Source organism: Antechinus flavipes, chromosome 1 (genome assembly GCF_016432865.1).
Source record: "Antechinus flavipes isolate AdamAnt ecotype Samford, QLD, Australia chromosome 1, AdamAnt_v2, whole genome shotgun sequence".
Classification (NCBI taxonomy): Eukaryota; Metazoa; Chordata; class Mammalia; order Dasyuromorphia; family Dasyuridae; genus Antechinus; species Antechinus flavipes.
Window position 1 is genome coordinate 339,598,409 of NC_067398.1, and position 72,089 is coordinate 339,670,497.

At 35.3% G+C, this 72,089-nt stretch overlaps 1 long non-coding RNA gene across 1 annotated transcript; it reads left to right on the plus strand.

Moving 5' to 3' along the window:
• Positions 1 to 3,651: 3,651 nt before the first annotated feature.
• Positions 3,652 to 30,867, plus strand: LOC127560148 (uncharacterized). The gene is made up of 3 exons (XR_007953279.1): positions 3,652 to 3,732; positions 7,945 to 8,067; positions 30,714 to 30,867. It is a non-coding gene; the product is annotated as an uncharacterized LOC127560148 (long non-coding RNA).
• The last annotated feature ends 41,222 nt before the right edge of the window (positions 30,868 to 72,089 follow it).

A 72,089-nucleotide genomic window follows, 5' to 3' on the forward strand; every position in this document is an offset into this window, starting at 1 on the left:
ATAATCAAATGTCTTGGAATTAAACTCATTCCTATATAGCTAGGTTAACTTCCACCATTCAACAGACTCTACACATGTGCTTTTTTTCTCCCTTAGTTCAAGTCCAAGATTTTGCTTTAAGGAGCATTGTTAAATCAGGAAAGTTATTAATAATAAACCATATGTCCAGATAGAAATGCTTCTATATTCCGAATGTATTTCCATACTTCAATATTTTTCTATTAATCGATCTTTCTATGGAAGCAGATGAAAATCTCTCCATGCTTTGGTAAATTGTCTTCATTAAATGCTTCAACTCCTCTCCCAAATTCATCATTTAATGGTCAGTTTTCTGGTGAAGGCCTTATTTAGGTTTGTTGTCAGTCCCCAGACCCATATTCAAATCCTTTTCAATTTGACAGGACTTGCCAAGCCTAGGGAGTTACTAGGGAGACTGAGACTAGTGGATCTCTTCAATTTATTCAATTTAATTGCATGCTATATGCCAGCTACTGTGCTAATGCTGAAGGTACAAATTAGAAAAAGAAAGTCTTCTTTTCTTTTTTTTCTTTTCTTTTATTTTTATTATAGCTTTTTATTTACAAGTTATATGCATGGGTGATTTTACAGCATTGACAATTGCCAAACCTTTTGTTCCAATTTTTCCCCTCCTTCCCCCCATCCCCTCTACCAGATGGCAGGTTGACCAATAAATGTTAAATATGTTAAAAGATAAATTAAACACAACATAAGTATACATGTCCAAACAGTTATTTTGCTGTACAAAAAGAATCAGACTTTGAAATAGTGTACAATTAGCCTGTGAAGGAAATCAAAAAATACAGGGGGACAAATATATAGGAATTGGGAATTCTATGTAATGGTTCTTAGTCATCTCCCAGAGTTCTTTCGCTGGGTGTAGCTGGTTCAGTTCATTACTGCTCTATTGAAACTGATTTGGTTCATCTCATTGCTGAAGATGGCCAGGTCCATCAGAATTGATCATCATATGAATACAGAGAGGACTGGAGAGACTTACATGAACTGATGCTAAGTGAAATGAGCAGAACCAGAAGATCATTATATACCTCAACAACGATACTCCTTGAAGATGTATTCTGATGGAAGTGGATCTCTTCGATAAAGAAAGAACACTGGGAAATGAATAAAAACTGCTTGCATTTTTGTTTTTCTTCCCGGGTTATTTATACCTTCTGAATCCAATTCTCCCTGTGCAACAAGATAACTGTTCAGTTCTGCACACATATATTGTATCTAGGATATACTGTAATCTATTTAACATGTAAAGAACTGCTTGCCATCTGGGGGAGGGGATGGAGAAAGGGAGGGGAAAAATCGGACCCGAAGTGAGTGCAAGAGATAATGCTGTAAAAAATTACCCTGGCATGTGTTCTGTCAATAAAAAGTTATTTAAAAAAAAGACCTGGATTCAAACCTAACCTATGAAAATAAACATCTCTGTAACCTTGGGAAATAATAATAATAATAAAAAAGAATTGATCTTCATATAGTATTGTTGAAGTATATAATGATCTCCTAATCCTGCTCATTTCACTTGCATCAGTTCATGTAAGCTCTCCAGGCCTTTCTGAAATCCTCCTGCTGGTCATTTCTTACTGAGCAATAATATTCCATACTATTCATATATCACAATTTATTCAGCCATTCTCCAATTGATGGGCATCCACTCAGTGTCCAGCTTCTAGCCACTACAAACAGGGCTGCCACAAACATTCTGGCACATACAGGTCCCTTTCCCTTCTTTAGTATCTCTTTGGGATATAAGCCCAGAAGTAGCACTGCTGGATCAAAGGGTATAGACAGTTTGATAACTTTTTGAGATAGTTCCAAATTACTCTCCAGAATGGCTGGATGTGTTCACAATTCCACCAACAATGTATCAGTGTCCCTGTTTTCCCACATCCCCTCCAACATTCCACATTATCTTTCCCTGTCATTCTAGCCAATCTGACAGGTGTATAGTGGTATCTCAGAGTTGTATTAATTTGCATTTCTCTGGTTAATAATGAACAGTCCTTATTTTCAAGGATCTTATAATCAAATCAATGAAGACAAAATACAAAAGGAAGATGAAAGGGATAAAAGAGAAGGGGGGGGAGGGCTAAAGGATACCTGGCATGGAGATGTGATATTTTAAGTAATGGAAGCCAATCAAAGCTGCTGATGGAAAATGCAGTTGCCAGCAATGCTATAATCACTTAATAAAGGAAAACTTTGGGAGAAATTTTGTGCCCCATCGTCTGACCTTCCAATCTGAGGAGAGAGGCAAATGGGGGTGAGTTGATAAAATATTGAGCATCAAAACATCATTAAATCTGGGATGTTGAGATGTAAAATGATCTCTTTGATGAGGGAGCTCTAAGCTTCATTTAACTATGACTATAAGATATTGGTATTAATTTCAATGTCCCTATGATGAGCCCCTACTCCCCTTGCTCCCCAGTAAGGTGGTTGTCAGTTTGCCTAAGAAGGAAGTGAGTAGGTCAAAAGCTCCCGATGTTGATCAGCAGTGGGACCAGCTAGTGAGTTGTCCTTGCACTACTAGTGCAAATGAGATGAGGAGACCTATTCTTAAAACAGCAAATGGACTTTCTAGAGCTTGTGTTTTTGTGGTTTTAGTTAAGAAAATTCAGGTTGTATTTGTGCAAAGATCAGGGCATTGGTGGAGGACTATAGTAAAAAAACTATATTTCTAATTATTATCATAACTCATTTTAAAGCAGACTAGATCCCTCTTTCCATCTCCACCTCAATTTTAGTCCCTGTCCCAAGTGAAAGATAAGGTGGGTGAAGAGAGTGAGAAGTAATTAGATGGGACATATGAGGCAGAAGTTGATAAAGATGCCATTGTCTCAAGGCATCACTTGTTAAGCTTGTAGATCAACAATAGCTAGCATTTAGGTTGTGGGTCAAGGTCTAAAGTGTACTGGCTATTGACTTCATTTAGTCCAATGATTCTCATTTATCTTTAACCAGGTAATGTTTCAGAGAATCAAATCTAGAGACATTAATTGTTATTCAACTCGTGGTTCCCAGGATCCAGTTGGTTTGAATACAAGTCTTTGGGTTGGGGTTGGTCAGTCCTGAGCATCGCCACAGAATTCTTGTCTTCTAAGAATGACATGATCACTCTGAATCAGGATGATTTAGTCTTTGTATCTATTTTAAGGATTTGGGTTGCTCTTTGAAGAACAAAGGGGGAACCCAGTTTGGTCTAAGATCTAAAACAGCTCCAAATAGTGATTAAATTAATGTTGGTAAAAATAGAAAATTTAATTCAGCAAATAACCCTTCCATCCTTACTATGTGCAAGACATCCTTAGTGACTCAGAGCAAAAAATTACCTATTAAAATATAACATCTCCTGATAATACCCATGTATAGTTCTGCTGGACTTCTCCCCATCATGGTACCTATGTTGCTTTCAATTATAGAAATTGGAGCATTTACACAAAGTCCAGTTTTGTTCAGCCCATTTAATAGTTTTTATCAGGCATAGTGTCACTCTATTTGATATCCCTGGCAGATAATGACCCAGAATTCCTAAGTGTTTGTGAGATCATAAATCTAGAGCCAGAAAGGATCTTAGCATACATTCTCCTTATTTTATAGGTGAAATAAATGAGTCCTGGAGAAGTTAAATGAATTGCCCAGTGTCACTCAAGTCCTATAATGAAGTCTAAATTCAAAGTCAAGTTTTGTGATTCTAAGGTCTGTATTCATTTCTTTTCCTCCTAACCATTTCTTTGAAGACTTCCTTTGCAGCATACCTCATTACCTTCCATGGCAGTTTAGTTCACTTTTTAATATCTCCCATTATTAGGATGACTCTTATAATCAGTTGAAATGGACCTCTCTACAACTCATTCACTGCTCTTTTTATAGTCTGATCATTTCATTTGTGTCTGACTCTCCATGATCCCATTTGTAGATAATGGAAGGATTTGCCATTTCCTTTCCCAGCTCACTTTATAGATGAAGAAATTGGGGTAAACAGAGTTAAGTGACTAGCCCAGACTCACATAGCTAGTAAATGTCTGAGACTGTATTTGAACTAAATTTTCCTGACTCCAGGCTTGGGCTCTGTCCACTATACTAGCTGCCCTTTACTGCTCCTAATTCAGTCTTTAAGAGCTAAAAGGAGTAGGAAAAATAATTTGAAAAACAGAGTGGGGACCAGACTAGTCCAGACTAGGATTCTGACCTCGAAGCCTGGGTTCTTTGTATCTGCATCTTACTTCCCCAAGAACTTTATAGACTGGTCAGAAGTATGCCCTGTACTGGTCAGGGCAATTTTCTTAGCACAAAAGATGCTCACGTTCAACGGTGGAGGTTGTTTCCTCATCTGGAGATTTCATAGGTCTAGACCATGGAGGGAAAAATATCACCTACCTTTTCATGTTGTTGTGGGGATTCAATGAAGATAATGTGGGATATGGACCTTGCAAACTCTAAAGCATTACATTAATGTGAGTTTTTATCCAATCCAATACTCTCATTTTTTAGAGGTCCCAAAGTTAAAATCTTTTACCCAAATTGATGTAAGCAGTACTCTGCTGAGGGCCTCAGATTGCGAAGGCCTCTCCTAGCTCCCCCCAAGACAAAGTAGGAGATCACCCAGTGGGGTCTGACTCATTCCGTAGTCATTGACTTCCCTCCCCCACCCCTAATTGCTGCATTCCAGCAGCCTGAAGCAGCACTGGGTTGTTTCAGCACATGGAGGATTTGAGACCAATTATGGCTTTTCATTGGCAGGCCTTTGTGGTGGTAAAAAATAACTCTAATATGTTCTCACATTCCTAAAAGTATGGCCTGAAAAATAAAATGTTGCTTTGAAAGGATGATTTCCTCTGTATGCTCAAACACATTAGTAACCCTTCCAAGAAGTTTAAAATACATGGCCTGGACCTAGTTAAAATGGCCTAGGAATTGCCACTGTGCTCTGTAGGGGTCTGGGAGGTGAATCTAGTTGTTGTAGTTTTTTAAATAAAATGTATTATTTATTTATTTATCATATTCTTTCATTTTAAATTTGGGGTTCCAAATTATCTCTCTCTCCCTTTTACCCAATGATACCAATTAATTATACATGTGAAATTATGCAAAACTTATTTGCATGTTAGTCATGTCAGAAAAAATTATAAAATTATACTTTAATTTGTCAGAGTTCATCAGTTCTCTCTTTGGAAGTAGCACTTTTTTCCTTTATGAGTCATTTAGAATTGTCTTGCATCTCTATATTGATCAGTCTTTCACAGTTGATCATCATTACAACATTGATGTTACTGGGCACAATAGTCTGGTCTGTTCAGTTTGCTTTGCATCAGTTGATAATATTTTGCCATTTCTTTTTCCTGGAGTCAACCCCTTTGTCATTTCTGATAGCACAATAGTACTCTGTCACAATTATGCCTCAGCCATTCCCCAATTGAAAAGCATCTCTTCAATTTTCAGGTTTTTGCCAGCATAAAAAGAGCTACTATAAATATATCCTCTATATAGATCTTTATTCTTTTTCTCTGATCTCTTTGGGGTACAGAACTAATAGTGGTATTGCTGAGTCAAAAGGGATATACAATTTTAAAGTCCTTTGGGCATAGTTCCAAATTGTTCAAAACTCCATCAACAGTTTATTAATGTACTTATTTTTACCCATCCCTTCCAGTATTGTCATTTCTATTAGGTGTACCTTAGGTGGTAACTTAGAGTTGTTCTAATTTGCATTTTTCTAATCAATAATGATTTAGAGCATTTTTATATAACTATAGATAATTTTCATCAAGGCATCTGAAAAATGCCTATTCATGTCTTTTGATCATTTATCAATTGAGGAACAGTTCTTATTTCTAAAGATTTGATTCAGTTTTTTATATGAGAAATAAAGTCTTTATCAAGGAAACTTGCTATACATTTTTTCACAGTTATGAAGACTATGTACTTCCCTCCATTCTATTTCTCTTTGTTTATCCTATTTTCCCTCTCTCCTTTTATCTTGCACATTCTCAAAAAATGTTTTGCTCCTGAATTTTACTTCCCCAACCTGCCCTCCTTCCTACCAGCAATGCTCTTTTGTCCCCTTTCCTTCCTACTTTTTTGTTAGGTAAGACAGATTTTTATACGTGTGTGTGTGTGTGTGTGTGTGTGTGTGTGTGTGTGTGTGTGTGTGTGTATTCTTTCTTCTTTGAACCAATTCCACAGAAAGTGGGTTCAAAAATTGCTACCACCACCTCCATTTCCCCCTCTAATATAAAAGTTCTTCCTTGCAAACCTCTTTTATGTGAGACTTTTTTTTAACTCATTTTAGCTTCCTTGTGACTAACTAAAAGTACTTTTTGCTGCCTCAATAGGATTCAGAACTACTTAAGAGCCATAGATTTGCCAATCAGTACTAGCTATACCCAGTACCAGGAAAAGATTCCCTGTATTCCCTTTGTTGTTATTTTTCTTTCTTATCCCTTATCTTTTCTGGTCTGGGAGTTCCCAAAGCTGTTATTGCTGCTGCTACTGTTTCCAAAGTCCACTTCTGATGTTCTTGCCGAGCTCTGGGCCAGGCTCCCTCCCTGGTATTATATATCTCTCTTTTAGACCTCTCAAATTGTCTTAGATGAAAAATGTTCCACACTGACCTTTTATGGCTCTGAAAATTCAAAATTTGATTTGAGAAGTTATTTTAAAGTTTCTTGGATGGGAATTTTGGGAAAGTTCAGCTGTGCTGCTGCCACCATCATCTTGGTTCTACCCTATGGCTGTATATTTTTTCCACTATATCTTCTCAGTTTTCATCTATTTTCTCTTTTGGAAACTTCCATTTCATCCTAAAAATTTGAATTTATATGTCACATTAAGTGGATAGTTTTTAATCCTATTTGCAATAGGGAGACTAGAGTTTCAACAGTATATGGAGCTACCAGGGTAGAAACCTCTTCCTACTGATACATATCTGTAACTCATATGCTTCTTAGATTTTTAGAGTAGTGCTTGGGTCAGTGGTAACCAGAAATAGCCAATAATTAAATTATTACTGTCAATATTTATACCTTGTAAATGAGCAAACTGCAAATCAGGACTTGCTTTATTGTTTTGTTGATTGTTTGGACTTAAGAAGGTGATGGGAAAAATATTAATAGTGGAGATTAACTTAAAAGTATATCCTAAGGTGCCTTGCCCCAACTCTCAACAGAATTGGTTTTTAATATTTACAAACACACCTCTCCAAGGCAGTTAAATAACTTGCCCAGAGTCACATAACTATTTAGTGTCAGAATTTAACTCAAATCCTCCTGAATCTAAGACTGAATCTTTATCCAGGTATGCTGTATTTTTTCAGGATAATGAGATGAAGATAATCTTATGATTTATAACTGTGAGAAAACTTAGTAATTACACTACCCTTAAATCACAGAATCTCTTACAGGCCATGTAGTACCTAAACAAGGATTCCTTCTCCAGTATTTTTAAAAAGTGATCATTCACACTGTGCTTCAAGACCCTTAGAGAGGAGCAGCCCATTTCTTCCAGAAGCAGGCAGCACATTTACTTTCAGACAGTCCTGATGGTTAGAGTGATTTTTATTACATCAAATTCAAAATTTTTCTCTCTGCATTTTCCCACCCACAGTTCCTATCTCTGCCCCCAGGGCTACACAGCATGACTCTAATCTCTTTTTTATAAGAAGGCTTTCCAAATTCAACTATATTATCCATCTTACCCCTTTAAATCTTCTCTAGATGAAGCATCTCCAGTTAGTTCAATCTACTTAGGGTTGTCATCATATTGATCACTTTTCCTCTAGAGATATTCAATGTCCTTTTAAAAATGCTACTTTGCTCATTTTACAAGTGAGGAAACTGAGGTACATTTTAATTAAAGCAGTTATCCAAGACTATATATGAAGTAGTAATGTTTCTCTCTTTCTTGTTCTAGGCAGATGTATGTACTCTCCTAAGTGTGGAGAAGAGAAATGTAGACCAAAAGAAAATATGTCGTCATAATCATTTTATATAATATAAGCAATGAGGTACTGAAGGAATATCATTGGATTAGAAGGTGAGATTCTCAACTACAGGATTGTGCTTTTGCCTTTCTTTGTTCCTCCAGCACAGAGAATAGTGCCTGGCACATGCTTAACACTTAATGAATGCCTATTGACTGACTTTACAGTCAGAAGCCTGGCTTTGAGTTATCTTCAAGGTTTCTCTCTTTTGCTTTAAGCTTTATTTTCTATTTTTCTAAAGGAGGGATATTATTATATACTCAACTTCTGTCCATCTCTCCAGAGTCCTACAAGAACTCATCCTTAGATGATGCAGAGAGACCTGGACTCTCAAAGGTTACGTCCAAGAAATAACCTAATAATGGTATTGCTGGGTCAAAAGGTATAGATAATTTAATAACTATTTGGACATAATTCCAGATTGCTCTCCAAAGTGGTTGGATCACTTCAATCTCATCAATAGTGAATTTTTCCACATCCCCTTTATTTGCCATTCTTTTTTTCTATCATTTTAACCAATCTGGTAGGTATAAAATGATATCTCAAGGATGTTTAATTTGCATTTCTCTAATCAATAATGATTTAGATCATTTTTTCACAAGACTATAAATATTTTGATTTCTTCTTGGGAAAACTGCCTATTCATACTCTTTGACCATTTATTAATTGGGGAATGATTTATATACACAAGCTCAGTCATGAAAACACAAGAAAAAATAGCAGAGAATACTTTCTTTTTTAAAAAAAACTTATTATTTTTCCAATTACATGTAAAGATAGTTTTCAACATTCATCTTTGTAAGATTTGAAGCTTCTAATTTTTCCTCCTTGCTCTTTTTCCTTAACCCTCCTCAAGACAGCAATCAACTAATATAGGTTATACATGTATAATTAGTTTAAACATATTTCCACATTAGTAATGTTGTGAAAGGACTCAGAACAAAAAAAAGAAAAATAATGAGAAAGAAAAAAAGTAAAAATTGTATGCTTTGACCTGTATTCAGATTCTATCATTCTTTCTTTGGATATGGATAGCATTTTCCATCATGAGTCCTTTGAAATTGTCTTGGGTTATTGCATTACTGAGAAGATCATCACACAATCTTGCTATTACTGTGTACAATGTTCTCCTGATTCTGTTCACTTCATTTGGTGTCAGTTCATGTAAATCTTTTCAGGTTTTTTAGAAATATGCCTTCTCACCATTTCTTATAGAACAATAGTATTCCATTACATTAATATACCACAACTTGTCCAGCCATTCCCCAATTGGTGGGCATCTTTAAAGACTAATTTTTAAGGATGGCTTGACTGAGGATAGAAAAGCCCATCTCTAGATGGCTGAGCATCACACTGAGGAAAATGGAGAGGGCTATGGAGAGAGTTCGAGTAGACTACAAGATGTAATAAATAAATAAATTTAAAGAATAATAATAATAAAAAGAAGTTATCAAAGAATCATAGTATAATCACAACAAAAGCTGACATGGATTTAGAGACTGAGAAGCAGAATTGAGTCTTGAATTTCTATGTCCTTGAGAAAACTGAATCTGAGTCTCAGTTTTCCCAATTTATAAGAACAGAGTGAATTAGCTGATTCTAGTGAGCCCTAAATCCTATGATCCTCAAATTCAATCCACTTCAGCAAACATACCCACCTCCATTTGCTATGTTTAAGAAATTGTTCTAGGTAGTGGAAATTCAGAGATAAAATTGAAACTATCCTCATCCTCAACGAGCTTACATTCTACTGAAAGGAGGCTGCAACTGGCTCACAACTCAGTAAATAGAAAGCATATATGCAGTAAGGTCAAATGTTATATCTTGCATCATATTGTGGGAAGATGGAAATAAGGGTAGATTAAAAACATTGTGTGAAGGAGGATGCGACATTGGGCAATTTCTAGTGATGAATCTCCTCCACTGATCACTCAATTTTGACAGGGTGACAAACAGGAAGAAAAGAAGGTTTCCTGATGAAAAATAGTTTTCTTTCTGATTCCTGATTTTTATTGTTACCATAGCAATTTGATAAAACTTTTGCATTTTAATGGTCCTTCAGACATATTTGTCATATTTGGCCAGAAAGTAGACACTTTTACAGCCAGTACATATAGTGACTGTATCTGGAAACTCACAGAATATTGGCTGCCAAAAGATCTCAAATCCTTGAGAAGTAGAAAGAAACACAGATTATTCTTCTTAACTTTGCAAATTTATTTTTTTTCTTAACGGTTCCTATTCATATGATGTTTAAAATAGTGCAAAAATCACTCTTTTTTAAAAAAATCTTTTTATTATGAATTTGAGAATCATCAAAAACATTTCAATAGGCTGAGAAAAACCAAGATTGCATAAGAAACTGTGAAATTTTGTTTCAGGAAAGGTAGCAACAAATGGTTCCATTTGCTTTTCTCTGTACTTCTTGTTATGTTCTTTTATCTGTTAAAATGTTGTATTGATTCACTTTTATTTTTGCATAACTTTCAATACTATTCTCCCCCAACTCCAATGATTTCCCCTTCTAACACATATATACAGTCAAGAACACCAATTCAATACTGAGTATATAGTATCTTCTCCCCCCTCATTAATCACATCACCTTTATGCCAATAAAACAATAAGTATTTATTAAGTACTCATAGAATGCCAATCACAGATATTCTCCTTCGTCATCATAATAGCTTGTTGCTTTGATCAGAATTTAGTTTTCAAAATTATTTTGCTTCATGTAGTTTAATGATCATCACATTAATTATTCCACTGATTCTATGATTTCTTCTGTATCATTTCATGCAAGTCTTCCCATGCTTCTCTGTGTCCATCATGGTCATCATTTCAAACTAAGTAATAGTATTTAATTATATTTATATATCATGATTTGTTCAGCCTCTCCTAGCCATGTTTCTATTTCCATTATAAATATTTTTCTACACATGAGTCCTTTCCCTTTGTCCATGATTGCCTTTTGATTTATGACTTATAATAGTATCATCTGGTCAAAGAGTATATATAAATTGGTAATTTTGTAGACATAATTCCAAACTGTTTTCCTTGAACCAATTCATAACCCCATCAGTCAATCAATAAATGAAAAATATTTGTTAAGCTTTGGAGATTCAAAGAAAGGCATAAATTGTCCCTGGTTTTAAGGAGTTAACATTTTGATAGAAGAGAAAATACATAAATAACCAGTTACATACAAGATATATATTGAGTAGATGAGAGGCAATCCCAAAGGGGAAGGCAATAGAAGCTGGAATGGGGGATGGAGGAGATAAAGAAATGTCTAGGAAAACCTTCCTGCAGAAGATGGGATTTGAACAGAGACTTGACAGAAGACAAGGTAATTACAGGGCAGAGTTGAGGAGGGAGAGCAGCTTAGACATGGAGAACAGCTTATGCAAAAGTACAGGATGAGCTACAAAGGGTCTTATTCAAGGATCAACTGTGCTTTAATGTGTCTGTCACAATCTTGTCAACAACTACTATTGCCTTCTTTTATCATCTTTGCAAATCTCATGAATTTGAGGTGAAACATCAGAGTTGTTTTAATTTGCATTTCTCATTTGCAATTAGTGATTTAGAACACTTTATCATATGTTGTTGATAATTTATATTTCTTCACATGACATTTGCCTATTCATATCCCTTGACCATTTATCTATTATAGAATGGGTCCTATTCTTGTGTAACTATATAGCTTGTTTATACATGTTGAATATCATTCCTTTATCAGTAAAATTTTCTATGAAAAATTTCCCCTCATTAAACTGGTTCCCTTCTGGTCCTAACTGCATTTGTTTTGCTTGTATTGCACATACTTTGTGATTTTGTAAGACATTATCCCAACTCTCACTCATAGTGCAGGACTGAGTCCCCAGAGTTTGAATAATCTTCTCCATTAGGTTCTAAGGGATAATCCTGAAAAGTTGGATGATTATTCTAATACTATCATCTCAAGCCTTCATCCAGTGTGTCTTTTCAATATCAAACACCAGTGATTACTGCCCCAATATAATTTGTTAACACTGTTAACACTTCCTCAGTGTCGTTTAACCATTTAACTCTATGTAAGGATGCAAAAAGAAGAGGAAGATGATCCATGCTCCTAAAGATCTCAATATAAATGGGGAGAGACAATGTATAAGGAGTTCTAGCAGCAGAAAGAAAAGCCCTTAGGGTACAACAAGAAAAGCAGATTGCCTTCCATGATCCATTTGTGGAGAATGACTTGAATCTTAGAGGAAAAGAGAGACCTGAAGAAATGAAGATGACAATATTTACAATCTAAGTTTGGGGGAACAACATGAATAAAGACACAGACAAGAAAAAGGGCAGAACAAAGAGTGGGGACACAAGGTGGTTTGATTAGAAAGTAGAATTTCTGAATTCCTAAAATTTCTGTGAGCTTGGTCTATACAGTTAAGGTTAGTGCCCTATTGTTAAGAGGTCTTTGCCTATTACATTAGGAGTTTTTATTTTATTCAAGAAGCCATGGAGAGCCATTTCTAGAATTGGCAAAGTTGAGACATTAGGCAAAATCCTTGCGCCAGCCCTATCTGAGTCTCAGATAATGCTAAAAAAGTAAGGCATTGTAGATGAGACCCAATATGGAGTTGAGTATATGGTCCACTTGGGAGATAACCCTTGTTTTATTAAATGCAAATGTATGAGCTTGGTCCAACCTCTGGAATTCCAAACATGTGAACTCATCTCATCTATCCCAAACATCTCAAATTTCACTTTATTTAAGGAAAACATGGAACTAGTACCACTTACATCATCACAGGGTCTTAGAAGGTAGAGACCTTAAGAAGCTGATATAGCTAAGAGGTTCAAGTCTTATTTCTCTAAGATTGGTTGTTTCATGAATTTTCAGGGTCAAAGAATGAATCGCCAATGGCCAGTCTACTACTAATGACACTCTCAATTTTTAGCTGGATGGATTCTCAAAAAGATCTATTCTATTACCAAAATTATACTTGATACTTTCATAATGGTAGACCTCCAAGTAGCTTTAACTATTCTCCTATGCCTTGGAAGTCTTGGATGACCTCCACTCCATGATAAAAAATCAGGGTAAATCTTTGTGGAGAGTCTTTACACAGATGATTTTCAAATCTATTTATTCCAGGTATTTCTGCTAAGATCTCTTTTCTAATAAAGAACTTCATTAAACAATGAATAAATGTAGCTATCTTTTTTGACTAAAACTCAACCCTTAATTGAATGACCAAGTGTTTTATATCAGTTTATAGGGTTATGAAATCATAGATTTGGATATGGAAGGGACCTTGATGATTATCTGGTTTATCTAACTTATTAGAAGTGGCACAGTGGATAGAGAAGAGAAGAGAAGAAGCATGTTTTTAGACAGATTAGCTGTGTGATACTAGGAAAGTCACTTATCTGTTTTATGTCTCAGTTTCCCCAACAGTAAAATGGGGATAATAACTTAACACCTATCTCCCAAGTTACTTTGAGGATCAAGTGAGATATTTGTAAAATGCCTCTTACAATGCCTAGATTTACAGGAGTCCTCAAACTAAAGCCCGTGGGCCAGATGCGGCAGCTGAGGATGTTTATCCCCTTCACCCAGGGCTATGAAGTTTCTTTATTTAAAGGCCCACAAAACAAAGTTTTTGTTTTTACTCTACTCTGGTCCTCCAACAGTCTGAGGGATAGTGAACTGACCCCCTATTTGAAAAGTTTGAGGAACCCTGGTACAGAACATGATAAGCTCTTAATAAAGTCTTGTTTCCTTCCTATGTGGATTTTTAAAAGCATAATTAAAAAGTTTGTGGAAAAGGACCTACTGATGCATAGCCTAGAGGAGACAAGAATTAGGTAGGGGATTGTCTTTAAACATCTGAAAGACTGTCATAATGACAGAGGATAATATATTTTTGTTTGATCCCAGAAGTTTGTAGGAATAGACCTTAGCTAAGTATAAGGGAAAAAACTTTTTTATTTTTATTTTTAACAATGAGAGCCATCCAACAATAGGACAGGCTGACTCTCTTGGTGGTGAGTTTCCCCTTTCTGAGAATGCTCAAGCAGAAATAGAATGGTCACTTGTTGGGGGTGTTGTAGAAGGAATGAATGAAAGATGTTTGGGAGATTAAGATTCTATGATTAGGTGCCTACTTTATGCTCCAACTTTATGCTTCTGGCTAAGTTTTGCTTTTCTTGGGAGACTTTGGGTCTCAATTTTTTTTTTGCTGGGGTCTGTATTTTAAAAGATTTTGTAATACTTTGCACAGTCCAATTCTATTCTGTATTTGCTATCTCTTTTATTTTCTATCCTGCTGTGCCTGGTCTATAGTAGCCTCTCAACAATGTTTGATGAATGAATGAATAATTGAATAAAGAATTATTGACTTGCTTTGACATAACTGTGAAGCCAGTGATATTTGTCTTTAGAGTTTTCAGCCTCTCCTTTCTGAACCCCCTTTTTCTTTTTCTGTGATGTAGGCACTCTGTTTTCAGAGGTTCACTTCTTATCTCCTCTCTTTTCCTTTCCTTGTATTTTAGGTTGGATTAATCCCTGTTCCCTCAGCACTAATGTGAATCCCTGAGCTCCTTCTCCTGAAGTGCTCACAGCTGAAGTCCAATCAGAGAGTCTAAAGTCTCAACTTCCCAACATTTATGTGATTAAAGATATGTTTCTGAATCTCTACATATTTCTAGTCTAGAAAGAGAAAATTATTTGCCTTTAAACCCCCAAAACTAAGTAATTAGAATTTGAACCTATATTTTCTATCTCAAAAGTTCACGTTTTTTGTTACACCTTTTCATGCTACCTCCTCTATTCAGAAAGGATGCTGCTGCTATTTGCCATTAGGGGTATGCATTTTCACTGGGCAAATTAGATCTGCTTTCTTTGTACATGATGGCTAACTCACTGTGCGTCATCAGGCAAGACATTCCCCCTTTCTGGGAAGCCTTTATTCTCTCATCCGTAAAATGGGAGATTTGGACTAGGTGGTCTTGAATTCTGCCTCTGGCAGTTATTAGTTGGGTGATCCTGTGTACATGATCCCTACTGTCCTTTCTAGCAAAAAATCTGATTCTATGATCCTTTGACTTTTAAGGTCCTTTAAGACTCTGAGAGGCTATATGGCAGTCCCATGGAGTGGATTGAAAGTAGGCTTCAGTCAAGAAGGCCAAATTGGCTTGACTTTCAATTCTATTGAAAATTTGCTGCTCTCCTACAATAGTCCTGCCTCAGAGAATGACCAGGGAGGATTTAGAGAACTGGTCTTTATCAGAGATAGTTGGGATTCTATCTATGGAAGTTTTTCCACAATAGGAGCAATTCTCTGACATGGGTTAGGCTAGATAGACGACTGGGGATGAAGGAAAAAAGAAGATAAGAAAACTATGCTCATTTAGAGTGTTGATTTCCAGACCAGAACCCACTGGGAGAAAGTATTGATCTCTCTTCTAGGCTGATGAAAACTTTCTCTCTCTATCCAGAATCTGAAAGTGATAGCTTCTCCTTTAGATCACACAAAATACTCGGCTTCTCCTTTGCATGTTACATATTGTATTTGGATGGATATTTGTATACATGGTATCTCTTAACCTATAAGCTCTTTGAGGAAAGAAACGTATTTTTTCCCATTCCTATAATCCCACATAAAGCAGAGAACTACACATAATAGTAAGTATTTGATGTGTCCATTATATTAAATTTAAGCAGACAGATTTATTCAGAAATCAGCCTTTTAGGGGTGATATTTAAAAATTATTTTTGAAACTAGTCAATAGGTAAGGGGAGAGCTGAATTAGTCACAGATGTCTCCCATCTTAAATTAATTCATTTCAAACCCACTATTTGGAATAGAGAGAGGGGCTTTGACTTCAGAGAGTTTAATTACACTAAAAGAAACCTGATATTTGAAACTAGCCCATCTCCCTTGACCCCTTCAACCTCTAAAGTCCCCTGGCATTCTGATTCAATTTGGAAAGTACATCAGAGATTAATTTTTACTTTGTGAAAAATCCTCCACCTTAGAAAGTTTTTTCTCAAAAGAATTAATTTTAGGATTCTTCAATGAAACATTACAGTAGTCCCCAAAATAGTATTTTTTTAAAAAAAGCTTTTCATTTCCTACTATTCATATAAACCAGATAAATGAATTTTCTTATTGTTTTTCATATGCTATATTCTATTTCCCATCTTTGTACTCTGCCCATGACTGCCCCCTATGCCTAGAATAGTCTTTTCACCTCTACCTCAAAGAATTCCACCATTCCTTCAAGATTCAGATTAAATGCCACCTTTCACATAGCTTTTTCTGATATACCCAACTGCTTGTACTTTCAAAATTAAGTTGAATCTACATATATTAGCTCTTTCTATGTACATGTTTCCTCTGGCTAGATTGCTAACTTATTGAGAGCAAGAACTGTTTCTCGCTTGCTTTTGTATCTCAAGTCTAGTAGAAATTTTGTGGCACAAAGTAGTGATTTAATAAGTACTTATTGATTGATTAATTTCAGGCCCATCTTTTCTGACAATGGGTTATCTGAGTTGCTCCAAATCTTGCCTACTACTTCATTCACTCTTCTTTGGAACCCCCTTTTTCTCTTTGCTGGAAACTTCCATTAGAAACAAAATCTTAATGATCTGTGACTCCTGCTTAAGATACCAGAGGTGATAAACAAATCACATACATCCCAGAGACCCCTTCCCTCTCCAGAGAAACACATGCTCTTCTTCCCAATAGGGACATCCTACTGTTATGTGGGGCAGTTCAGTTATTTCATGCTGAAAAATTGGATGGAGAATTTAGCATAATCTGGGGGGGGGGGAGGGGGGAGAAAGGCTCTCTTTCTTCTTATTCTCTGTCTAAAGAGTCAAGTTAATTATGCTCCTTGGAAAGATCTGGCTGTCATTCTATTTTTTTAAAATAACTTTTTATTGATAGAACGCATGCCAGGGTAATTTTTTTACAGCATTATCCCTTGCATTCACTTCTGTTCCGATTTTTCCCCTCCCTCCCTCCACCCCTTCCCCCAGATGGCAAGCAGTCCTTTACATGTTGAATGGGTTACAGTATGTCCTAGATACAATATATGTGTGCAGAACCGAACAGTTTTCTTGTTGCACAGGGAGAATTGAATTCAGAAGGTATAAATAACCCGGGAAGAAAAACAAAAATGCAAGCAGTTTATATTCATTTCCCAGTATTCTTTCTCTGGGTGTAGCTGCTTCTGTCCATCTTTGATCAATTAAGGCTCTCTTTATCGAAGAGATCCACTTCCATCAGAATACATCCTCAAACAGTATCGTTGTTGAGGTATATAATGATCTCCTGGTTCTGCTCATTTCACTTAGCATCTGGCTGTCATTCTAATGAATGTGTCACTAGTTTATGCTCATCTTCTTCCACCCTCCCAAAACTAATCCCCTTAGCTTCTATAAAGTAAAATGTGAAAACAATAACAACAACAACAGTAATAAAAGGTTTATTGTTTTTTAACATTATTGTTTGGTTTGTTTCTTGATGGCAATATCAAATATTCCAAAAAAGCAGCAGCTCCCCAATTTCACTGCTAGCATGATTTGATGGTCACCCATTCTGTTTACTTCCAACTTTTCCTGGCACTCTGCTATGGCCAAAGCCCTGCATATGAATAATTCAAACTGCTAAACAAAGTATGTCACTGGTTTAATTAAAAAGAAATATATTTGGAACCCATGTGGTCATAATGGGCCATATATCTTGTGATCCAATTCCCTACATCAATCCAGTTTACTTGTGTAGAGTAGGCCAGAAAGACCCCAGATTCTATGGGGATTCCCTCCTCAAGAAGATTTTTCAATAGACTCTCTGAGACATGAACCTTTCCAAAGCAATTTGAGATTTACCTAAAGGGCCCAGATCAATTTTTGATAGGTTGAGTGCTTGTGGATGTCCGAAAAACTTAATGTTCTTACGGGGGAAAAGCATCTGATTACTTCTATTAACTTCTATGACTTCTATTAACATGTACTAGAAGTAATTGAGCATATTTTGAGGGAGAAAGATCATTAGAAAAATCCTTACCCTGAAAAATTAAATGATATGGGAGTAAAGAGGAGTTCCTGGGCATAAAGTTTCTGAGTAGTATCTACCAATTAATTGATAAACATTTATCAAATGTCTATTATAGTCTATGCATTGTGCTATGTACTGGATTCAGATACAAAAATAAGACAATTATCTTCCTTCAAGGACATTACATTTTCTTACAGGGATATCTATGACCAAACCATCTAGAATAAGATAGCTGGAAAAAAATGTGATCTAATTCAATTCTGTGCCAACTAATTTCTTTTTAAATATTTCACTTTTTTCAATTCTATGTAAAAACTATTTTAACATTCATTAAAAAAAATTAATTCCAAAGTCCCTTCTTCTTCTCCCTCTACATTGAGAAAGCAAGCAATTCAATATAGATTATATGTGTGCATTCATGTAAAACATTTCCATATTAGTGATGCTGTGAAAGAAAACACTAATCAAAAAGGCCCCAGAAATAAGGTTTAAAATATTATTCCAATTAGTTTTGACAAATATTTGTTATGTATCTATCAGAGGGAGACATAAAGTATAGATGTTTTAGCACCTATGGAGATCACCATGTAAGAGGGAAGGCTATAAGTAATATAAAAAAGTGTGACCCATAATCTTTGGAACTCATAAAAGAAATACAAACCAAGACTTTGGGTTTGGGTGTGCAGAGTGGATTGAATCAAAGAAAGAAGAAGGCTTTCATAAAGAAGATGACATTTGAGTTGGGTTTAACAGGATTTTATCCTGAGGGAACCTTCAGAGCTTAAGAGGACCTAGGTTTATTGATCTCCTTCCCTCTTGGTAGTTTGAAATTCAGGGGAACTTGAACCACAAATAAAACTGGTGTTAAGGGTTATGAGAAGCACCAGTGGAAAATACACAGGAGGTGGAGTTAGAGGACCTGCATTAAAAGTCTTACCTCTCTCCTTTCCTACCACTATGATTTGAGGCAAGTCACAACCTCCCTGGACTGTTTTTTCATGTGTTAAGTAAGAAGGTTAAACTACATGATCCATAGGGTCTTTACTGATTTCACTCTATGATCCTATGAAATCATTATATGTTTCTCAGCCTCATTTTTCCCCTCTGTAAAATGGGTGAAACAGTATTCAAATGACTGATCTCCCTAGGTTTAGGGAAGATGCTTTGAAAGGTATTATGATGAAAGCAGATCAGATAGTCTGCCTTCTTGCCCTGAGGGTTTGGACAAAGGGACAAAATTAAAGACTGGGAATTTGAGATAACATTTCTCCTAGAGTATGCCTCATTTAGGAAGCAAGTTCAAGAATTATTTTCATCATTATTTTATTATTAACCTCCTTCCATGGATAATTAACCTCTTGGTACTGATGCTTGGGTTGGAAATGTCAGCAGGGAGTAATGTTCCAGGAAAGGGAACGTGTCCTTTACAAATTAAATTGTGAGAATTAAACCTTGTTTCTTGCCAATGATTGCAAAACAATCAACTCTACCAACACCAGATTTGTGCATTAGGGCGCTTACCTGAATAAATCCTGAATTAGTATTGACAGAGAGAATTAGAGGAAGAGTGCTAAATTGAAAAGAGAAGCAAAATTGGAGAGAGAAAATATGTGTTGTGGTCCAAGCTCTAAAATTTGTTATCTTTGGAACTTCAAACCTCTGATCTTTAATTTCTCTTTTAAAGGTCAATGCTCATTGCTGTCTTTAGATTTTTTTATTACCTACATTTATCCCTGAATTCTTTCCTTTCATTTCCCCCAAGAACCATTCCATATAAAAATTAGGGGGAAAATGAGTAAAACTGATCAATATACTGAAAAATAGGGCAAAATATGCAGTGTTCCACATCTACTCCTAATTACCACTTCTGCAAGGAGTAGGATGGAAAGAAGATCTTCTTTGGGATCATGCTTGTTCTTTGAAGTTTGCATTGACTTGTGCAAGTCAATTTTCAATTCTTTTATGGTAGTTCTCTCTATTCACATTATCATGATCATTGCATATACTGTTTTCTTCTTGGCTCAACTTACTTCACTTTGCATCAGTTCATGTAAATCTTTCTATGGTCCTCTGTATATATCATGTTTATAATATCTTATGACACATAGTAGTACTCCATTAATGTAAAACAATAAGGTTAATCATTCAAGGAGAATCTACTTTGTTTTCTATTATTTGGTACCATAATAAGTAGTGCTATAAATATTTTGATGTATATGGAGCGTCTTTTTTTTTAAAATCAAGGATTTCTGTAAAATATATGTCTAGTTGTGGCATATAGATACCAAAGGTCTGTAGTTATTTTAGCCCATTTTATCTCAATTTCTTTACCTAGAAAGTAGAAATAATAATATTTGTACCTCATAGGGACTATTCCACACACTCCTTTGATTTACACATAATAAATATTTGCTAGTTGATATACTTGTGGAATTTTTTTAACTTTAAGAAGTTGATGAAATACTGTCTACTTATTTGTCAAAAAATGATTCATTGACCGTAAAAAATTTAAAATGGATATGGTTATTATCTTGTCAATGGCCTTCTTTCTTCCTATTTTCCTCCTTCATTCCTTTTTTCCTTCCTTCTTTTCTATCAGTCTCCCTATTTTATCCAGCTAGAAGTTCAGGGCCTATTTATAGTCCTAATACCACTACTGGTAGGCATAGAAACTGTGCCTTGCTCCTTTTTTGACCTGCACTGTTTCTTCAGCATCTCCAAAAGTAACAATCACCACTCCTGGTCCTCTAAGCCTTATTTTCCCCATCTCTACAATGAAGGAGTTAGATGATGTCAAGTACTCCCCTTTAGCTCTGATGTTCTGTGTTCTAAAAACTCTCCCTGGCCTGATCTAGGGCTCCCGCAAGCTTTACTAATATTTTTTCTGTGTGGTCTGGTCCCATGACAGCCAAGATCAATGAAGACAACAGAAGAATGTGGAGAAAGGAGGTTTGTGAAATATCAAAGGATTCAGAGGGGTCAGGCCGACCTGTACTTTGTGGTTACAAGAGATGGATTTTCATCCTATGAACTGACTTATTTACAGGACAAATCAGTCAGTACATGGAGGTATTAAAAAGGCATTCATTATGGTCCTTTGTGGACTTTCTCTGTGTAGAACCAAAGTTCTTTCTTTTTTTGGCTCAGGTGGACCTTTGGAAAGGATTTATTCTTTCCAGGGAAAAGCACTGAAAAAAGCTCTAGTCTGGGAGTCAGGAAAATTGGATTCTACTCTCAGCTTTGCCAATGACTTGTTTCCTCTTCTTCAACATTAGGAAATTAGAGTCTTTGGGCTTCAGGGCGTCCTAGTTGGCACTTTCTTACTATTCCTTGCTATAATTCTTCTTGGTACTCTTTATTATGACTGAAAATTTCTAAATCCACAGACAGCAATACACATGAGACATAGCCAGACACATTTTTGTAGTTCTTATTTCCTCAGAAAGCTTTTGAGTTCCAATTGTGAGAAAAGATGATATAGTTTGATCAGGAAGGTCTGAACTTTACAAATATGCTTACTTAAATGGGAGGAATCTTCTGAAATCAAATTAAAGCTTCCAGACAGTTTAATCAGATAAGAGAGTATTTCTGCTTTCCAGAAACTACCTTCAAGTGGTATAAAAAGAACAGTCATGAATGGTCAATACTCAAGTGAATTCACAGTGAATAGTCTCTCCAATTAACCTCAGTCTACTTATATGTATCCCTTTCTCTTCTCTCAACTCACATGTTCAAGGGTGAATTTAATGTCAAGACACTCATTTTCTGGAGCAGTTTCTAAAGTAGCTCTATAGACCATTCACTAATCACTGTTTTCAAGTGTGCTGAGCCATGGAAGCCTCAAAGAAATGTTTACCACCTTTTAAGGATATATGGTGCTCCTTGATAAAGAAAATATAAGTAAAATAGGCATTTTGCATTCCTTCTTTTTTCTGTTACATAATAACAGTATTTCATCTCTCTTGGATGATAGTCTTACCCTTTCTTTGAGTGTTCTTCCTATTGCTCTTTACTCTTTTTGTCCTCTGTTAATTGATTAGTCTTATCTCATTCTGTGCTCAGACATTTCTAATTCTTTTCTTACACATATAGCCCCTTTTTGTTCTTACATTCTTTTATCTTTTGTACATGTCATTTTAAAAATAAAATTGATTTGATAAGTTCTTTATACACCCACATTAAATCCCTTTAGACAGTTCTTCTTTTTATATCTGAATCATTTGTGTCATCAGAAGACACATTATTACATTAGAAAACAAACTATGTCAGCAAATGATTTTTATGAAAGTAAATATATCTCCTTGCCCTGTCTGGGATAGGAAAGGATAATTTTTAAATTAATCTAAATCCTCTTTTTACTTCTTTTATGAGAGAGAATGACTTTTGTAAAGGTATTTTTTTAACTTGCTTGTTTAAACTTTAAACTCATTGATGAAGAGTCCCAGAACTAGATTTCAAACATAGACACATAACTTACCCTAGAGTTTATTTAACCATCAGGAACTGTCCCGCCCCTCCCTCTTCCCCCTATCCCCCCGCCCCGTCAGACTGAGTCCTGCTCCCCACTGTACTCCTGACAACCAAAGAAAGACTTGAACAAGCATATTTCTTACTACAAATCTTTTGTGCTTCAAGGAAGCACAAAAAATAATAAAGAGCTTTTCAGACCTAAACCCCAGTGAATAGATTTTCAACATGACCTAGCAGAATGAATACTGGAAACCAATTTCAACTTCAGAGGACTTTGTTCAATGAACCTTCTCTTGGCATTTAGGTGTATATGTGTAGGGCAGCAGAAGTATAGGAGAGGAATGAAATATATGGTGCCAAGACCTGGACAATCTAATTATTTAATTATGTAAAAGAAAAAAATAAGATATTTATTTCACAAACCAGAAAGCAGGAAAGAAAGCATGGAAGGAAGGAAAAAGAAAAAGAAGGAAGGAAGGAAGGAAGGAAGGAAGGAAGGAAGGAAGGAAGGAAGGAAGGAAGGAAGGAAGGAAGGAAGGAAGAATAAAAGGAAGAACAGAAGGAAGGAAGGAAGGGAGGGAGGAAAGAAAGAAATAAAAAGAAAGAAAGGGAAAGAGAGAGAGAGGAAGGAAAGAAGGAAGGAACAAAGGAACAAAGGAAGGAAGGAACAACGGAACAAAGGAAGGAAAGGAGGGAAAGAGAATTGGGTTAGCCAAGTAAATGGAGAAAAATTTGAAAACCTGAGCATCCTAGCTGAAAATAAATTGTATCTAAGTCAACAATAGAGGTTAGATATGGACTTTTGTTTCAATGTTTGTATGATACTAAGCACATTTAGTTTTTGAAAAATTTGGGAGAGGTGGAAGGCAGGGGGACACCACTGTAGTACCTTGTTCAAATATCTTAAAGATTATCATGCAGAAGAAGGATTAAGCAAGTTTTATTCTCTCTCTCTCACTCTCTCTCTTTCTCTCTCTCTCTCTCTCTTGGTCTCTCTCTCTCTCTCTCTCTCTCTCTCTCTCTCTCTCTCTCTCTCTCTCTCTCCTCCTTTCTCTCCCTCTCTCTGTTTGTCTTTCTCACTCTGTATATACATATGTGTGTATATATGTGTGTATGTGTGTATGTGTGTAGGCAAAGCAAGATTCTTTTGTTGACTTGTCTCTTACTTCTTCAAACCATTCTCTACCACTGCCTCAGTAATCTTCCTGAAACATACATCTTTTTTTTTTTTCATTTTTCTCTTCAAAAACATTGTTTATCAAGTCAAGTATAAATTCCTGATCCTATTATTCAAGGCCTTTTTCAATTTGCCTCCAATTTACTTTTCTAGCTTATTTCATGATGTTTCTCTTTGTATATTATTCATTTTAAACAAAGTGGACTTTTCACTGTTTCTTTAGCTCATATAGTCCTCATCAATAAGCATCATTGCTTATATCATTCCCTATGGTAGGAATATATTCCTTCTCCATTTCTGTCTGTTAAAATTCCTCTGCCCAGTTCCTCCATTCTGAAAAACTTCTTTAAATTCTCATTCTTCACAGTGTTCAGAATTCTCTTCCTAGATTTGTACATATTATGTTCTTCTTTGGATTGTTATTATTTGTGTATAATGCACCCTTCCACTGTCACTTGATTGTAATCTCCTTAGGAATTATAAAGAGGTCTGTGTCTTATTTCATCTTTGTGTCCCCAATACATAGCACAGGATCCTACAAACAGTAAGAATTTATGAAATGCATTAAATTGAATTAATTGTAAAACCCAAGTCATGGACAGTCTTAAAGCAGAGTTTAAATAACAGTTTATCTGGAACACAAACTGATTTTTATTTCAGGGAAGCAATAGATTATATGAACCTTGAATTCTCTTTCAGATCTAGGGACCCATGATTCTCTAATGTATTTAGAAGGATAGAACAAACAAGAATTGAGCTTCTAAATAAATAAAACCCTGAGAAGTTTATGGCACAGTTTGGCTCATAGAAATTTCATAAAATTGGGGAAGCTTTGGTCAATAGTGACAAAAATGAGTCAGGGGACAAAGAATATAAAAAGAAGACAAACTGGTCTATAAGGGAGGAAAGGAGAAAACAAACATTTATTAATTCTTCTATGTGCTAGGCTCTATGCTAAACGTTTTCTAAGTATTATCTCATAGACTCTCACAATAACCTTAGGATACCCACTTTACAGCTGTGAATAGTTAAGCAGAGTTTAAGTGGCTTCTTCAGGGACAGATAATCAATAAGTTCCTGAGGACAGATATAAACTCTAATCTTCCTAATTCCAGGCCCAGTGTTCTAACCACAAAGGAATTTTATAATTGTAATCCTTTGAAAAATAGAAAGTTTGCCAGAAGAGGATTCTATTTACATTATTGCCTTGTTTATAGAAGATAGAATAAGAAGTAGTCTTGAATTAAGGTAGGAGAAACTACAATTAAACATGAGATAGAATTTCTAATTTTATAGTATTTTATTTTTCCAAATACATGCAATGAATGCAGTTTTCAACATTCACCTCTGCAAAGCCTTGTGTTCCAAATTTTTTCTCCCTGTCTCCTTTCCTCCCTCTATCCAGGATAGCGATACAGATTAAACATGTGGAATTCTGTTAAATATGTTACTATATGTGTCATACTGCACAAGAAAGATCAAATCAAAAAGAAAAAAAAAACAAGAGAAAGGAACAAAACAAGCAAAACAGCAACAACAACAAAGATGAAAATATTGTTTTATACATATTCAATCACCATTTCTCTGGAAGTGGGAGGCTCTTTCTCAACACAAATCTGTTGGAATTGTCTTGAATGTCTTTATTGTTGAAAACAGCCACATCCATCAAGGTCGATCATCATAATCTTCTCATTACTGTGTACAATGCCATGAGATAGAATTTCAATTATAAATGGCTATACGTTTACTTCTCAATCATCATAGTGACCAAACCTTGGAATGGATGTTGGAGGTTTCTCTATAAGTAATAACATCAACAACAATTAATATTGTCTGTGATCCTGGGAAGGGTGCTACTATTATGTCCATTTTATAGATGAAAAATCAGAGATAGATAAAGAGTAATTGTCTTACTTAGAAAAAATAACAACAAAATTCATATGGAAGAACCAAGGGTCAAGAATTTCAAGGAATTAGTGAAAAAAAAAATCAAATGAAGGTGGCCTAGTTGTACCTGATCTAAAACTATATTATAAAGCAGCAGTCACCAAAACCATTTGGTATTGGCTAAGAAATAGATTGGTTGATCAGTGGAATAGGTTTGGTTCACAAGACAAAATAGTCAATAATTATAGCAATCCAGTGTTTGACAAGCCCAAAGATCTCAACTTTTGGGATAAGAATTCATTATTTGACAAAAACTGCTGAGAAAACTGGAAATTAGTATGGCAGAAATTAGACATGGACCCACACTTAACACCAGATACCAAGATAAGATCAAAATGGGTCCATGATTTAGGCATAAAGAATGAGATCATAAATAAGTTAGAGGAACATAGGATAGTTTACCTCTCAGACTTGTGGAGGAGGAAGGAATTTGTGACCAAAGAAGAAGTAGAAAACATTATTAATCACAAAATATAAAATTTTGATTACACCAAATTAAAAAGCTTTGTACAAACAAACCTAATGCAGGCAAGATTAGAAGGGAAGCAACAAAGTGGGAAAACATTTTTATAGTTAAAGGTTCCGATAAAGGCCTCGTTTCCAAAATATATATAGAATTGACTCTCATTTATAAGAAATTAAGCCATTCTCTAATTGATAAATGGTCAAAGGATACAAACAGACAGTTTTCAGATGATGAAATTGAAACTATTTCTACTCATATGAAAGGGTCTTCCAAATCACTATTGATTAAAGAAATGCAAATTAAGACAACTCTGAGATATCTTAAAGTTAAAATGTATAGGTATATAGATATATGCATACACATAAACATATATGTACATACATATATGATTTATATGAAATAAAAAGTCAAGAAATCTAGAAACTCTAGAATTTGAGTCCTGGCTTGACCGTTACTGGGCAAAGCATTTCATCTCTCTAGGCTTTAATTTCTTTATCTGAAAATAGTTAAATGGTTGGTGATGAGTGATTTCTTAGATCCTATGTGCAGATTTAGAGCAAGGATTTCTATACGATGCAGAGTGTATTAAATATAATAAGCTTCTGGATTCCCCGTATAGCAAGTAAGAGGTTAGGTTTGGTGCTAGCTTTCACTGAAAATATCTCATGTGTCTTTTCTCCCCTAAAGACAGATAATGAGTGCATCATTTTCTCACCTGCCGTTTACCTGTACTTAATGAAATAGAGAGATAGGAGTCAAACTTCAATTTTAGATGACTTTTTTTCTCCTGAACCTGCAACAAGAAACCAATTTCAAAATTATTTTTTCCTATTCCCTTTCAGTAATTCACCTGAATGCCTTATAGACATTCTAGCTAGAGATTTACTCTGCTCTACTGCCTGCTCTTTCAATAGTTGTGTTTGGCTGTATCCCCACTGTGCAATTATTTGTTCTTTCCTTTTTTATTTTCTGAAACAGTAAATTCCTCTTATGTTCACTTAGCACCTTCTGCATTCTTGCATGTGTCATTTTTTCTATGAAAGAAATTTGAGAAGTTGTGGAACATACAGTCCTTTGGATAGAATGTCTCCCAGTGTATATATGAAATAAAGAGTTTGTTACATCAAAGAAATGAAAAAACTCAAAACATTATGTCAGAACTAGAAGGAACTGGGACTGTAGAATAATAAAACTGGAAAAAGCTTTAGAAATTGAGTTTTTACTTTACAGAAGAAGGAAGTGGAACCCAGAAAAATGAGAAACATGTGAAAGTTCACACAGATAGCAAGTGATCCTCCTGGGCTTCTGTTCTCAGAAATAGGTCTTTTGACTTCTACTGACATACTAAAAAAGTAAGTTCAGAACTACTGAACTCACTCCTAGAGCTGTTCTATGCCTTGCTTTACTATACATAGTAAGATGAGATAAATAGTGGGAATGGCCCCCTGCTTAAAAATATACTCCCTTACAGCTTAACATGATTTCTATAACACATGGTTATTAGTGTTTCATTCCTTTTTGGAGAATAAGCAAATGAGAGTTGCATCTTTAGGATATTCTGGTAAAAAGCAAAACTTTAAAAAGATGGAGCATTCTATTCACTTTATTGTCATTTTTTTTTACTACTTACTTTCATGACTAAGGCAAAAAGAACACTTTATTACCTAGACAAAAGATTAGAGACAGAAAAGGGGAAGCATGGGACACTGAAGAGAAACTACTTGTACATCATAATTGCATCCATAAATTGATGCTGGCATGATTCTGTAACTAAGGGTCCAAGAAGCTTACTTGCATTTTTTTCTTTTCTTGTTTGTTGATTTTTTTTAACTTTTCCTCTTAAAGACAGTTTGGGGGCTTCATCTTTTTCCTTTATAAAATAAATGAGATGACCTCTAAAGTTCCTTCTTATTTGAAAGTTACTTCTTATTCCTTGTTTTATTGAGGAGGTACTTGAAGCCTAAGATCACGCATTGTTGTATAGTCAGTTGGACTAGACTTACGTCTTTTGATCTAGCACAGAGTTTATATTTCAGCATTGAGCAATTAGGGAGATAGGAACAAAAGAAGCTTTAACCTTACAGACTAGCCAACAATAGCATCCTGCACTAGAATTCAAATAAGAGTAGTTGTGGACCTGAAGTGAAAAGAATTTTCTACTCCAAATAGACTCAGGAGAGAAAAAATTCTGGAGAGGGGAAATCTGAATACTCTTTCACAGGGGAGCTGGGAAGCTGAACCCTTAGCATTTAGAGAGAGTAGAGACTATTTGAAATGAGAAAACTCTAGCTACACAAAGAAAGAGGAATGAACTATTTAAAGAGAGCTGGTAACCTAGTTTGTCTGGATTCAGGCAGGCTCTGGAGCAGTCTTCCGGGAGAAGAATGCATGTAAAAAGTCTGTGCAGTGAGATTTTCCTAGAGGAGTTTTTCTAAATTGCCAATATCCTACAGAACATTTTCAGTGATGTGTTTCAAAGAGATGATTTTAGGGGTGTTTTCTATATAAAGTAGGGTTTTTTGTTTTATTTTTGGTTTGTCCTGGTTTCATTTTTACAAACTCTTGATCAGAAAAGCAGCAAAGTGCAGTTGAATTAAGTTGACACTGTTGAAATTTTAAAAGACCTTCTATTCATAGACTTAGATCTTACTGAAACACCGATACCTTGCCACACCTGAGTTGCAGTAATCACTACCACAAGACACCAGGCACCTAAAAAGTGGCAAAAATATACATACTTTGCTTGTTCAATAGATTATGGAAAGAGACACAAAGACTTGCTGAGGCTGGGCCTTATACTCGGTGAACAATTAATCATGTCAAAAGACAAAATAACTAACCAGCCTAATTAAATCAGCTAACTCTCATAGCCACTTTTTTCTTAAGTATCTTGAGGGGCTCAATGTCCTCACAAGCAGCAGCATAGCACAATGCCACTAAGCATAAAAAAACTTGGCGCTGTCCACCAGTTCAGTTCTGAACCACAAACATTGTTTTGCCATAACTGCCAGCAGTAGTGCTAGCAGCAAGTTAGTCACTCATGTTGTATTAATAGTAATGAGAATAATAATGACTGACATTTATATAATACTTTAAGTTTTGAAAAAGTGTTTACAAACAGTAGTTCATTTTATCCTTATGGCAACTCTAGGAGGTAAGTGCTACAAATATTATTTATTCAAGTTTTATAGGACTAAAGATTGAGGCTCAGATTGAGATTGTGATTTGTCAAAGAGTATACAGCTAGTGAGTAAGTGCCTTAGTCTAAATTAAACTCACATCTATCTGGATTCAAGCCCAGTGCTTTATGTTATGCTGTCATGTCTGTTCTGAACAAAAGAACTGAATTCTTGCTTTTAAGCAACATAAACCAAGCGTGTTCTCACTTTAAAGAAATGGGACATGACATAGAGTGATGGGAAAATAAATATCAGCAGAGAATAATCAGCTTGATACAGAGGAGAAAATACTGTATTTAGAATCAGACAGCATCAGTTTCTGCTACACATTACTTGTGAGACCTTAGTTAAATCCTGTTTTGTTTTTATACCTCAATACCCTCCTTCTTTAGAATAACAATGCAGAACCAAATTAACTCTACAGGCCTTTCTAGCTCTAGATCAAAAATTCCAGCCCAAACAAAAAGCTTGCTAGTAGATTGGTCCAATGAGAATACCACACCTGCTTTTCTTTCTAGCATCTGTGCACTAAATTTTAGAACCTTATCATCTGGGGAATTCAAAATATTTACCTTAATTAAGAGCTCAGCAAAATCACCCTCAAAGTCTTTGGAATTTAAAATATCATTTAAGGAACTTGTATTTAATTTTCTAATCAAGCATCAAAGATATATTGAACTGTTAAGTTAAGAGCATTAGGGATAGTGTTTGATCATATATTTAACCAATATATGTCAAAGACCTACCATGCATATGTTATCCTGTATTAACAATTAAGAAAGAAAAGTTACTTTCAAGTAAGAAATGATGAAGGCTTCATGGAAGAGATATTTGACTTGGGCTTTAAAGGACAAATATGATTTTAAATGTGCACATAAACATGTGTATACATGTGTGTATATCTTCTGTACCAATATTTCTATAAAAAGGAAGTATGAAAATGTAGGCCTTTTCCATTAAATATGCAGGGAGGACATTCAAACCTAGTTATACTCTTCATATAACATCACAATGATAATTTTCTATTTGTTTCTAGTTGGTAATCTCAAATGTGTTTTTAATACATCTTATATATTTTGTACAGTGTAGTCTTGGGATTTAAAGCTAAAAAAAGACCTTTAAGATTATATATTCCAATCTTTTCTTTTATAGATGGAAAAAAAATCTATGGTGGTGAGGCAACTTGCTTGAAGTCATAGTAGTGAGTAACAAGATTAAAGAGAATTTGAAGGCAGAGATTTTGTCTTCAGCTCCCCTGTTCTTTCCATTGTACCAACATTCTAGACAAAGAAGAAAGGAAGCAAACTGGGGAAACGGGGTTTTGGTTTTGTCTGGGCTGTTTGAATTAGGACTTGTGACAGATGTGGAGTGACTCCTGAGATTTCAATTATGCGTTGTGTATTCCAGGGATGATACAGAAGATACAAATTGCTGAGGAAGATCAAATGAAGATGTGTAGAGGCCAGATATAAGACATTTGAAGGCAAGAACCATAATGTCCATTTTAAATTATGTTTTACCTACTGAAAAGGTATTCCCTATATAAACAGGGATGAGGGAAGAAAATAAACATTTATTTAGCATTTGTTATGTTTTAGATATGCTAAGCTCTTTTATATGAATATTATCCTATTTGATCCTCAGAACAATCTTGTCAGTAAATAATATTATGCTTATACTATATATCCTTATACAACAGTTGAGCAAAATGAAACAAATAGAAGTGACTTAGTCACATGTTTAGGTAAATGTTTGAAGATGGATTTGAACTTATTTTCTTTATTCTAGGCCCAGCATCTTATCCATCTTGCCACTAGTTGTTTTGTTTTGGTTTGGTTTTTTAATGGTGATTTTTTCATAAAGGTAAAAGCCATTTTGGAATGCAAAGTCATCTACTAACTTAATATTTATTTTCCCCACCTCAAGTTTTCTTAAATTAAGGCATAACTATACTGTATTTCAATCATCACAATACTCAATTATATCCTTTGTTGCTTTGTCCTCATTTTAATTACTTGTATATTTTATGTGGCTCCAAAAGGCAGAATTGAGATCAAAGCGTAGAAGTTTCAGAGAAGTAAATATTAGCTCTATATAAGGAAGAACTTTCCAACAATTTGAGGTATCTAAAAATGGAATTGGCTTTGAGATAGTAATCTTCTCATCATTGGAAGTGTGCAAATTGAACCTGATTAATATTCAGTCAAGGGTATCATATTAAGATATTGAAATGGACTTCCGGTTAAGATGGCGGAGAGGAGGCTCACAGTTGCATAAGCTCCGCGCTTTCTCTCACTATCCACTTCATTACAAGCCTCTGAATCAATGCTTGACTGAAAAAAACCCACAAATAGTTACCAAGAGAAGCCATCCTTGAGATCCGCCAAGAAAGGTCTGTCTTTACTGGAGGGCTGGGGCGGTTTTAGATCAGGCGCAGGCTGAGGGCAGCGGCAGTGAGAGCGCAGGAGCAGAGCTGAGAGGGGGTGGGGAGTGATCGTAGCCGTCTCTGCGGGGAGAGCTTCGCTACAGGTTTGGAACCTGCAGCAAGTCAACAGCCCAGCAGAGAAGCTAAAAACACCGGGGCTGAAGAACACAACCCCAAACAGCTGGAGTCTCTCAGGACCTGGCCGCCCCCCCCTTCCCCCCCCTCAGTGACTCAGCACGCTTTGGGATCTCAGAGCGCAGGCGCAACACAGTCCTGCTAGTGCCTCACTGCTGCCCCCTGCAGTCTGTAGAGGAAGCTCGATAACACACCCAGCCCCCCCCCACAGAAAGACTCCAGTTTTTTCTGTTTTTCTTTGGTAGTTTGTCTCTGATTAATAGACAGAATGAGCAAGAAGCTGAAGAGGACTTTAACCCTTGACAGCTTCTACACAGATAGAGAGCAGACTCTAAATCCTGAGGAGACTAAAAACAGGCAGTCCCCAGGTGATTCCCCAAAGGAGGAGATTGTCTGTTCCTCAGCACAGATGAACCTCATAGAAGTGATTAAAAAGGCTCTCACAAGGGAGCTAGAAGAAAAATGGGAAAAGAGTCTGGAGAAAGTTAAAGAGAGAGTGGATAAAGAAGTAAAATCCTTGAAAAATAGGATTAGTGAACTGGAAACAGAAAACAGCTCTCTAAAAAACAAAATTGGCGAAATGGAAAAAAATTCCACAGAACAAAAGAACTCAATTGGACAATTAGAGAAAGATTTTAAAAAAGTGAGTGAAGAGAATACTTCACTGAAAATCAGAATTGAACAAGTGGAATTGAATGACTCGAGGAGACAAGAAGAATCAGTCAAGCAAATCCAAAAAAATCAAACAATGGAGAAAAATGTGAAATACCTTCTGGGGAACACAACAGACCTGGAAAACAGATCCAGGAGAGACAATCTGAGAATCATTGGACTCCCAGAAAAGCATGATGAAAAAAAGAGCCTGGACACTGTCTTCCAGGAAATTATCAAAGAGAACTGCCCAGAAGTCATAGGAACAGAGGAAAAAATAAACATTGAAAGGATTCATCGATCACCCACTGAAAGGGATCCTAAAATCAAAACACCAAGGAATATAGTGGCCAAATGCCAGAACCCTCAGATGAAAGAAAAAATATTGCAAGCGGCTAGAAAAACCCAATTCAAGTATCAAGGAGCCACAATAAGGATCACCCAGGATCTGGCAGCATCCACATTAAAAGATCGAAGGGCCTGGAATATGATATTCCGAAAGGCTAAGGAACTTGGTATGCAACCAAAAATAACTTACCCAGCGAGAATGAGCATCTTTTTCCAGGGAAGAAGATGGACATTCAACGAAGTAAGCGAATTTCATCTATTTCTGATGAAAAAACCAGAACTTAACAAAAAGTTTGATCTACAAATATAGAACTCAAGAGAAATCTAAAAAGGTAAAGATTAATCTTGGGAACTATATTTTGACTATATAGATGTATAAAGAATACATGTATACCTTGTTCTAGAAATTGATGTGGAAAGGACATTGTACCAGGAAAAAGGGTAAAGTGGGGGTAGTACATCTCATGAAGAGGCATAGGAAACCTATTATATCTGATAGAAAGAATGGAGGGGGATGAATATAGTGGGTATCTTACTGCCTTCAGAATTGGCTTTAAGTGAAAAATCTTAAGACATATTCAATCTATGGTGAAACTTCTCCCATCTCATTGAAAAGTGAGAAGGGAAAAGTGGAAAGGGAAGGAATAAGCTAAGCGGAAGGGAATACGGGAACTGGGAGGGAAAGGGGTAAGATAGGGGGAGGAACTCTAAGGCGGGGGGAGGGACACTAAAAAGGGAGGGCTGTGAGAAGCAAGGGGTGCTCACAAGCTTAATACTTGGAAGCGGGGGAAAGGGGAAAGAAGGGAGGAAAGCATAAACCGGGGTTAACAAGATGGCAAGTAATACAGAATTGGTCATTCTAACCATAAACGTGAACGGGGTAAACTCCCCCATAAAGAGGAAGCGGTTAGCAGAATGGATTAAAAGCCAGAATCCTACAATATGTTGTTTACAGGAAACACACCTGAAGCGGGGAGATACATGCAGGTTAAAGGTAAAAGGTTGGAGCAAAATCTACTATGCTTCAGGTGAAGTCAAAAAAGCAGGGGTAGCCATCCTGATCTCAGATCAAGCTAAAGCAAAAATTGACCTAATTAAAAGAGATAAGGAAGGACACTATATCTTGCTAAAGGGTAGCATGGATAATGAAGCACTATCTATATTAAACATATATGCACCAAGTGGGGTAGCATCTAAATTCTTAAAAGAGAAACTAAGAGAGCTGCAAGAAGAAATAGACAGTAAAACTATAATAGTGGGAGATCTTAACCTTGCACTCTCAGAATTAGATAAATCAAACCAGAAAATAAATAAGAAAGAAGTCAAAGAGGTAAACAGAATACTAGAAAAGCTAGATATGATAGATCTCTGGAGAAAATGTAATGGAGACAGAAAGGAATACACTTTCTTTTCAGCAGTTCATGGAACCTATACAAAAATTGACCATATATTAGGACATAAAAACCTCAAACTCAAATGTAGTAAGGCAGAAATAGTAAATGCATCCTTTTCAGACCACGATGCAATGAAAATTACATTCAACAAAAAAGCAGGGGGAAGTAGACCAAAAAATAATTGGAAACTAAATAATCTCATACTAAAGAATGATTGGGTAAAACAGCAAATCATAGACATAATTAATAACTTCACCCAAGAAAACGATAATAATGAGACATCATACCAAAATGTATGGGATGCAGCCAAAGCGGTAATAAGGGGAAATTTCATATCTCTAGAGGCCTATTTGTATAAAATAGAGAAAGAGAAGGTCAATGAATTGGGTTTGCAATTAAAAATGCTAGAAAAGGAACAAATTAAAAACCCCCAGTCAAACACTAAACTTGAAATTCTAAAAGTAAAAGGTGAGATCAATAAAATTGAAAGTAAAAAAACTATTGAATTGATTAATAAAACTAAGAGTTGGTTCTATGAAAAAACCAACAAAATAGACAAACCCTTAGTAAATCTGATTAAAAAAAGGAAAGAGGAAAATCAAATTGTTAGTCTTAAAAATGAAAAGGGAGAACTCACCACTAACGAAGAGGAAATTAGAGCAATAATTAGGAGTTACTTTGCCCAACTTTATGCCAATAAATTCGACAACTTAAATGAAATAGAAAAATACCTCCAAAAATACAGCTTGCCCAAACTAACAGAGGAAGATGTAAATATCCTAAACAGTCCCATCTCAGAAAAAGAAATAGAACAAACTATCAATCAACTCCCTAAGAAAAAATCCCCAGGACCAGATGGATTTACATGTGAATTCTACCAAACATTTAAAGAACAATTAACTCCAATGTTATATAAACTATTTGAAAAAATAGGGATTGAAGGAGTCCTACCAAACTCCTTTTATGACACAGATATGGTACTGATACCTAAACCAGGTAGGCTGAAAACAGAGAAAGAAAATTATAGACCAATCTCCCTAATGAATATTGATGCTAAAATCTTAAATAAAATATTAGCAAAAAGATTACAGAAAATTGTCACCAGGATAATACACTATGACCAAGTAGGATTTATACCAGGAATGCAGGGCTGGTTCAATATTAGGAAAACTATTAGCATAATTGACTATATCAATAACCAAACAAACAAAAACCACATGATCATCTCAATAGATGCAGAAAAAGCATTTGATAAAATCCAACATCCATTCCTAATAAAAACACTTGAGAGCATAGGAATAAATGGACTTTTCCTTAAAATAGTCAGGAGCATATATTTAAAACCATCAGTAAGCATCATATGCAATGGGGAAAAACTGGAACCTTTCCCAGTAAGATCTGGAGTGAAGCAAGGTTGCCCACTATCACCATTATTATTTAATATCGTATTAGAAACACTAGCCTCGGCAATAAGAGTCGAGAAAGATATAAAAGGAATTAGAGTAGGCAATGAGGAAACCAAACTATCACTCTTTGCAGATGATATGATGGTATACCTAGAGAACCCCAGAGATTCTACCAAAAAGCTATTGGAAATAATTCATAATTTTAGCAAAGTAGCTGGCTACAAAATAAATCCCCATAAATCCTCAGCATTTTTATACATCACCAACAAAACCCAACAGCAAGAGATACAAAGAGAAATTCCATTCAGAATAACTGTTGATACCATAAAATATTTGGGAATCTATCTACCAAAGGAAAGTCAGGAATTATATGAGCAAAATTATAAAAAAGTCTCCACACAAATAAAGTCAGACTTAAATAATTGGAAAAATATTAAGTGCTCTTGGATTGGCCGAGCGAACATAATAAAGATGACAATACTCCCTAAACTAATCTATTTATTTAGTGCTATACCAATCAGACTTCCAAGAAAATATTTTATTGATCTAGAAAAAATAACAACAAAATTCATATGGAACAATAAAAAGTCGAGAATCTCAAGGGAATTAATGAAAAAAAAATCAAATGAAGGTGGCCTAGCTGTACCTGATCTAAAATTATATTATAAAGCAGCAGTCACCAAAACCATTTGGTATTGGCTAAGAAATAGATTAGTGGATCAGTGGAAAAGGCTAGGCTCACAAGACAGAATAGTCAACTATAGCAATCTAGTGTTTGACAAACCCAAAGCCCCTAACTTCTGGGAAAAGAATTCATTATTTGATAAAAACTGCTGGGATAATTGGAGATTAGTATGGCAGAAATTAGGCATGGACCCACACTTAACACCATATACCAAGATAAGATCAAAATGGGTCTATGACCTAGGCATAAAGAACGAGATTATAAATAAATTAGAGGAACATAGAATAGTTTATCTCTCAGACTTGTGGAGGAGAAAGAAATTTGTGACCAAAGATGAACTAGAGACCATTACTGATCACAGAATAGAAAATTTCGATTACATCAAATTAAAAAGCCTTTGTACAAATAAAACTAATGCAAACAAGATTAGAAGGGAAGCAACAAACTGGGAAAACATTTTCACAGTTAAAGGTTCTGATAAAGGCCTCATTTCCAAAATATATAGAGAACTGACTCAAATTTATAAGAAATCAAGCCATTCTCCAATTGATAAATGGTCAAAGGATATGAACAGACAATTTTCAGAGGATGAGATTGAAACTATTACCACTCATATGAAAGAGTGTTCCAAATCACTATTGATCAGAGAAATGCAAATTAAGACAACTCTGAGATACCACTACACACCTGTCAGATTGGCTAAGATGACAGGAAAAAATAATGATGAATGTTGGAGGGGATGTGGGAAAACTGGGGCACTAATGCATTGTTGGTGGAGTTGTGAACGAATCCAACCATTCTGGAGAGCAATCTGGAATTATGCCCAAAAAATTATCAAAATGTGCATATCCTTTGATCCAGCAGTGTTTCTATTGGGCTTATATCCCAAAGAAATACTAAAGAAGGGAAAGGGACCTGTATGTGCCAAAATGTTTGTAGCAGCCCTGTTTGTAGTGGCTAGAAACTGGAAAATGAATGGATGCCCATCAATTGGAGAATGGCTGGGTAAATTGTGGTATATGAATGTTATGGAATATTATTGTTCTGTAAGAAATGACCAGCAGGATGAATACAGAGAGGCTTGGAGAGACCTACATGAACTGATGCTAAGTGAAATGAGCAGAACCAGGAGATCATTATACACTTCGACAACGATATTGTATGAGGACATATTTTGATGGAAGTGGATTTCTTTGACAAAGAGACCTGAGTTTCAATTGATAAATGACGGACAAAAGCAGCTACACCCAAAGAAAGAACACTGGGAAACGAATGTGAACTATCTGCATTTTTGTTTTTCTTCCCGGATTATTTATACCTTCTGAATCCAATTCTCCCTACGCAACAAGAGAACTGTTCGGTTCTGCAAACATATATTGTATCTAGGATATACTGCAACATATCCAACATATAAAGGACTGCTTGCCATCTAGGGGAGGGGGTGGAGGGAGGGAGGGGAAAAAAAATCGGAACAGAAATGAGTGTCAATATAATGTAATTATTAAATAAAAAATTAAAAAAAAAAGATATTGAAATAGTAATACTGAAGTTTCCTTCTAACTCATAGATTTATATACTTGAAACATTCTTAACTTGTTTTGTATTTATTGGTGTGAATGATTCATCCTCCATGATGATAAGCTCTGTGAGAGTAGGAACCATCTTTTAAAATCTTTGTATCTCCAACAAATATTGTTGCTTTTTAATGCATATTGGATTGGAAACATGAGTGAAGTTATTTTTGTTTCTTTGCTCATGCCTAGCACAATGTTCTGCATATTGTAGGCATTTTGAATAAACGTTTGAATGAATGTTGAGAAGATGTTTGCCAGAACCATTTCTATTGTTTGAGCAGCAGTTTTTCCTGCTATTTATTCTGCACTATTGTGAGTTCCATCAGTATAACAAGATCTCAGCACATTTCAGGCATAAGAAACCTTACAATTTAAGGCATTTTAATTGCCTAACTAGTTCGTATTATCACAATGCCTTTTCAAGCAATGAAATCTCTCATTGAAAATGGGTCTGGTGCCTTGCTTTTTAATTAGTTTCTGCTTTTAATAATAAGAAATTGAATTTATTTATCCTGTCTGCTCCTATCTTTTTAAGGTGGCCATGGCTGCTAATCTCCTAAGCCCAGGGCAACTTTCTCTGCCCCTTGCTATAAAAGGGAAGGCATTTGCTATAGTTTTCTGAGAGACTTGTCATTCACTAAAGGCACTGTGTGCCAGGAGAGGCTCAGTTGGGCACTTACCTGAAATTATAGTTAATGGTAGAATTGAATGAAGAGGAAGGGGAGGAGTAGGGAAAGTGGGTATTATTGCCTGCAGGGATGGAGGTTTGGAAGTATAATAGGTCAACTGCAACATTTATGGCTGATGGATAGCTTCTAACATTGGTGCCTCTTTGTCCTATTTTGAAGCATCTCTAAGGGAGACTTTCTTAGGGTCTTTATCATCATTATATATTTTTCAGAGTGGTGAATCACATTTATAGTTCTCTTGTTACCTACCAAATTTTTACAAATCAAGTTCCACCACATGGTTTCTTTTTAAAAAAGTACCACTGGCACATGCATATGGGTGTGTGTTTCTCTGGTTTTAAACAAATTCAGGTTCTATTCATTTTTCCTTAACCCTTCAATCAGCCAGTAAATGAACAAGCATTTACTAAGTGTCAGCTATATGCAAAAACAGTGATAGATGCTGGGAATATAAATGTAAAGAATGAAACAATTCCTACACAATAGCAATATATGATGTATATACATCATAAATACAGAATGAGTGCATACAAATGTATAAAAATAGCTAAATACAAGTTTGGCAAGGAGGGAAGTAGCAGTTGGATGGATTAAAAAAGGTTTTATGTACAAAGTAGTGCTTAAGTTTCAACATGAATAAAGAGGGAGACTTTATGAGAGGGACATAAGCAGGGATTGCATTTCAGACATGGAGGATGGCTAATGGAAAGTCATGGAGCATCCTAAGGAATAGAGAGAGTGTTAATTTAGGTAGAATGAAGGATGGTGAATAATATCCAACAAGGGTGGAAAGATAGATTGAGAACAGCTTGCACAAGGCTTTAAAAGCTAAACAGAGGATTTAGTATTATTGCCTGAAAACAGACAAATAAACAAATACTAGATTTGGAGTTAAACCTGGATTAAAATCCCAGTTCTAATACATATAATAGTTGTGTTACCATGGAGAAATCATTTCACTTCTCTGAGCAACAGTTTCCTTATCTGCAAAATGTGGATAATAATAGTTGTGATATCTACAGCACAGGATTATTATAAGAAAAGTATTCTGCAAAACATAAATTGATATAAAAATGTGTTAATATAATTTCTCCATTTCTCTTTTCTATAAAACACAATATTGGGAAAATAGACTTTCTATTGTCTATTTATAAGGGAAAAGAAAATATGACAATTCAGGACCACTATTCCAGGGGATAGTAATAAGAAGTGCATATCAAAGAAAGCAGTCAGGCTAAATGGAATCTAATATTTCATCTATATACAACTTTCTAGGTTTAGCTAGGTCCATCATAAATTTTTTCTGGTAGAGAGATGCATTCCATAGTAACCATCTCCTGATTACAGATATCACATGCAGTTTTCTATGTAATTGCATTGAACTCTCCACAACCTCTTATATAGGGGTGAAAAAAATAGAATAAAAACATGAAATGATAATGTTCCAATAACCTTAAATAGAATTCAACACCCCTTGAAGTCAGGGACTATTTAAAGTTTTTATTCTTGATTTCCCAGTGTACCACATATAACTAATAATAATTTCTTGTTGAATTGAATGTCCATTAATTGTAATTGTAATTAGATTACATTACATAATTATTATGTATACAAAAATAAAAATATACAAATATATGTATACAAAATAAATTACATTACATACATATATACATTACATTACATAAATTGTAATGGAGACTTGAACTTAGTACCTGAGTGAATAGATTGAAAATTTTTGTTCTCATACAGTTTATGGTCTTGTAGAGAAGACAAGCTACAAACACAATTAAAAAGAAAAGGAAACATGCTATGATTGCAGAGGAGCGGTACATTACTCTGAAGCTCTAGAAGAGGGGGCATTTCTTCCTTCTGAGGGAACTGGGGAAGGTAACTTGGAGGAGTTGTCATCTAAGCTACATCATTAAGCAAGTATATGGGAAGCATTCCAAGAGAAGTGGAGGTTAAGGTAGGAAATTTCAGGTGGAGGGAACAATATGATTTAAGACATTGTGGATGAATTTAGGGAACAAAAATAATTCTAGGAGGCATTCTTGAGGTTGTTATTCAGAATGTAGTAGCTGTGTAAGCCATCACGTCACATTCTTCCTGAGCTATAGATTCACATACCACTCATTGTGAATGAAAAGGTCATCCTGGCAGAAATGCCCATAAATTGAGGAATGGCTGATTAAGATATAGTATATGATTGTGATGGAAATCTATTGTGCTATAAGAAATGATGAGCTCAATAATCTTAGAAAAATATGGAAGAATAAAGAGCAAAATGAACATAACCAAGAAAATATTGTACACAATAATAGCAATATTGCTTTAATAATAACTTTGAGTGAATAAGTCATTTTGACTATTATAAACACCTAAACAAATTATAAATGATATATGAAGGAAAAAATATCATCTGCATCTAGAGAAAGAACTAATAAATAGAAATATATATAGAACAAATTTTCTCATATATATATATATAATATGTACATATAATATACATGTATATATATATAGTATGTATAATGTGTGTGTGTGTGTGTGTGTGTGTGTGTGTGTGTGTGTGTGTAATTTGTGTTTAATGGTAGTCATCTCTAGGTTGGGAAAGGAGGGAAGAAAAAAAGAAAAAAATTTACATGATAACATTATATATTTAAAAAATTATAAGTTGTATATTTGCAGTTTGTGTGCAGTCACCTTTTTTTATTATACTATTATGAAAATCTTTGTTTTATTCCATAAATTACAAAGAAATTTTAATTTAAAAAAAAAGGAAGAAAAAGTCATCATGGTAGTTTTCTATATCTAACCAAGTTCTAACTCAAGCCTCAAGTTTTAAATCATGACTTGAGCTATACTTTGTCACTCCTGTCACATTAATGAACTTACAGGATTGGTGTGTGTGTGTGTGTGTGTGTGTGTGTGTGTGTGTGTCTTGGCTTTTCCTAGTTTCTCTAGGGATACGAAGAACACAAATAATAATCTCTCCCAAAAAGCGATCCCCATTCCATTGTAATTCTAATCTCTTTCCCAACAATGCATAATTCTGCAAGGATGGTTCATCCACCTATAGATTGAAGCATACCACAAAAACATCAAAAGTAACAAAATATTGTGAGAGAATTCTAGAGCAAAAGAATTGCTCCTAGGAAATCTGAAATCTCAGTATCTCACTGTCTAGTCTTCTGTTATCCATAAATTTTCCTGTGAGATCCCAATCAATCCTGAAAGCCATACCATTGGAATGAAAAACATTCCAAAACGCATGGGGAGAAAAAGCTATTATAAGGACATTGTGCCTGGCAAATAATTTTGTGAATGTCAGGGAACTGACTCAAACTGACCACAGTTTGTGGAATGTCTATTGGGTTGAAAGTCATAATAAGGATATAGTAACTGGGTGCAAACTATAGCAAGACATAACAAGTACACAAACCAGAATACAGCCTTTGCTGTGTCCATCACACAGCTTTGGGTGTCTAGGCAGTTTTTTAAGGGTGCTGGCATGATTCCTGAGTCCTGGGATACAGATTCAAAATTATAACTGCTTGCTAAGCAAATCCCTATTGATATATGTAATGATGCTTTGCAGCTTCTGCTCCTTGTGTTTGATTTTCTATAACTATCATGGGATTTTGGGGCACCTTTGTGGGGATTCATTGAATAGTTTGACTGCTATCACAGTTTGCATGGGGTGGGGTAAATCAAAGATCAAATAAATTGTCTGACAGCTGTTCCCAGACAACCCCTATATAAATAATCCATTATGATTATTAAAACACTCATAGAATCATAATGGAGCTCCCTGCCTCTTTCTTTGGTACAATTAGATTGCCCCTTAGTTAGTGGTGGAAGGAGGAGACTGAAGAGTTCCCTTGTTGGAGAATTCTGGACTCTATACTATCTTGAGATTATTTTGGTAGGATATCATTCCCCCATACACACGCTTAATCACTCTTAATGTGAGGTAATACCTCTCCTGGCTTTCACCTCCCACCATATGCCTGCTCTTATAATGATTATCATAAACTTTTTTCAGGATCCTTTTGGCTATTAACTAGGAAAGCCATTGTTGGATAACTCAGAGGCTAGTCACTGAAGATCTGTCACTAGGTACCATCTCTGTGTCTTCTCTAAAGCCCTCCATGTATCTGTCTTTCACATCCTATATAAATCTTTCTGGCTATTCCCCTTAAAATGGGATATTAGAGTGGACTTTGACATTCTATTTACATTATATGCCCTGAAGAATTTCAAACTCTGTGTTTTTTGTTTTTTCTGATAACTAGAATATTATAGAGTGTATCCCCAAAGTCTTGAAGTTTCAAACTATACTAATACACTTTAAATATATTGCTAAATAATATAATTATATTATACATATATAATTATTACATAGGTTATATATGATTATATCATCTATCTCTATATATGTATCATATATAATAGATGAAAGACAACAATTATCACAAAAAACAACACATGAGGTTTCTGATAGAAATTCCACAAAACTGAAGAGGTAGATAGAGTATGGAGGTCCATGAATGGCACATTCAAGTTTTATGTAACCACTGAATTTCTTCCATAGAAAATTGGGGATGCCTCAAATCATAGTGTCCTGTGAAACAATCACATGTTCATTGTAGCTAAATCTCTAGGGGAAAAGTACACAAAGAAGAAATATATACTGCTGTAGTGTTAGATATATGTGTGAACTAAGTAATAATTAACTGACTATATTCATGAAATATTGATTATTTTAATGTAGTCAGTAAAAACAAAAGAACTGGCAAATTTTCTTCCCTTGTTTGCCTCAAATTGCCAGCTTTGAGCCTTATCTCACACTACTTCTTTTCACATATTCTAGCATCCAAGTAAGTGGATGTGACATGACTATGGTATACTAAGTTTGTTGAATAAAGAAAGAATAGGCCAAAAATATGGTCCTTAAAAAGCTTCCTTCTTGCTCTGAATTTTGCTTTTCTTATTGTGGATCTCATGGGGATATGTAATTTCTCAATTGTCATTTGGGAACTGGTCCCAGAGTATCTTGACTTTTAATAATCAGTGAAAAGTGTACTTCCAGAGCCAGAAGGAATCTGTACAGATTACATCTTTTGTCTACCTCCTTTGGGAAGGTTAGTTCATAAAATATTGAAAATATACATACATGCTCTTGTTTTTAAAATGATCATCTGGAAATTATTCCAAAATTCGAAATCAGAGTGTTTCCCAATGCTTAGTCACTCTCTGTCCATCTGAAGTTCAATTTTGTTGAGCAAAATTCAATTGCTACAATTTAAAGCAATTTCCTCTTGTTCAAATCTCTGCTGAAAAGTTATATTTCCATTATCTTCATTAAGATAATTGTTCTTATTCTTCATCCATCTTCTCTTCAACTCTTCTATCAATCAAGTGTTTATTATGCTCTTAGAAGGTATTAAACACTTTTGTAAGACTCTGGAGATCAAAGACAAGAGGAAAAGAGTTCTTTTCCTCAAGTAGATTATATTCTAGCATGTAATCAGAAAAGTTATATGTGATTTGAAGGTGAAGATAATTTAATTTATGAGAATGATTTTCTCTTTTTGGTCATTTTGCTTTTTCTCCCTCAAGCCATTGGCAATTTTCTAAGCACTGTTCTAAAATGTTGAGACTAAAACAAGATTCCTTCTTTTGAAAGATTGATCAATGGATGGTGTTGGAGGGACAGTATCCTGGTGTTTGTGTTAATGAACATGTACAATGGATGTGCTTGCTTAGAACTGGAAGGAATCTTAAAGGTTTAACCTTATAACAGTGAAGACATTATAATATTCCATTATAATGATAACTTAAAAGCAAAGAGTTTAAGTCATGTAATGACAAAACATTAGAGTGAGAAGATGTCACAGGTCCAAATTTCTTTAACAGAGCAGCAAACTGAGGTTTTTCAGAGAGGGAAAAAATCTTTCTGAGACCACATGGTTAAAACTAAAGTCTTTTAAATTTAAAAGCCACTCCCCTACTCACACGTCCATTACACCACATGAGATAGAAAAAATGCTAGAATCCTACTTTATATTGCTTGTGAATTCTTATATTACTGTCTAAATTCTACTAGTATCCCACTGTGAATCTTAGGTAAATTTATGACATGTATCCCTGAACAGGATTTTTTCGCATCTGTGTCCATAAAGTTTTCTTCTGCCTTATTTTTTGAATTGCATCTAGTTTGAGTGCATGTTTATTTTAATATAGGATCATAAAAAGCGCTGGAAGAGATCTTAGAATTCATAGAGTCCAACTTCCTTATTGTATGGATAAAGAAGCTAACACTCCCAGAATCAAAGTAGTTGCCTGCAGATGCACGAGCAGAAGCCCCCATCTAAACTCATCCATCCTGATTCCAAATCCAAAAAGTCAAAGTCACATAGAATTAAATAACCCTGTGAATAGGAAGAGTTACAGCTGTAGGTTTTCTACAATCATTCTACAAAATAAGAGCAGCTTTATCTCACTTTAGATCTTGACCCTTCCTTTCTAGGGTGTATCTTGCTATGATTGGTAAATCCACAGGATCTGAATGCTTGGCAAGAGGAAAAGATAACCAGAGGAGTTTAACATATGACCATTTATAATGTACATAATCTTCCTTTAGAAGGGAAAACAGAGATCCAAGCAAACCAGGTGAAGCCTAAACATTTGCATTTAGATCCAATTCATTTGGAAGGTCCTTAGAAAATCCTATTTCTTCTATGCCCAAAGAGCTATCAAATTGTACATATCCTTTGATCCATTAGTATCTCTACTGGGTGTATAGCCCAAAGAGATCATAAAAAAGGGAAAAGGACCTACATGTGTAAAAAATGTTTGTGACAGCCCTTTTTGTAGTGGAAAGGAACCAGAAACTGAGTGGATGCCCATTAATAGAATGTTATTGTTCTATAAAAAATGATCATCAAGATAATTTCAGAAAGACTTGAATTGATGCTGAGTGAAGTGAGTAGAACCAAGAGAACATTATATACAGCAACAACAAGATTATGTGATGATCAATTTGTTTTTTCTCTCATTTTTTCCTTTTTGATCTGATTTTTCTTGTGCCACATCATAAATGCAGAAATATGTGTAGAAGAATTGGCCACATTTAACCTTTATTGGATTATTTGCTGTCTAGAGAAGGAGGTTGGTGGGAAGGAGGGAGAAAAATATGGTACAGAAAGTTTTGAAAAACCTTGAAAACTATCTTTGCATGCATTTTGAAAAATAAGCTATTATTTAAAAAAAAAAAAAGAAAGAAAATAAATAAATAAAAGAAAATATTTTCTGTAGCTGCATCAACCAAGTGTTTATTATATGTATTTAGAAGGTTTAGACATTCTTGCAAGGCTCTGGGGATCAAAGACAAGAAGAAAAAAGTTCTTTGAATTTTTCCAATTATTTTATTGACCCTGGTTGAATTCCACTTTTTTGAGTATTCTTTTTTTATTTTTTTTTAGCTTTTTATTTTCAAAATATATACATAGATAATTTTTAACATTCATCTTTGCAAAAATGTAATGTTCCAAATTTTTTCTCTTTCTCTTCCTCCCACCCCTTCCCTTAGACAGCAAATAATCTAATATATGTTAAACATAGGCAATCCTGCACATATTTCATCATTTATCATGATGGACAAGAAAAATCAGATCAAAAGGAAAGATAATGAGACAAAAATGCAAGCAAACAATAACAAAAATGGTGAAAGAACTGTGTTGTGATCCACATTCAGTCCCCAAAGTCTTCTTTCTCGATGCTATTGGCTCTCTCCATCACAAGTATATTGGAACTGGCCTGAATCACCTAAGTTTCAAAATTATTATTTAGTTTCACCCAATTAATTTGAAATACAGGTATTTTTTGACTTTAAAAAATAGGTGGATTCTTGAAAAGTAATCTCTGTAAAATCAGGGTTCTTTTTTTTTTAATTGTTTCAAATACCTCATAAAATCCTACTGTGAATTATTTTGTTAAAATGTTCTTAATTGGGGCAGCTAGGTGGCGCAGTGGATAGAGCACCAGCCCTGAAGTCAGGAGGACCTGAGTTCAAATCTGGTCTCAGACACTGTCTAGCTGTGTGACCCTGGGCAAGTCACTTAACCCCAATTGCCTAAAAAAAAAAAAAAAAAAATGTTCTTAATTTACATTTTCTGATGTCAGGATCATTTTATGTGAAATACATTTGTATTTCTATTATGTGGAGATAAGCATATATAATTATGATGTAATCTGACACCTAAAACATTTCCCTAGGTTTAATGTTACTTTTGAGAAATAACTGTGTCCTTACTTCTTCTCCCCTTTTCTATTCCTATTTTTCTTTTCTTCTTGTTCTACTTTTTCCTTTCTTCCCTATACAATTCATTTTCCTTATCCTTTTCCCCTTTCAGACTCTTAGGATCTTATTCTGAATATAGATGGTTACATTAGCCTAGGAATAATGGTAATTTCCACTTCTAGAGCTTTTTATTCACCCTATGGCTGCCTGCTTTGCCATCAAAAAAGCTTCAAACACCAAGCCATAAGAAGGGGGTAAGGACTGGAGGTACATGGTACAATCAATAGTACAACAAACTTTGATTTAACCACGTCCAAGCAATTGTGTCTGAGACTTTTGCAACCTCTGTTCTCCTATACCTGTGGGGAATATATTTGCCTCATTATTAATCCTTTTTATTGGAACTAAAAAACTCCCAGTTCCTGCTCTATTTCTTTTTAAATATTTTGCAATGTAGGAACTACACATACTTTTATTGGCCACCTACCACATGTAGTGCTAGTACAATGTGCTAAGTCCACAGAAATAAATTATGAAATTGAAAAGAAATCCTAGGTCTGTCCCTTATTACTTGTATAAATCATTTAACCTCTGTAATCTTCAGTTTCCTCATCTGTAAAATGAACAATTGAATTATATGATTTTTACTGTTCCTTACAGTTCTAATACAATGATCCTATGATCCTATGATGACCTTTTGGCCCATGAGAGTTCATAATCCAAATGGAAATAACAGGACATGCATTTGTGAAATAGGTGCATGTGTCAAAAAATTCAATCCATGTCCTTTAATCCAGCAGTATCACTACTGAGTCTGTATCCCAAAGAGATCATTAAAGATTGAAAAGAACTCACATGTTCAAAACTGTTTGTAGCAGCTCTTTTTATGTAGTGACAAGGAATTGGAAATTGAGTGATGTCCATTAATTGGGGAATAGCTGAATAAGTTATGGTATATAAACATAAAGGAATATTATTGTTCTATAAGAAATGATGGACAGGCTGATTTCAGAAAAACCCAGAAAGACTTACAAGAACAAATGCTGAATGAAGTGAATAGAACCAGGAAAACATTGTATATAGTAACAACAAGATTATGTGGTGATCATCTGTGACTTGACTCTTCTCAGCATTGTGATGATACAAGACACTTGGGATGAAAATGCCATCCACATCTAGAAAAAGAACTAGAGAGACTGAATGAAGATCAAAGCGTAGTATTTTCACTTTTTCTTTTTATTTATTTGCTTTTTCTTTCTTGTAGTTTTTCTCCTTTGGATCTGATTTTTCTTGCACAACATAACAAATATGGAAATAAGGAAATTTTGGGTAGGCTGAAGGTTGTTTGGAAAATGTTCTTGGAGAAAGTAAGACTAGAGCTAGACCCTCCAAAAATAAGATTCCCCATAAATAAAATGTCATGAGCATGGGTAAAGGAGGCCATTTAGCTTGACTCTTTCACCTCTTGAGAGTGCTTACAAAACAGGGTCTATCCATAAATTGATTTGGGAAACTGGGCAATGTGTAGCTAATATCCCAGTCACTAATACAAGTAGACAATGTGTGACATATCATGCAGGAGAAGTAGTAGAATCAGGTTTACTGATGCACCAAACATGTTCAGGCAACATAAATTTGGCTGAAATAAGGGGTTTAAAGAAAGGAGCAATTGTGAGAAATTATGTGAGTTGGGGAAAGAGGAAAGATATTATAGAAGACTTTGAATGACAATCTGAAAAATGAAGCATAAAAGGGAGTTTAATGATCTGCAGATATAAGTCAAAGCTTTGAAATGGTATTCAAAAAAGCTAATGTGGAATTAGGGAGGCCTTGGGTAGACTACATTTATAGTAAAGTGTAAGGAGCCGGAACTCTGGAAAGGTAAACTTGAAGCAAAAGTTACTTACAGAAGGGTGTTTACTCAGTGTGATTGATGAGATAATGGTTTTCTAGTTCAATATACTTAGTGTGATATAATGATATAATCACTCTAGTTTGATGTAATGATGTAATCACTCTAGTTGGTATATACTTAGTGTGATATAGTGATGTAATGGTTCTAAGTTGGCACATGCTCAGTGTGCTGTAGTGATGTAATTGTACTAAGGTATATAAGGACTGAGAGAACTGAAGATGACAGTGAGTGTATGTTCAAGTTTGATCTCAAACTCCAGATTCTATCCCTGACCATCCTCGGGGTGACTCTCCTGCCTTCATCACTTCTCCACCTAAGACCCAGGCCTGTCCAGACCCTCCTCCTCAATTTTGCCTTCCTGAGTAGGGGGAGGAGAAGGAGTGGGAGGGGTGGTGACATCATCACCACTACCCATGAAGCAGCTTTGTCCACTCCCTATGACATGATTACAAAAGGCATTGGTTAAAGGTAAAGAGGAAGAACAAGATACATCTGATTTGAGAATAGAAGCATACCTTGTGATTGAAGAGTTTAACTGTTCAAGTCAAGAAAGAAGAAGATACACTCCTTTTAATCTGGAAATTATCAAAGATCTGAAAAAGGCTTGCACTCTTTATGGGTCTACATCGTCTTATGTTAAGATGGTATTAGAGAATTTGGCTTATGAAATGTTAACCCCTAGTGATTGGAAATCTATAGGAAAGACATATTTAGAACCTGGACAAAATTTGTTGTGGCTTTCTGAGTGTAGTGAACTCTGTAGAATACAAGCCCAAAGAAATAGGCAATCCAGCCACCTTTGATCAACTAGCAGATATAGGTTCTTTTGCAGATACTTTAGAGCAGATTAATTACCCTATAGCAGCTTATGAGCAAATTGGTTCTGCTGCTTTCAAAGCATGGGGCTCCCTCCCAGGAAGACAAGATAGAGGGGAAGCCTTCAAGAAACTAGCACAAGTCCAAATGAACCCTTTGCTGATTTTGTGAGATGTCTGTAGACAGCTGTCATTGAACTATTGGTGAAAATGTAGCAGCAAAAATTATGATAAGACAACTTGCTAGAGAAAATGCTAATGAGGTTTGTAGAAGAATTATACTAAGACTACACAAGGATGCTCCTTTAGATGAGATCATAAGATGCTGTTCCACAATGGGCACGAATATCTTTTATACCTAGACTATGATGCAGAACATGGGGAGACAGGGTCCCTTTTGGCAAGGAACTTCCAGAGAGATTTGTCAATGCTTTCAATGTGGTAAAGTAGAGCATCTGAAAGCTCAATGTTGGCATAAAAAAATAGGGTGGGAGAATAAGACCCCAAACCCTATGTCCAAAATTCAACAAAGGCTTCCATTGGGCATCAAAATGTAGATTGACTCAAGGAAATGGGAAGCAGGGCTCAGCTCCAGGGCCTCAGGCAAAAAACACTTGGAGAATGATGGCAGCCAGTGTTACACTCAGAGAGTCTTTAGAAGTTCAGTACTCAGACATGATCAATCAGCCAAGAAGCAATCTGATGGGAGAAAGGAATTACAATTGGGGAGAACAGAGTTGTATGCAGCTGGGACCATTGAGATATCCCCAGAAGAGGTGACATCTATCCACATCCAGCCTATAGATCCCTTGCCTCCAGGCACAGTAGGCTTGACCATTTCACCTCTTGAGAGTACTTACAAAACAGGGTCTATCCATACATTGATTTGGGAAACTGGGCAATGTGTAGCTAATATCCCAGTCACTAATACAAGTAGACAATGTGTGACTTATCATGCAGGAGAAGTAGTAGAATCAGGTTTGCTGATACACACTCCTGATAGGCAATTTGGTGATATTTGCCCAGATCTTGACTCCAACAATGGAATCCAGGAATATTCTGGACTGCAGCAGTTACAGCTGACTGTCCTATGCTCACTATCTATATAAATGGCATACCATTGAAAGGGTTGGTAGACATGGGTACAGATCGTACAGTCCTTAGAAGGGCCAGCTGGCCCAGTCACTGGCCAAAGATTAAGGCAGACACCTATATGTCTAGCATAGGAGGATCAATAGCAATTGAAGTTAGTGCTGCCCCTTTGAGATGGAAATTTGAAGATAAGACAGGAGTTTTTACTCCTTTTGTAGTAAATAAAATCCCCATCAATCTGTGGGAAAGAGATCTCTTACAACAGTTAGCCTCTGGAAGGCAGGGCTGCTGTTGAAGGCCTGCCTGAATTCTCACCTGTTCCCATTCAATGGAAAACTGATATACCAGTGTGGATAGAACAGTTGCCCTCAACAAGTGAAAAAAATCAGGCCTTATTAGATGTAGTATAGGAGCAACTTGACTAAGGACACTTATAACCTTCTCTAAGTCCTTGGAATTCCCCTGTATTTGTTGTAAGAAAGAAATCTGGAAAATGGAGGTTGTTGATTGATTTGAGAAAAGTAAATGAACAGATGGAAACTATGGGAACTCTTCAGTCTGGACTTCCATCTCCTATTCAGTTGCCTAGAGAGAATGGCCTCTTTGGGTTATAGATATTAAATGATGTAGAGGGCTGGAACTCTGGAAAGGTAAACTTAAAGCTAAAGATATTTATAGTAGGTTGTTCACTCCGTGTGATTGATGAGATAATGGTTCTCTACTTCACATATACTTAGTATAATATAATGATATAATCACTCTAGTTTGATGTAATATGTAATCATTCTAGTTGGCATATATTTAGTGTGATATGGTTGTAATGGTTCTACAGTTGGCACATGCTCAGTGTGCTGTAGTAATGTAATTGTACTAAGGTACTTAAGGGCTGAGAGTGAGAGTCGATCTTAGACTCAAGACTTCAGACTCCTTCCCTGAGCAGCCTCATGGTGGCTCTCCTACCTTCATCACTTCTCCACAAGGCTCATCCAGAAATCCTTAAGAAAGCTAGCTCGGACATCACAGTAAAGTGTATCCAGTTTGACATATCACATTCTAGAAAGAGACATTGACCAGTAGATGTGTGCCCAAAGGAAAACTCAGGATAATGAAAGAATTCAAAACCATGCAATGCAAGCATTAATTGAAGGATTGGGAAATGGATAACCTAGAGAAGAGATTAATAGGGAAAATGATAGCTGCCTTCAAGTTTTAGGAGTGTCATTGAAAGAAGTATTATATAGGTACTATGTGATCCCAAAGGATAGAATTGGATAGAAGCTTGGTATAATATGGGTAGAAATTTTTAAGAAGTAAATTTCTTATTACTATAATGAAAAAAGTGCTTAACAAAAAGAAATATCACAATTGACATGGAATACCTCAGGAGGTAGTGAACTCCTCATCAAAGAAAGTAAAATTCAGTCTTCAAATAAAAACTAGAAAACTAGTTGTTGAGCATACTGTAGAAAAAAGTACTTTCCAAATAGAGATTTCTTCCAGATTACATATTCTATAGAAATATGCTTCCTTTCCTTTCCCTACCCCCAGACTTGGGACTTCACATTTTCAACCCACAATTGTGCTTTGGAAGGAAGGGCTGACTCTCTCAAGAGACATGTGTCACATGGAAAGAAAGCTATGGGAGCATGAAGGAGTTGCTATAGAAACAGCAACATAGAAGACCCAAAGGGGAACGATGATAATAATAATGCACATTTCTATAGCAATTTAAAGTTTATGTAGGACTTTCCTCATAATTCAGTGAGATAAACAATAAAAGTATTACAAGCTTCATTTATAGAAGACAAGACTGAGGTGTTATATTATTCTTGAAGTGAGAAATGCGTTGAAAGCTACTGATGTTAAATCAAATGTTAATCTTTAGCTCTATGTGTTCATAGCCATATCTCTGTCCTGATGGAGAGAAACAGCTAGTAGGATATGTGTTGGCAATAGGAAGGAAAGAGGAACTTACACCCAAATTAAGTGAAAATAGTCATGTATGGAAAGGAAAGGTATGCATGTGTGTGATGAAGGAATAAGGAAAGAGGAAATGGTACTCACCAAAGTTTTATTTTAAACATTCTTATACACAGTATATTTACATTATATACTTATTTTATGTTGGATGCTGGTCCTAGATCTATAAGGTGGTATCAGTGTAACTTCTGTACACTCAGAATGCATGGGCCACACTATTGGTGGAACTGTGACTTGGGCCAAATGAACTGAAAATATTTGCTATTATGCTGTGAAAGTGACCTGAATGTCCATATTATTTGACTCAGGGATCCCACAGATAAGCAAAAAACAAAACAAAACAAAACAAAACAAAACCACAATGATGTCAAAGAAAGGCCTTTGTGTTTATCAGAACTTTCATAGAGAGGTACTTCAACATGTACATTTTTTTTCTCAATAGTATTTTGTTTTTCCAAATATATGTAAAGATAGTTTTCAACATTCATTTTTGTAATACTTTGTTCAACATACATATTGATTCTCTCCCTAAAACCTTAGCCACTCAGGTCCTCAGTTTATTCATTTTCCATAGTCTACTCTACCCACCAAGATAGCCATAATCATGAACTTATCATTATCCATAAATGCACCACCTCGACTCTATTCAATAATTCTGAAATTCCTTGTTAAACCCTGATCTATTAGCTTTTCATCTCTCTTCTATTCTTTATAATACGTGACTCTTTAGACACATCATGACTTTCAATCCTTTGACCCCGCAGTTTTCTCCCAGTCCCTCTCTCTTACATAAGCCACTCTTTCCTTTTTCCCCCCATCTGAACCCCTAAGTGTGCCAGTTAAATTCTACACTATCCTCCTCTCTTATCATGTTACTGATTGTGCCCTGCCAAGTGTCAGCCTTAGATCATTCTCACAATTCATCACCTTTGCTTATACAAATGTACTACTGAATGAAGGTGAAGAAAATCAAACAACTATTCTAACTTGGTTCTCTGTAAATTTATATTACAAAACCTTGATTGTCACTGGTAGGAATTTTTCCATATCTGCATCATCAGTTCACTATTCTACTTTCCATAGCAACTTTTCCAAAGATTTTTATACCTCTTCAAATCTCTCTTGGCTCCTCTACCCTCTCATCTGAGAACCTCTCCTCATATTTCATATAAAAATTAAAAGGTACTCACCTTTTCTTCCCTCTTCCTCATCTCATATCATTCATAAGCTTTCTGCCACTTTCTTCTCCTTCACCCCTGTTTCACATGATAAGGTGGCTTTACTTTTCACCAAGGCTAACTTGTCTATTTACTCAACCTGTCTCCTTCAATACATTGCCTCCTCTATACTAGGAAAACATATACAGCACTTACAATGGAAATGGAAAGAACAAAAGATGTAAAACTGAATGATATATACTTATAAGAACCAAACTGGGCTCCAAAAAGATACTGAAAATAAACACTACACTTTTTTTTCAAAAGTAGGGGATACTAGCTTGATCCAAAAGAAAAGATGTAACAAAACAACAACACCCCTCCCCTATACCCTTTAGAAAAATATAGGGTCCATGGGTATGGGGCATTGAATAATCTGTCATTTTTTTTTGGATGTATCAATCACTCTTGTTGATTTTTCCTCTTTCTTTTTTTTAATCCTTTGTTAGAGGGGATGCCTCTCAGGGAGGATAAGGAAGAAAGGTAAGGGGAATCAAAGTTATATAAAACAAAAGATGTCCGTAAAATCCATTTAAAAGGGAATGGGGGATGATGTATATGGAACAGTATATATTATCAAATTCAATTAATGTATAGGTTAGTTTTGCTGAGGTATTTTCCCCTGTCTATCTTTATTACTCTGTTACAAAGAATGACTAGCTGCATAGAAGAGTAGGACATATACATTAACAAATGAAAGTGAAGTAAAAACAAAATATATGAATAATTTTTAAAAGAATACACTGATGAATGTGGAATGAATACTGAAGTGTTAAGCAGATGACATGGTTCTAAGCTCTCATCCCTACAGTTTCTAGATCTGTGACTTTAAACAATTCCTTTTCCTTATCTGAGCTTGTTTCTCTATCTCTAAAATGAAGATAATAATCCTTTTCTTGTTTTGATCCTTGGGCTGGAGTGGAGCTCAAATGAAATGTTTACAAAATGTTTTACAATCTATTATAAAGCACTAAACAAAATCAGATGATATCAATTAGTTGTTGAGGGAAGTCTAACAACTCCTGAATTGATACAGATGGAAAAATTCATTGATGATAATGACTTAGTATGGACTTTGGTTATATTAATGACTATAATGATAAGAATATATAAACATTGTTTTTGAAAGTGAAAGCTTTCAAAATGAAAGACAAGGACTGGGAGAGACACAATGACAGATGGATCTACCTATCCATCTTTTACTGTTGCCATTAGACTTGTGACAGACAGGCAATACTCCATAGATATTAGTCTTCAGGTACTTGAGTGTCCCCTCCTAATTTGTTGTTTGATGAGTAGAGATAGGAGCACAAGCAGATCCTAAAGAAGAATTCTGGAAACATAGACAAAGATTGTAGGAGCTTAAAGGAATGGGACAAAAATCAATAGCCTTTTCTATATGTATGGAACAGAGTATGAGTAAGGTAAATTTAATACACTATTCTTAATAGGTATTGTCTTTATTTTTATAATAATAGCTTTTTATCTTTCAAAATACATACAAAGAGTTTTCAACATTCACCCTTGCAAAATCTTGCATTTCATATTTTTCTCCCTCCCTCCCTCTTTTCCTCCTCTCCTAGACAACAAGTAATCCAATGTAAGTTAAACATGTGCAATTTTCCTAAAAAATTTTACACATTTATCATGCCACACAAGAAAAATAAGATCAAAAAGAAAAAAAGAGAAAGAAAAAAACAAGCAAGGAACAACAACAAAAAAGTGAAAATACTGTGTCATGATCCACATGCAGTCTCCACAGTAACTCTTTCTGGATGCAGACAGCTCTCTCCATGATACATCTGTTGAAAGTGGCATGAATGACCTCACCATTGAAAAGAGTCAAGTCCATCACAGCTGATCATCACATAATCTTCTTGTTGCTGTATACAGTGTTCTCTTGGTTCTGCTCACTTCACTCAGCACCAGTTCATGTAAGTCTCTCAAGACCTTTATGAAATAATCCTGCTGGTCATTTCTTATAAAACAATAACATTCCATTGCATTTATATATCATAACATATTCAGTCATTCTCCAACTTAAACTAAGGAAGGGCATTCACTTAGTTTCCAGTTCCTTGCCACTACACAAAAATCTACTACAAACATTTTTACACATGTGGATCCCTTTCTCTTTTTTATGATCTCTTTGGGATACAGACCCAATAGAGACACTGCTGGGTCAAAGGGTATGTATGCATAATTCGATAGCTCTTTGGGTATAGCTCCAAATTGCTCTCCAAAATAGTTGGATCAGTTCACAATTCCATTAACAAAATGATACATTAGTTATTCTCACCACAATATTATTTAGCATATTTTACATTTTAAGAAATAGATCCCTGAGGATATTCACTTCAGTTAAGGGATATAAAAAGACCTAAAGAGAGCTGAAATAGGTTTTATACTATAAATTAGTTGGGTTTAGAGACTCTGAGAAAAGAATATAGGATATGACAGTTAACGAGAAAGTTCAAAAAACAATCCAAAAAAAAAAAAAAACAAATAAAAATATTCCAGAGAAGATTTTAAAGAATAGATCTGATTGTAGTCTAGGTCTCTATTACCTCCTGGTAGTTGAAGGACTTTGTCTAAGGGAGCTGATTTAAAAATCTAAAGGGATCTTGCTAAATATTTACTGAGATTGAGAAGGCTCACTAAGAAGAGCTGGAGAAAACTTTATAGATATCAAATAAAAATTCTAGTTGAGGAAGATTTTGCAGCTTCCTTTGTAGGAGAAAGTCTTATTAATCACAGTTTCCATACAGAGCTGAGCAGCAGTTGGCTCAGAAGATAGCATTTCACCTGAAGAATATAAATGAGGCACAATAGAAAGCTAAAAAAGCATGCTGAATAAGTTAATTGATAGATAAAGATAAAAGGTACCATAAGCTGAATTTCCACATGTTGAAGGTTATGTAGATCTTTTTTTAGTAGGCTGAAAGAACTGTAGCCTTCCTTCCAGGAGAATTAATTATAGAATTTCCCAACAGGTGATAGATGTAGCCTCAAATCAAACTGTCCTACTGTTTTTTTTTTTAATTATTAAAGCTTTTTATTTTCAAAACATACACACCAATAATTTTTCAACATTAATCCTTGTAAAACCTTGTGTTCCAATTTTCCCTTCCTTCTCCCAACCTCCTTCCTTACAGGGCAAGTAATATAATATATGTTTAACATGGTAAAATATGTTGAATCCAATATATGCATATATATTTATACAATTATCTTGCTGTACAAAAAAATCAAATCAAAAAATGAAAAAATAAGAAAATAAAATGCAAGCAAACAATAACAAAAAAGTGAAAATGCTGTGTTGTGAACCACACTCAGTTCCCCCAGTCTTCACCTCATTGTTGAAGAGAGCAATGTCCATCAGAATTGATCATCATATAATTTTCTTGTTGCCGTGTACAATGATCTCCTGGTTCTGCTCATTTCATTTAGCGTCAGTTCATGTAAGTATCTCCAGGCTTCTCTAAAATCATCCTGTTCTTATAGAACAATAATATTCCATAACATTCATATACCATAACTTATTTGGTCATTCCTAACTGATGGGCATCCTTTCAGTTTCCAGTTTCTTGTCACTACAAAAAGGGCTGCCACAAACATTTTGGCACCTACAGGTCCCTTTCTCTCCTTTATGATCTCTTTGGAATATAAGCCCGCAGTAGAAACACTGCTGGATCAAAGGTTATGTATATTTTGATAGCCCTTTGGGCATACCTACTGTCTTTTTTGACAGTGATACTATTGGTGACTTTTTTTAAAAAAAGAATCATTATAATTGCTAATTTCAGACATTTTGAATCTAAGTATCTCAATGTCCTCAAAATCATGTCCACTTTAAGCACAAACCTCCACTATATAAATTTTGCCTGCTATACCTATGGTTCCTGTCTTAGTTTTCTTTAAAATTTTTCAGTTCACCATGCCACACATTGAGGACAGTGATTTCAGAATCCAAAGGCAGTAGCTCCAGTGACATTGATGAAGAAACTAGTTATAAATATTTTATAGTTATAAAAATATTGAAAAATATTTATTACATTTTTAAATTTTTTGAGGGTTTGAGGTTTTACCCAATTTCATTTTTAAGTGCCCTTAGTTAGAAACATTAGCAGGGTTCTGTCAGATGAAAGCAGAAATGACTGAGAAAATAAAAGTTTGAGTTTCTGAGCATTTAGATTTATTAAGTAATGCATACAAATCGCCTTACAAATTGGCATCAGTAGCCTTCCTCAGCTTAGGACAGGACCCCAAATATCAGAAAGACAGATTTTTGTACATTAAAAAGAAGCAAATAAATTCAATTATTTAAAAGGAAATAATAACATTTCTAATTGGGTGAAAGAGTAGGGATTTTCCAAATTGGGAGGAGGTAAGTAGACAGGCCCAATTCCCTCATTTCAGAAAAAAAATGTCCCACTCTCCTCAATTGTCTGTGAATAAGGAAACATGAAAACCTTTTGTTTGATCAGTATGTGGCCAGTTTTCATATAAAGTGCTTGAGATGTATAACTAAAACCAAAACCAAACACAAAAATTAAAAACCAAAAAGCAATTCCTTGCATTGGTCTTTGGATTTGACGAATTTCTGGAATTTCTAAGTCCTTAGTTAAGTATCCTGTAGACATGATTCAGTTTCCCAGCCACATAGGGCTGGGGTCGGTCATACAATGCAATAAGATCTTCCCTCTTAGTTCCCACAATTGAATAGTTTTCTCACAAGGCAGAAATTGGACTAGACCCATAGTTAAATAGAAAGAAAAGTGAATCAGCTCCAGAATTGTCACAAGATAAAATCACTGAGGTTCACTCAATTCCCACAATTAACCACTTATTGTCCTAATCCTCTCAATCCTTCTCAAATTGTCGATTGGATCTTTATTTCAGGGTATTACATTTAGAAGGCCAAATCCAATAGCCATGTCTTAGTCCTCACTCTGTTTGCCTCCTCTGAAATCTTTAACACTGATAATCACTTTCTCTGCCTTGATACTCTTTTGTCTCTAGATTTTCAGGATATCATTTTCTCCTGCTTGGTTTTCCTTCTACTTAACTGATAGCTCCTCCTCTGTCTTTCTTGCTAGATCACCTCCCCAAACAGATCACACCCTCTAACCTTTGGAGCTTTGTCCTGGGCCCCCTTCTCTTTTCTTTCTATATTACTTCATTTGATGATTACATCAGCTCCCCTGTATTTAATCGTCATCTCTATGCTAATGATTTTCAAATCTACTTTTCTTCTCTCAGCTTCTCTTCTGGCCTTCCATCTCTCATCTCCAACTATATTTCATGCATCTTGAACTGGATGTCCAGTAGAGAACTTAAACTCAATTATGTTCACAACAGAACTCATTTTCTTTCCCCCGAACCTTCTTCAGACCTTGCCTTCCCTATTACTCTAGAGGACAACACCATCCTCCCAGTCCCTCAGGCTCTCAAGCTAGTAGTCATTCTGGATTCCTTAGTATTTATCACCTCTTGTAACCCAGCTGCTGCCAAGGTCTATCAATTTAATCTTTGCAGCATCTTTCCAATAGACCCCCATCTCTCCTTTGACACTGTCACCATCCTAGTTCAAAGTCATATCACTGAATGCCTTGCTTACTGCAATAGCTTGCTGGTGGGTTTCCTGCCTCAATTTTCTACCCAATCTAATCCATTCTCCATTCATCCACTAAAGTGATTTTTCCAAAATGCAGTTCTGATCATGTAACCCCCTTCCCTACTCAGTAAACTCCCAACAGTTTCCTATTTCCTCTAGGAGAAAATACAAAATACTCTATTTGCATTTAAAGCCCTTCATAACCTAGCCTTTTTTTGCCTGCCTTGTCTTCTTATACCTTATTCTGACATAGTCTTTGATCTACTGACACTGGCCTCCTGACTGTTCCACAAACAAGACACTCCATCTCTCAGCTCTGGAAATTTTCTCTGGGTATGTCTCACATCTGGATTCATTCTCTTTACTCTGCTCCAATTATTGACCTCTTTGATTTTCTTTAAGTTCCAAATGAAATACTGCTTTCTAAGGAAGCCTTCCCTAATCCCTCTTAATTCCAGTGCTTTCCCTCTTTTATTTATTATTTATGCTGTATATAGCTTCCTGTGCATATATTTGTTTGCATATCCCCCCATTAGCCTGAGAAGGAATATTCTTTTGACTTTTTTGTATTTTCAGTGTTTAGCCCAGTATCTGGCTCACAGTAAGAGCTAAATAAATATTTATTAAATTGATTTGAATTGAATTAGATGTATTCACTGTCTTTGGATGAGCTAGGATGAACTTGTGCCATATCAGCTTTCCCAGCAGCAATTTCATAAGATGATGCTCTAGGGCATCTACTTCCCCACCATGGCATAGTGTCCCAGAAAGTACTATTAATTGAAAGTGCTTTTCATGTTGTTTGCATCAGGCCAAAGTAGTTATAGTAGTGGTCATTGTCATGGTCATTATAATAGTTATGATTCTTTTCTTAGGATAGTTTAGTAGCATTATGATACATTTTCTGGAAAAAAAATCTCCCCTTTATCACTTTTCACTATTTTGAGGAAATATTGCTCACAATCTTTTACTTTCTTCCTTTATGAAATTGATCAAATGGTTTTATTCATGAAATGAATGTGGCTGCCATATTTTTTAGCTTGGCAAAGTCATAAAATGTTTGACTAAATGATATAGTTTTTAAGCTTTTGATCTCATTATGGCAAGTTAAAGTTCCATAGAAAGTGATGATATAACTTGTGGATATCTGTTCCTTCATCCATTTCCATTTTTTTATATCAATAATTTATTTAAAGAGGTCATTGTATAACTTTTAATTGGCTACTATATCTTTTTCCAGTTCTTGTCTCTCTTTTTGATGTTATGCTCAGATCTTTGTTCTAACAAATCAACTATATGCAGCTGTTACAGAAATGACTCACCAATTAATAGTGAGTCATTTCTTCTCTATTAAGATGTAATCAATTTCATTTTAAAATAGTATTTGGCATTTGTTATGTTTTACATTTTCCAACATTGTTCTTGAAGTAAATATTCATGTTGTATAGACATAGAACTGCTAAATATTTTAACTTTTTTTTTTTAGTGAACCAGTAATACTTTGTAATTTACTTTTGATGTTCATCTCCCTACCTACTTTTGTATTGAATTTATTGAATATTAAAATATATTTTATTTAATTGAGAATAACTTATGAAGTTTTCTGTAAAATTTCTCTGGCTCCTAAATCTTCACAACAGATATTAACAGACATATTTGCAAACACAAGTTATAATTATATTCATGGTAGTCTTTTTATAATTTCTGATCATAAGTCCTATAAAACAAGATGACCAATTGTTCCATAAAACCACATTGTTGCCTTTGGATCTATGAGAAAAACAATTGTAACAACTCTACTACTATTTGAAAGCAGTGAGGTTCCCTTGAGTCTTTGTCAATCTATAGCTCCATATAGAATATCCTTAAAGTCTATCACCTATCCTGGTTGCCCTCCTTTGAATATTCTTGAATTTATTAATATTCTTCCTAAAATGCAGCAACCCCAAACTGAAATGTATTCTAATCTGGGCAGTGAGTATGGCTAGATTCTCTATCCTTTTTTTATTTTTTAATCTCCATCCTCTATTTTTTTAGTATTTATTTAAATTTTTTGAGTTCCAAATTTTGTTCCTCTCATAAAACTTTCCCTAGTCACTGAAAAAGTAAGTTATAAGATATTTAGACATGTGAAGTCATGAAAGACAGATGTTTATATTAACCATTTTGCAAAACAAAGAAAGTAAAGAAAGTGGGGGAAGAAAGTTTGGCTGTTTGTCCCCTCTTCTCAACTTGAGAGATAGAATAATGGGATGCACTGGGGGTTCAAGTTTCAATATGCTACTTCTTCACTGTGTAATTGAAGCCAGGTTAATTATTTTCTCTTGTTTCCATTTCCTTTCTGATGTTAAATAGGGATAATCCTGACTTTGTTCTGCCATGGGGGTAGTTATGAGAATCAATTCATTTTTACTTTATTCTCCTTCATGGAAGGGTACAACTAGGAGGCACAATAGATAGCATACTAGACTTGACAGTCAGAAAAATCAGAGTTCAAATTTGACATCAGATATTTAATAGTTCTTTGAACCTGATCAAGAAATTTCATCTCTTGGACATGGACCTCTTCAACAATGAGATGAATCAAAACAGTTCCAATAGAGCAGTAATGAACTGAACCAGCTACACCCAGCAAAAGAACTCTAGGAGATGACTATGAACCACTACATAGAATTCCCAATCCCTCTATTTTTGTCCACCTGCATTTTTTATTTCCTTCACAGGCTAATTATACACTATTTCAAAGTCCGATTTTTTTGGTACAGCAAAATAACTGTTTGGACATGTATGCTTATATTATATTTAACTTATACTTCAACATATTTAATATGTATTGGTCAACCTGCCATCTGGGTGAAGGAGTGGGGGAAAGAAGGGGAAAAATTGGAACAAAAGGTTTTGTAATTGTCAATGCTGAAAAATTACCCATGCATATATCTTGTAAATAAAAAGCTATAATAAAAAAAGAAAGAAATTTCATTTCTGAATTGACTCAAATTTATACTAGTTCAAGCCATTCTCCAATTGACAAATGGTCAAAGGATACGAACAGATACTTTCCAGATGAAGAAATCAAAACTATTTATGGCCACATGAAAAGGTGCTCCAAATCAATATTGATCAGATAAATGCAAATTAAGACAACTCTGAGATACCATTACACACCTGTCAGATTGCCTAAGAAGATAGGAAAAGATAATGGCAAATGTTGGAGGGGATGTGGGAAAACTGGTACACTGATATATTGTTGGTGGAACTGTGAACAGATCCAACCATTCTGGAAAGCAGTTTGGAACTATGCTCAAAAAGTTATCAAACTGTGCATACCCTTTGACCCAGCAGTGTTTCTTCTAGCATTATATCTCAAAGAAATCTTAAAGGAGGGAAAGGAACCCACCTGTGCAAAAATGTTTGTGGCAGCCCTTTTTGTAGTAGCAAGAAATTGGAAACTGAATGGATGCCTATCAATTGGTGAATGACTTAATAAATTATGGTATATGAATGCTATGGAATACTATTGTTCTGTAAGAAATGATCAGCAGAATGATTTCAGAAAGGCATGGAGAGATCTATATGAACTGATGCTAAGATAAAAGAGCAGAACCAGGAGATGGCAACAAGAAGACTATACGACAATCAATTCTGAAAGATGTAGCTTTCTTCAACAATAAGAGGATTCAAACCAGTTCCACTTGCTCAGTGATAAAAAGAGCCATTTACAGCTACTCTGGGAACAGAGTATGGAATGCAACATAGCATTCTCACTCTCTCTGTTGTTATTTGCTTGCATTGTGTTTTCTTTCTCAGATTTTCTTTTCCTTCCTTCTTGATCTGATTTTTCTTGTGCAGCATGATAACTGCATAAGTATGTAAACATATGTTGGATTTAACATGCATTTCAACATATGTAACATATATTGGACTACCTACCACATAGGGGATGGGGTGGGGAGAAGGAGGGAAAAATTTGAAAAATAAGATTTTGCAAAGATCAATGTTGGAAAAAATTACCAATGCATATGCTTTGTAAATAAATAAATAAAAAGAAATTTCATCTCTGCCTGCTTCATATTTCTTAACTATAAAATAGAGATAACAATACCATCCATCTCCTAAGGTGGTTGTGAGGATAAAATAAACTTTAAACCTTAAATATTAATATTGTAATTGTTCTAAATTTCAAGACACTATACAAATGGCAGATATTGTCATTATTTTTTTTCCTTTTTATTATTTTCTTTTTTTCTGGTTATACATGTACATTATTTTGAAAAAACACATTTCTTTATAAATCATGTTGGAAGAGAAAAATCAGAACAGAAGGGGAAAACTATGAAAGAAACAATACAGAAGAAAAAGAAAAAAAGTGAATTTGGTATGTGTTGATTTACATTCATCCTCCATAGTTTTCTTTCTTTCTGCATGCAGATGGTATTTTCTAAACAAAGTTTATTGGGATCATCTTGGATCACTGAACTGTTAAGAAGAACCAAGTCTTTCATAGTTAATCATCAGAGAATCTTGCTGTTACTATGTACACTGTATTCCTGCTTCTATTTGTTTCACTCAGCATGGTTTGCATAAATTTTTCCAGACCTTTTAATATGTTTTTCTATTAAAGCTTTTTATCTTCAGAACATATACATTGATAATTTCCAACATACACCCTTGAAAAACTGTTGGTTTCAAAATTTTTTCCTCTCTTCTTTTCACTTCATTCCCTAGACAATAAGTAATCCAATGTATGTTAAACATGTGCAATTATTCTATACATATTTTTTACAATTATCATGCTACACAAGAAAAATCAGATCAAAAGGGGAAAGTTAGAAAGAAAACAAAATGCAAGCAAACAATAACAAAAAGACTGGAATTATTATGTCATCATCAACATTCAGTTTCTACAATCCTCTCTCTGGATGCAGATAGCTCTCTTTGTCACAAGACACAAATGGGGCCCATAAGTTTAATACTAGGGAAGGGAGTAAGGGGGGAGGGAGAAAAAGAAAAGCACAATCCGGGGATATTACAATGGCAGGAAATACAGAATTAGTAATTTTAACCGTAAATGTGAATGGGATGAACTCTCCCATAAAATGGAGGCGGATAGCAGACTGGATCAAAAGTCAGAACCCTACAATATGTTGTTTACAGGAAACACATTTAAAACATGAAGATTCATACAGAGTAAAGGTAAAAGGCTGGAGCAGAATCTATTATGCTTCAGGTAAAGTCAAAAAAGCAGGGGTAGCCATCCTTATCTCAGATCAAGTAAAAGCAAAAATTGATCTAATTAAAAGAAATAAGGAAGGAAACTATATCTTGCTAAATGATACTATAGACGATGAAGCAATATAAATATTTTACATAAATGCACCAAGTAGTATAGCATCTAACTTCCTAAAGGAGAAGTTAAGAGAGTTGCAAGAAGAAATAGATAGCAAACTATAATAGTGGGAAATCTCAACCTTCCACTCTCAGAATTAGATAAATCAAACCACAAAACAAATAAGAAAGAAATTAAAGAGGTAAATAGAATATTAGAAAAAATTAGGTATGATAAGTCTTTGGAGAAAACTGAATGGAGACAGAAAGGAGTATACTTTCTTCTCAGCAGTTCATGGAACGGATACAAAAATTGACAATACATTAGGACATAAAGACCTCAAAATTAAATGCAGGTAGGCAGAAATAGTAAATGTTTTCTTGTCAGATCACGATGCAATAAAAACTACATTCAACAAAAAAGTTAGGAGTAAATAGACCAAAAAGTAATTGGAAACTAAATAATCTCATCTTAAAGAATGATTGGGTGAAACAGCAAATTATAGACACAATTAATAATTTCACTCAAGATAATGACAACGATGAGACATCATACCAAAATTTGTGGGATGCAGCCAAAGCAGTAATAAGAGGAAATTTTATATCCTTAGAGGCTTATTTAAATAAAATAGAGAAAGAGAAGATCAATGAATTGGACTTGCAACTAAAAAAGCTAGAAAAAGACCAAATTAAAAAACCCTAATCAAATACTAAATTTGAAATTCTAAAATAAAAAGGAGAAATTAATAATATTGAAAGTAAAAAGAAAACTATTGAACTAATAAATAAAACTAAGAGTTGGTTTTATGAAAAAACCAATAAAATAGATAAGCCTTTGGTAAATCTGATTAGAAAAAGGAGAGAAAAAAATCAAATTAGTAGTCTTAAAAATGAAAAGGGAGAACTTTCCACAATGAAGAGGAAATTAGAGAAATAATAAGGAGTTACTTTGCCTAACTTTATGCCAATAAATTTGATAACCTAAGTGAAATGGATAACTACCTCCAAAAATATAGGCTTCTCAGATTAACAGAGGAGGAAGTAAATTGCTTAAATAGTCCCATTTCAGAAAAAGAAATAGAAAGAGCTATTAATCAACTCCCTAAAAAAAAATCCCCAGGACCAGAAGGATTTACATGTGAATTCTATCAAACATTCAAAGAACAATTAGCCACGGTGCTTTATAAACTATTTGAAAAAATAGGGAATGAAGGAGTCCTACCAAATTCCTTTTATGACACAGACATAGTATTGATATCTAAACCAGGGAGGCTGAAAACAGAGAAAGAAAATTATAGCCCAATTTCCTTAATGAATGTTGATGCTAAAATCTTAAATAAGATATTAGCAAAAAGACTACAGAAAATCATCCCCAGGATAATACACCACAATCAAGTAGGATTTATACTAAGGATGCAGGGCTGGTTCAATATTAGGAAAACTATTGGCCATAATATATATTATATTAATAACCAAATTAACAAAAACCATATGATCATCTCAATTGATGCAGAAAAAGCATTTGATAAAATCCAACATCCATTCCTATTAAAAACACTTGAGAGTATAGGAATAAATGGACTTTTCCTTTAAATAATCAGTAGCATCTATTTAAAACCATCAGTAAACATCATATGTAATGGGGACAAACTGCAACCATTCCCTTTAAGATCAGGAGTGAAACGAGGTTGCCCACTATTACCATACTATTTAATATTGTATTAGAAATGTAGTTTTGGCAATAAGAGTTGAGAAAGAGATTAAAAGAATTAGAGTAGGCAATGAGGAAACCAAATTATCACTCTTTGCTGATGATATGATGGTATACTTAGAGAACCCCAGAGATTCTACTAAAAAGTTATTAGAAACAACCCATACCTTTAGTTGTGATGACCATGTATTTAAAATCAACCAGAGTCAGGAATTCAGGTTAAGGTCAGGTTAAAATAAGGAATTAAGGTTAAAGATCTTCAATCTTTATTCTCAGGAGAGGTGAAGAAGGATTGCGATAGCAATATGGGCAGCTGCGACAGGAAGCCAGCTAGCAGAGGGGGATCAGAGTTGAAGGGTGGTCGCGATAGCAATGCGTGCAGCTGTGTCAAGATGCCAGCCAGCAGTCTCTCTTTCCACTTCCCTTTCTACTCCCTTGCCCCCACCCACCAAAATCGTCATTTCCTATACAACACATCAAGACTTGCACAAAGAATGGGCGGGGGCCATTCTTTCTCCAAGTATATATATTAATAGAGTATGATCCAATTACTATTTAGCCTTATGTGCTTGAGACCTCAGTGCATCAACTCAAGCCTCAGCCCATTACATCTCCCGCTTTCTTTTGTTTTAGAACACAGGTGGTCATGCCATCCCTGACTCCTCAGGGAGGTCAGAGCCCCCAAGGGGAGGTGATTACACCCTCCCTGACTTCTCAGGAAATGAGGTAAAAGCACCGAAAAGGAGGTGATCACGACCCCCCTGACTTCTCAGGAAGGGAGATGAAAAGCACCAAAGGGAAGTGGGGGTTGCTAGCAGGTTTCTGGGCTGAAGGGTCTTATTAGAAACAGGTATGCATAAACCCATCAGCCTGGGAGGTATTACACAAGCACATAGCAATAATGCAGAGGATATTAGTGATGGTCCTCCCCACAGTCAGCGCAGGCTCGATGTGGTGTAACAAACATGAATTGTAGACACAAGTAGCCATATAACAAATAACATAAATCAATATGGTGTTGTAAAAGATTTCCAGAAGTCCTAGAAGGAGAGTATGTTAACAGCAGTCACACATATGCCTTCTTCAGCAGCCAAGAGATAGTCCAAAACCAATCTATTGTCCATTGCTTCACATATCAAGGAATCCAATGATCCCCCCAAGTTTTTGAAATCCTGCAAAAGTCTTTTTATGTGTTAGGGAATCCAATGATTCCAGCAGATTTTGAAGTCCTTTAAGAGTCTTATCATTTCTCAGAAAATCCAATGATTCCTGAGGGCTTTCCAAGTCTTATGTCTCAAAGAATCCAATGATTCCTGAGGGTTTTCAAGTCCTAAAACAATCTTATGTCTCAGAGAATCCAATGATTCCTGAGGGTTTTGAAGTCCAACAATTTTCTATGTCCATGAGTCAAACTCCATAACTTCCATGCTCTTTCAGTGGTGAGCACAATCAGCAACAGAACCACCCGATGTTTCTTGGGTCTTCTCCTTCATTTCAAGGATCTGCTCCGTCTCTCTATGATAGACAAGGCGAATACAGCTCATTGGCATCCATCTGATTCCTTCTCCACCTGTAGAGATACAAGAAAACCCTCTCCCCCAAGCAGTTAGCCTATCTGGTCGCTTCCATTCACCACTTTCTGGGTCTCTCCACATCACCTGGCGATTATCTAAAGCTGGTGGAGCTGCTCACACTGGATACTCCCCTTCCAGTGGGTTATAAAACCTGTCTGGCGGAGCCAGTGCATCTTTGTCAAAAATCAAGAAGTTAATAGTATAAAGGGCTAGATTTAGAAGTTCTCTAGGGTTACCTGTGGCTCCCCCTTTCTTTTGTTTTTGGAGCAGTGTCTTAATGTCTCTGTTTCTCCTCTCTACTATTACCTGTCCTTGAGGATTAAAGGATATGCCAGTGGTGTGTAAAATCTTATACTGTGCACAAAAGTGTGCAAAATGTTTGGAGGTATATGCAGGACCATTGTCTGTTTTTATTGCTTGTGGCACACCCCATAATGGCAAATGCTTGTGTGAGGAATTCAGTGACCACTTGGGCTGTCTCTTTTGCTGCTGGTATTGCAAAAGTGAATCCTGAAAAGGTGTCTATCATAACATGGATAAAAGACAGACCACCAAAAGATTTATAATGCATCATATCCATTTGCCAGATTTCATGGGTCTCAAACCATGAGGGTTCTTCCCTGGAAGCAGTATAGGAGTGTGGAAAGTAAGGCAAGCCATACAGGCTTTTACTGTGCTCCTAGCTTCTTCTCTTGTTATTCCAAATTGTAAAGGTAAAGCTTGAGCAGCCTGATGATATTTATAATGAGATGCCTGGGTTTCTTGGAATCAAGGAGTATTAACCATCATAGTTAAAAGGCTATCTGCCTTTGAATTACCATCAAAAATGAGACCTGAAAGTCCATTACGAGAGTGGGCATGCAAAATATAACTCTTACCTGGATGCTTTCTCACTTGCTCTTGAAGGTTCTTTAAGAGCTAATATATATTAGAGGATACAAATTTTATTTGTGCTGTGGCAATTCTTTATACCACACCTACTGAATAGGCCAAATCAGATATTATATTTATGTCTCCTGGATAATAAGTAAGAACTAGAATGATCTCATATAGTTCATTCTGCTGAGTGGACTGAAAAGGAGTTCTGACTACTCTCTTTATACTTAAGTCATGAGAGTATACAGCACAAATATTGTGTTTGAATGCATCTGTAAAGATAATTGGTCCTTTAAGAGGAACTTTAGAAATGTTTTCTTCAAGAATCCATTGCAAATTATGTAAAAGTCTGGTTATCTTTAATGGATACCCATGTGTAAAATTTGGAGCCATGGCTAATAAAATTTGCCACTCTGGGATGTTCTCACAGCACACATTAATTTGTGTATTGGTGTAAAAGGTGTATATCTTGTCAGGTCTTGTCCCAGATAATTGTACTGCTCGCTTAATGGCCTTTAATAAAATTCTAGCCACAAGCACTGGGTAAGGAGAAAGGCTTTGTTCTGGTTGTGCTGGGAGGTTCACCCACTCTATCACACTGTCTCCTTGATGAAGGACTGCTGTGGGTGCCTCTTGTGTGGCAAAAACTGATATTTCCAAGAGTTTTTGAGTGACTCTTTCAACCACATTGGATAAAGCCAATTCAACTTTTCTCAAAGCCTCTTGAGCTTCTTTTGTAAGCTGGCATGGTGAATTTAAAGCATTATCTCCCTTAAAATATCATATAATGGTTATAATTGATAGGTAGTCAAGCCTAACACTGGTGGCATCATTGGATATCTCCTATCAATTTCTGAAAATCATTTAAGGTGTTTAGCTTCTCTGTTCTTAAGGACAGTTTTTGTACTGTAAGCACCTTAGGGTATACTTCGTATCCTAAATATTGAAAAGAGGCATGTCTTTGAATTTTTTCTTCAGTTATGTACAATTTGTAGTATCTTAGTGTTTCTATGATCTTTTGTAGACATGCTTCTAACATTTGTTCCTCAGGTGTACATCCCAATATATCATCTATATAATGTAATAGTATAACTTTTGGAAATGCTTTTCTTACTGGAGCAAGAACAGCAGCAACATACATTTGACACATATTTGTCCAAGTATATATATTAATAGAGTATGGTCCAATTACTATTTAGCCTCATGTACTTGGGACCTCAGTGCATCAACTCAAGCCTCAGCCCATTACATCTAGCAAAGTTGCAGGATACAAAATAAACCCACATAAGTCATCAGCATTCTTATATATCACTAACAAAATCCAACAGTCAGAGTTACAAAGAGAAATTCCATTTAAAGTAACTATTGATAGTATAAAATACTTAGGAATCTATCGGCCAAGGGAAAATCAGAAACTTTATGAGCAAAACTACAAAACACTTTGCACAAAATTAAGTCTGATCTAACCAATTGGAAAAATATTAAATGCTCTTGGATAGGGCAAGCAAATATAATAAAGATGACAATACTACCTAAACAAATCTATTTATTTAGTGCTATACCAATCAGACTCCCAAACAACTATTTTAATGACCTGGAAAAAATAACAACAATGTTCATATGGAAAAACAAAAAGTCAAGAATTTCAAGGGAATTAATGAAAAAAAAATCAAATGAAGGTGGCCTAGCTGTATCAGATCTAAAATTATATTATAAAGCAGCAGTTACCAAAACCATTTGGTATTGGCTAAGAAATAGATTAGTTGATCAGTGGAATAGGTTAGGTTCAAAGGACAAAACAGTCAATAACTTTAATACTCTCGTGTTTGACAAACCCAAAGATCCCAGCTTTTGGGATAAGAACTCACTATTTGACAAAAATTGCTCGGGAAATTGGAAACTAGTATGGCAGAAATTAGGCATTGACCCACACTTAACACCATACACCAAGATAAGGTCAAAATGGGTTCATGACCTAGGCATAAAGAATGAGATTATAAATAAATTAGAGGAACACAGGATAGTTTACCTCTCAGACCTGTGGAAGAGGAAGGAATTTATAACCAAAGAAGAACTAGAGATCATTACTGATAACAAAATAGAAAATTTTGATTATATCAAATTGAAAAGTTTTTGTACAAACAAAACTAATGCAGACAAGATTAGAAGGTAAGCAATAAACTGGGAAAACATTTTTACAGTCAAAGTTTCTGATAAAGGCCTATTTCCAAAATATATAGAGAATTGACTCTAATTTATAAGAAATCAAGCCATTCTCCAATTAATAAATAGTCAAAGAATATGAACAGACAATTCTCATACGCAGAAATTGAAACTATTTCTAGCCATATGAAAAGATGCTCCAAGTCATTATTAATCAGAGAAATTCAAATTAAGACAACTCTGAGATACCACTACACACCTGTCAGATTGGCTAAAATGACAGGGAACGATAATGCGCAATGTTGGAGGGGATGTGGGAAAACAGGGACCCTGATACATTATTGGTGGAATTGTGAATACATCCAGCCATTCTGGAGAGTAATTTGGAACTATACTCAAAAAGTTATCAGATTATGCATACCCTTTGATCCAGCAGTGTTTCTACTAGGCTTATTTCCCAAAGAAATCTTAAAGAAGGGAAAGGGACCTGTATGTGCAAGAATGTTTGTGGCAGCCCTCTTTGTAGTGGCCAGAAACTGGAGACTGAGTAGATGCCCATCAATTGGAGAATAGATGAATAAATTGTGGTATATGAATATTATGGAATATTATTGTTCTGTAAGAAATGACCAGCAGGATGATTTCAGAGAAGCCTGGAGAGACTTACATGAACTGATGCCGAGTGAAATGAGCAGGACCAGGAGATCATTATATACTTTATGATGATCAATTCTGATGGACGTGGCCCTCTTCAACAATGAGATGAACCAAATCAGCTCCAATATAGCAGTAATGAATTGAACCAGCTACATCCAGGGAAAGAACTCTGGGAGATGACTATGAAGCATTACATGGAATTCCCAATCCCTATATTTTTGTCCACCTG